Source organism: Trachurus trachurus (genome assembly GCF_905171665.1).
Source record: "Trachurus trachurus genome assembly, chromosome: 16".
NCBI classification, from domain to species: domain Eukaryota; kingdom Metazoa; phylum Chordata; class Actinopteri; order Carangiformes; family Carangidae; genus Trachurus; species Trachurus trachurus.
In genome coordinates, this window is record NC_139902.1 from 21,679,403 (window position 1) to 21,740,602 (window position 61,200).

Sequence of the window (61,200 nt, forward strand, 5' to 3'; positions counted from 1 at the left end):
CACTGCATCCCCGCGGAGCCAGAAATCTGCACTCACAGACCCTCAATGTGCCGGAGCAACAGTGAGGGAGAGAAACTCAGGGTAAAGTGGATCTCTGTCGCCATCTACAGAAACTTCATGCATGCAACCAACCTGGTTGGGTCCATAATATCTGCAGGCTGAGGTGCTAATTTATATTTCATTGTGAATTACACTTGTTCCCATTGTGAGTTGTTTGAAATGAATTATCATATGAACTTAAGTGGAAAGGAAATGTAAGAATCCTTCACAAATAATACTGTAGCCTATTTACTTGTGGCGGTTGTCCCCGCCCGTCTCCGCCGGTGCGTCGAAGACACGGAATCAAACACACACCCCGCGTGAAGTGTCATGTGATTGGTCATGAGGAAGTAAACAGGGAAGGAAAGATTCAAAGAGGCAAGGTTGTTGTTTTTTTCTGCTGTCTTAGATCTTCACAACTCGTTATATTAAAATATGAAAACGTAAAACAAATGTTACTTATGCTTCCAGATGTGTTTTTATATCCTGATGTGCTGTCGTGTGTAGCATGAAGGCTGATGAAAGCTGCTAGCAGGCTGCGGCTTAACGTTACGGTAGCTCGGTGGTAAGGGAGCTAACAGTGACTGCATGACTGTAGAAGAAGTACTACACTCTTTAAATTAATGATAATACGTCTCAGTTAAACGAGTGCATTCAGTGTGTTTTAATGTGTTCTCGAGAAACCTGGAGATTACGAGAGCCAGTGCTAATGTTAGAGACATTTATGGAAAAGCAGTGTTGTGCATTTACCCTTTAACAACTCATATTAAAGTGGGGAAACCTCCACTGAGACTGGACTATACATTTGATGAGTAAAAGTAATACTAATGTTATTAACTATGAACTCCAGGGCTCCAGACTGACCTTAAATGGGGGCATTTTACCCCTAAAAATTTGAGACTGTGCAAGTAGATGAAACTTTTACTTGCAACCAGTAAATTTGCCTCTCTTTCTTTCAAATTAGAGAAACTTAAACATAAGGGTCGACTCAAAGAATCTGGTATCTGCCATTACAGGTGGCACTGGCAGGCCAATGTGTGTGAGGATCATGACTGAAAAAGGAAATGTGAATATTTGCTTTGCAAGTTGATTTTCCAGTGTGCACCCCTACATTTTCTGCTTGCACCCCCAATGATTAAAGTTACGGGCCACAGTGCTCCTAATAAAAGATCCAGAGCTCAGGACCAGTCAGGTACAGGAGGCCATTCAGTCTGTGGACAGATGAAGCTACTCTGTCTCCTTAGCTATGAAAAGAAAAAATACCATCTTTCACTCTGTATTCAAACAGTTTTTCCTTTTATTCAGCTGAGACATCCACTGGAATAACAGAGGGTGAAGGTGTGGTTGCCTTGTACATCATCATCATCATCCTCCCTCCAGTCTCCCTCCATCGGCGCGATGGTGGATTTCCTGGCGGAGAACAACCTGTGTGGGCAGGCCATCCTCAGGATCGTCTCCAGAGGAAATGCAATCATCGCTGAGCTCCTGCGCCTCTCTGACTTCATCCCTACAGTTTTCAGACTCAAGGACAAAAGTGACCAGCAGAAATATGGAGACATCATCTGTGACTTCAGCTACTTCAAGGTGCGGATTCGATTTTGTCTTGCAAGATCATTTATGAGCCTTGAATAGTTAAGCAATACAAGGAATTATTTGCGGTCTAATAGAGAGGACAAATACATTTGGGTCTTATAGATTTAAGGAAATTAGGCAGATGATGTATATTCAATTTCTAAAGGAGTGAGCACTTGTATTTAACTAATGGTAGAAAGAGGAAGATGGCAATTCATCTCATTTGAAATAAGTGCACATTAAATACTACTTATGTGCTACTGTAAGCATAAAACATAGCTCTATGTATGATTTACAACAATAATAGTTCTCTAATTTAAATAACTGGATGCCCCACTTCCATAGCCTTGTGTATATCTTCATAAGGATATGAGTATTGATTGCACTGGGATTGTTTTATGATGCCGTCCTCTCTCCAGGGCCCAGAGTATTATGAGGGGAAGTTGGAAGCCAAACCTGAGCTTCAAGACCTGGATGAAGAGTTCAGGGAGAACAACATTGAGATTCTGTCGAGGTTCTATCTGGCTTTTGAGAGCGTCCACAAATATATAGTGGATCTTAACAGGTGAGACAGGTTCACTTTCAGCTCAGTCAAAACTGTGTTTGACGCTCACATCACATTTTCTCATTTCCCCATTTTAAAACACAAGACATAATTAAGCCCTTATGTTGCAAGATGGTGTCTTATCATTCCCCTCTTCACTCCAGATATTTGGATGACCTACATGAGGGTGTTTATATTCAGCAGACCCTCGAGACTGTGCTTCTAAATGAGGATGGAAAACAACTTCTAGTGAGTAACACAGATGCAAATCTGTAAGTTTTCATTTTATAACATTAAACGACTCGAGTAAGATAATGTTGCATCTTTTGTTACCCGTTTCTGATGAGTAGATAGTTGCTATTATATTATATTTGACTGTGTGATCTCTGTCTTTCCACCCAGTGCGAGGCTCTGTATCTGTACGGAGTCATGTTGCTGGTTATTGACCAGAAAATTGAAGGGGAGGTCAGAGAGAGGATGCTTGTTTCCTATTATAGATACAGGTGCGCTTGTGATTCACACACACACACACACACCCACACATGTACACCTACTGGCTCATGAGCTCCATGTGCTCAATCACTTGTTACCCAGCGAGTTTGCTCACAGCGATGTTGAGTCACTTTCACATTCTCCTAAAAATACACCTCTGTTGTTGTTATCACTTCACAATGTGTCGTCGTTCCACCTTTTCTTCAGCGCCGCTCGTTCGTCGGGTGACTCCAACCTTGACGACATTTGCAAGCTCCTCCGCAGCACCGGTTACTCCAGCCAGCCCGGAGCCAAACGCCCAGCCAACTACCCAGAGAGCTACTTCCAGAGAGTTCCCATCAGTGCCACCTTTATTAGCATGGTCATTGGGAGGCTGCGCTCGGATGACATCTACAACCAAGTGAGAAACATTTTGCACAGATGTCTAGAAGTTGAAATGATTTTGTGCGCTCCTATTTGGCTTATTGTGAGTTTGCATTTGTTGGAAATAGGGATGCCACGATTATAGATTTTCTTTGTACGGTTATTGTCAGAGAAATAATCACAGTATTACAATTATCATGATTATTATGCATTAATTAATTTCACAACATATGAATGTGTAAAATCAAATACAGTCAAAATATAATTACATTACACATTTTTACACTAAATATTTTAAGTATCTACTATTCATATATAACCAATTATTAATCCTCCAGTGGAAGTGTTTTAAATATTCAAATCATTAATTGTCATCATCTAAATGGACCAGTATTTCTTACATTTACCTTAACTTTTGTGCACATCTGCCTCTGTGTTTCCAACATAATCTTTTTTGGAAAGTGGCGGTATTTAAGAATCTTTACGATTAATTAATTGTGGAGTTTAATGCTACGATTAATTGTGAAAACAAGTAATTATGACATCCCTAGTTGCAGATTGTATGAGTTGCAAATGTTTCCTCGTGTCTGTCAGGTGTCTGCGTACCCTCTACCAGAGCATCGCAGCACGGCGCTGGCTAACCAGGCAGCGATGCTGTACGTCTGCCTTTACTTCAGCCCGTCCATACTCCACACCCAGCAAGCCAAGATGAGAGAGATAGTGGATAAATACTTCCCTGACAACTGGGTAAGACATTTTTTTATATGACAGGACAGTTCACTGGAGGTCCTGTATGCTTAATATTCACTGATACTGCCATGCTAGGAGATAAGAACTGAATATAAATGACTTCTTGACATGATATCAGATTCAGCGTGTGATCTGCAGTTTTTCATTCGTACTGACCTCAACTGTTTGTTCGCCTGTCCGTCTGCAGGTTATCAGCATTTACATGGGGATCACAGTGAACTTGGTGGAGGCTTGGGAACCATACAAAGCGGCTAAGACTGCTCTCAATTATACCCTGGACTCTGCTAACACCAAGGAGCAGGTACAAAACAAATGAATCTCCTTCAATGTCATCCAGACTCCAGCTTATTCAATTTACACTCCCTCCGTGTGCCACTCTATTGTATGCAGCTCCTGATAACAGTGTCCAGGAGTTGGAAATGACTATGCAGAATCTCAAATTGAAACACAAGGGTATTAATCAAATCAGTGACTTTAGAAAGACCTTTTTTTTTGTACTTTTCTGGAAGAGTTAGCTTGTTAAAAAGTAAAAGTGAGTTCATGAGCTGAAACCAAAGCTAGAGTGTAAGACCAGGGACACACTGGTTGCATGGTGTGAGTGGTGCAGCTGCAGAACATGGTGATGTGCATTTCGGGGCACATGAATCTGAATGTGTCACAGAAATGAGAAGATAGGAATCTATTTTGAATGCTGTAGCAGCTGCATGTGGAGAGAGACGGTGGCACTTTGATGTTTCTTGTCAAAAATGAATAAGAAATAAATTTATAATGACAAGACGTCTTAACATTCGAGCCCTCTGCAGACGATGAGATGCAGCCAGTGTGACCACTCGGAGTGATTCTCAGCAGCAGCAGCAGCAGCTCACGCCACACATCCAGTGTGTCTTTCAGGCCTAAGAACAAACAACCACAGTGTCGTGATCACAAAGAAAACTCTGCAGCGCTCTGCAGCATGGCAGATATGAATCAGCTGAATGATCCTTGTCTGTCCTTGTGTGCCGACATTGCCAGGCTTTCAAAAGGCCGTTAGTGGGAGTAAATATATGATTAATCCAAGATGAAAGATGTTTTTTTCACCACCACCATCGCTATGTGTGCGTGTGTTAAGGCCACTAGATACGCAGCGAGCATGGAGAGTCTGAGGCCTCAGGTGCAGCAGCTGCTGAAGGAAGGTTTCCTGAGGGAGGAGATCATCCTGGACAACATTCCCAAACTGCTCAACTGTCTGAGGGACTGTAACGTCGCTATTCGCTGGCTGATGCTGCACTCTGCAGAGTCAGGTGAGCATAGTGGGCAGATTCAATTTGGAGCCACAATGTAGCCTGTTCCGGAATAAGTAATGTCATAAAAATGTGAATATATTATTTTCTCTCAGCCTGAATTTCATTTCTTCCTACTCCTTTTTCGAACTTGTGCATATTATGATTTGATGATACTTATATACGGTATATATATATATTTTTTAAATTCATTTTAGACACGTTTGTTCGAAATAAAATTAATTAATTTGTTTCTAGTTAGTTGTTGTGAAAAAGTTCATACAGTGCATTGCTTAAAGGGATAGTTCAACATTTTTGGCAAATTGGCCCATTGCCATAATCCCTATAGTCATAGCAGTAGGTTCGTTACCTTTGATTGTCGGTGCAAGCTATTTTTAGAACGGCGGAGCAGAGCCACGAGCTGCTCAGAGCTACGCTACAGAGGCTCATGGGATTTCTTAGTTTCCCTCATCAAACTCATCAAATACTAGGGCTGACCCAAAAAAATCGAAGCTTCGAAGCTTCGTTCGTTGCCATGGTAATCGATCATGAAGTCCGTGATCAATTTTTTTTTTTTTCCTTTTTGACACCGGTTCTCATTGGCAATTGTTACATTAAAATGAGCAGGCTACTTGGCATCCTGGAAACCTGCCTGATTTTGGAGATATGCAGTGTTTGTTTGCCATTTATTATTTCCACTACGATCATCACGCACCCCTGCTATGACTATAGGGATTATGGCAATGGGCCAATTTGCCAAAATGTTGAAATATCCCTTTAAGAATTTCAGATTTGTGGCTTTATTTTGGAGAAAATTAAAATTGACTTAATTCATCTCATAGCCTATGACCCAAACAACAAGCGACTGCGTCAGATCAAAGACCAAGTGCTCAACGACTCCAAGTACAACCCCAGGATCCTGTTCCAGATCCTTCTAGACACAGCTCAGTTTGAGTTCACACTCAAAGAGGTGAGCGCCACTCGTCAATAGTGAAAAATGTGAAGTTAGCAGTAAAATGTGAAATGAATGTCAGAGTAATTGATCCAGCCAAGTGTGTATCTGTTTGGAGTGTCTGCTGTGTTGTCTGCTCAGACAAGCATATGGTTTGCCAGTCGATCATTAGGAGAGGACACAAATCTAACGTTCTCATTACACATCTCATCAGACTAATCCTTCCTCATCGACTCAGCATCTGTGCTGTCCCTCTTCCAGATGTTCAAGCAGATGCTGTCAGAGAAGCAGATCAAGTGGGAGAGCTACAAGAAGGAGGGATCAGAGAGAATGACTGAGTTGGCCGAGGTCTTCTCTGGCATCAAACCGCTCACCAGGGTGGAGAAAAACGGTGAGATGATGGATAAGGTGAAGGATTACACATCGTGTAGCAAAAAGACATGGTAGCGACTAAAGGAGCCTCAACCATGCAGCATTTCATGCTTTGATGTCATGGATTATTTTGGTGTTGGAACACAAATGTTGGAGTGAGTTAAAGCTTGAAGCTCTCCAGAGGAAAAATGTTGAGGCAGAGAATCATCATGGAAAACCTGCATGAAAGAAACACATGTGAGGAGAGGCGGATTACATTTACATCAGTCATACTTACTCTGTCATTGTGACTCCAGCTTTAGTGGAGAGACACATTTTTCTCAACCACTACTTGTGAAGCACTGATAACATTTTCTGTCTGCTTGTACTACACACCTTTATTACTCCTCACAGAGAACTTACAAGCCTGGTTCAGAGAAATCTCAAAGCAGATCGAGTCTTTGAACTATGAAGACTCTACAGCTGCTGGGAGAAAGACAGTTCAGCTTATACAGGCTCTTGTTGAGGTGAGTAACATTTGATAACATTATTTGAACCATGTTTTATTATTATGCAGTTTCACGCTTGCTTTCATTGTTTTATCTTAATGCATGTGGCTAATTACTAAATCCAAAAACAATGTCTACAAACAGTAGCATAACAAAGACAGAATGAACAGCTATAAAATGCTTATAAATAAAAACGAATCAGAATACATAATAGAAACGTCTTGTTGGCTTAATGGATTGCAACATCTTTGTTTTCTCCTGGCAATTCTACCACAGTCCATTATAAACTTAGAACCAAAACAAATATAATTTTCATTGAAAACTGAGTTGAGTCTAAATCTCCTTTCACACAATTATTTTGTCCATGGATATAAATTACAAATGATCCTTATAAGGCCAAAAAGAGATTGTTTTTTTCTTTTCTCTGTTGTTTATTTTTGTGCAGTTATGAGGACCTATAAAAATGTATTTCTTTGCATTTTTAGGTCCAGGAGTTTCACCAGTTGGAGTCTAACCTGCAGGTTTGTCAGTTCCTGGCTGACACCAGAAAGTTCCTGCACCAAATGATCCGCACCATCAACATCAAAGAAGAAGTGCTCATTACCATGCAGATAGTCGGCGACCTCTCCTACGCATGGCAGATAATTGACAGGTACTGATTCGCAGATAAATATTTAAGCCACACAAAATGCTGTTAAAGGAAGAGATTGCAAAGAGTACCACAAATAAACTGTTTTCTGAATCCTTGGTTGCTGTACAGTTCAGTTAAATACAACTTTTCTGGCATTTGATCCTTTGATCCTTTAATATTTTGTCATAAAATGTTGATGGTTGCAGATATGTCCATCCAAACTCTGTGAGACAGTCTGTTGATCTGATCTCTGGATTATGTTTTATTCTGCAGCTTCACATCTATAATGCAGGAGAGCATCAGAGTCAACCCATCAATGGTCACAAAACTGAGAGCTACATTTTTGAAGGTCAGTCTGTTTGTGCCCACTTAATACCCGCGGACACAGACAAAATTGATATGTTTTTTTCCCATAAATTTGCCTTCATTTTGAAATTGTTGCCTGTAATATTAAAACAATTTGTGTGTGTGTGTGTGTGTGTTTTACCAGCTGGCATCTGCACTGGATCTTCCATTGCTCCGTATCAACCAAGCCAACAGTGCCGACCTGCTGAGTGTGTCACAGTTCTACTCTGGAGAGCTGGTGGCTTATGTCAGAAAGGTACATCATGTTAGAGCCATATGCACACATATCTTCATCATAGGCTACTAATAACTACTACTACGATAACTAATAGTAATAATAACAATTAATTTTATTTATAGAGCACCTTTCATAAAACTAACCGCAGCTCAAAGACAAAACGACAGATACTTAAAAACAGGGCACATCAAGGCAATAAAAGACAAAAAGGCAATAACATCCTGAAAAGGAAAAAGAGATAAGATCATAGAGAAATAAAAGAGGTGATTCGGGTAATAAAAAAGACTAATAGTAGTAAATGCAATTTAAAGATATAAAAACCATAAAACCATATGAAAGGAATCTCAAATAAAAATTGATTTGATTAAAGGCATGTCATAAAAATAAGATTTGAGCTGCTCCTTACTTATATAGAAGGCTGCTTCCTTGTTCAATGTACCACATTGTATGTTACTTAAAGGGATACTTCCGGCTGGCAACGGATTTTCATATAATGGCGGCGGATTGTGCTCACTTTTAAATCGTCCAAAACATACACTATGAAACATCAAATAGATGTTCTTTACTGGTTACACTTACATCATATGTCTAATGGTTTACAATGACAAACAAACATCTGGCAGCAAATGTCACGCATGCACACAAACATCAACAGAGCCACTGGGAACTACTACTACAACAAGGCTAAAAACAGAGATCAAATTATTTTTTTCCGAACAACTTTTTCATGTGGCGGCTTCAGGACACTTGGGTCAGTATGGACGAGCAGTATGGAGGTATTTGGATGTTTCATAGTGTGTGTTTTAGATGATTCAAAAGTGAGCTCTATCCGCCGCCATTATATGAAAATCCGTTGCCAGCTGGACTCCCCTGGAACTCCAAAAGCGTTTTTGATAAATCCGAAAGTTCTCCGAACCCTTCCTTGGCATGATGGTGAGTAGAAAATATGTGAATTATCAAAGTGAAGTATCCCTTTAATGCTTCAGGATTTTTTCTTAGTTGTACACAGACATTTCCTTTGATTGGTGTCATGTACCATCTAAGAATATTTTGACTCCTTTTTCTCAAACCCGTCAAACATAATTTGAGTTTGGTTGTTGGTGTCGTTTTCAGGTGCTTCAGATCATCCCAGAGAGTATGTTCACCTCTCTGGCCAAAATCATCAAGCTTCAGATCCATGACATCATGGAAGTGCCCACACGGCTGGATAAGGACAAGCTGAAGGACTACTCCCAGCTCGGGGCTCGCTATGAAGTAAACAAACTGTTGCGGCTGAAACAGTCACTCTACTTACTGAGTGTTATTCACAATGTCATTGAAGTAATGAAAAAAATAATTAGATCTTATACATATTTAAAATGATCATATTGGAGGCCTCAAGTTGCTCTGTTTTGATGTCAACTCGTCTGCTATATGTGAGTCTGGGGCAATCACGAGCACTGGCATTTCTAAACATGTTTCAGTCACACAGCTTTTGATGTGAAAAAGAAATTAGAAAAGATAGATGGACATAGAAATAGACTGCCAGCAGAGCCCTGGTTGAATTTGATTAATTTGTTTTTTTATTTGAATTTATCAGGCTGATATTGAAAATGCATATTTTGAAATGTAGTCCAAGTGATTCTTAAAGTGTAGTGTAACTTGTGACTACAGTTAAAACTTCAAACATCAATTTTTCAGAGGGAGATTTCCATGTTTTTGTTATTATGAAGCAGGTCTAAGTATTGTACAAATAGTGTAAAAGTTAAAAACACTAACTAGAGCCTTACATACTGTAAATATTCAAACAACTACATTGAGACAATTTTTCATCTTTTAAGCCACAAGTATATATTTTTAGATATATCATAACTTCAAATTCAAATAAACACTGGATGGCAAACCCTTAAGATGTTCTTTCTTTAGCTTATCCTAATACTTTTTTTTCTACATTGGACTGATTTAATTTTAGGTTTACTGATGTCTCTCTGTTATATGTGTGTCTTAATATCCTTCTGCTTCTTGTAATTACAGGTGGCCAAACTCACTCATGACATCTCCATTTTCACTGAGGGCATCCTGATGATGAAGACCACTCTAGTTGGGATTATTAAGGTAGAAGATGTGATGAAGCAGTTTGGACTTGGTTCTAAGTTTTCTATCTTTACCTTTAGCATGATGGCTGAATAATTATATATAGATTATTATCCAGAGATAATTTAATCTATTGGATTTTCCTTGACTAATAAATGGCTGTGATGCTGTAGGTGGACCCTAAGCAGCTTCTGGAGGACGGCATCAGGAAGGAGCTGGTGAAGAGAGTGGCTTATGCTTTGCACAAGGGGTTAATCTTCAATCCCAAGACTAAGGTCAGACATCAGATCCAATGCATATTTTCATGTGTACACTCTGCCACTCATTATCAATCTTGAGCACAAGTTTGTGAAGTGTTTGGTCTGTGTGAAATCAAAGCACTGAATTATTAATCGTATCATCTCTCCAGGACAGAGGACAAAAACAATTAATAATTTATAGTCAGAAGTTTTGCCCAGACTACTTACAACACTTTTTTTATTGGCTGATTATAATTATAATTAAAAAAGTTATGAACTGATGTGTATTTGCTCTTGGCCTGTGAGGACAAAGGTAAACAACTGAAAAATTAAAGGATTCATTTAAATAAACGCACAATACTCCACTCTCTCAGCCCAGTGAGCTGATGCCCAAGCTGAAGGACATGGCAGCCACCATGGACGGCTTCTACAGGTCGTTTGAGTACATCCAAGACTACGTCAGCATCTATGGCCTTAAAATCTGGCAGGAGGAAGTGTCGCGCATCATCAACTACAACGTGGAGCAGGAATGCAACAGCTTCCTCAGAACAAAGGCTAGGACATCCAAACATTAACGTGCTGTTAACAGTTTCTGATCAAATCCTTGAGCACTGATCTGACCTGGTTTTCTAGTCATTAACCCTTGAGATTGACTGAATGGTTCTTTCCTTGTGCCGATCAGATCCAGGACTGGCAGAGTGTGCACCAGTCCACCCACATCCCCATCCCCAAGTTTCCCTCTGTGGATGAGTCCGCCACCTTCATCGGTCGTCTCTGCAGAGAGATTCTCAGAATCACTGATCCAAAGTACGTCTCCGCTAATATGATAGTGTGATTGTCGACACTGTTGTTTTCCTCTTACAACGACTGAGCTTTAAAGGTGTACAGGAATGGCAGTTTGTCCTGTTCGTCGCGCCGAGTTTTCACGAGTTGCCGCACGAGTTTACCCGAGTAAAGAAAACGAATCTGATTGGTCGTTATCGAGCGGGCGGGATATTCAAAGCTTGGGCGAGACCGAGCTCGGTGTGTGTGTGTGTGTGTGTCTCAGACGTTTGATTGATGGATGACGGATCCAATATCCGTGGCTGATGAATCGTGAGCAACATGACGTATAATCCGTGCGCCTGCATTATCCAATGCGGAAAAAAAAATACCACACTTTCATCCCGGATTTAATCAAAAACTGAATTTTGCACAAGGTTTGGCCTACATCGTTTGATAGATGAGTTATTACACTAATTTTATGACCTAGAGTGGGCTCAAATTCAATTTTCTTTTCTGTACAGCTTTAATGAAAGATTCTGCAGTATTTTTATGCTCATGAGTAAACGTGGATCCTTCCTCCAGGGTAACGTGCTACATTGACCAGTTGAACACCTGGTATGACCTGAAGAGCCACCAGGAGGTGACCAACAACAGGCTCTTCTCTGAGATCCAGGGCACTCTGGGTACTTTTGGCCTTAATGGACTGGACCGCCTGCTCTGCTTCATGATTGTCAAAGAACTGCAGGTAATTATCCCACAACAAATTAAGGGTTAGGGTAGGTGGAGAGTGAAATACTAATCAACAAATTGCTGTCACTTAGTCTGTTAGGCTATGTCTGTCTGCTGGGGCATTAGCATTAACAACCTGTCTCTCCCATCAGAACTTCCTGACCATGATTCAGAAGACCATCTTAAAGGACAGAGCAGTGGTAGATGTCTTTAAGGCGATGCTGGGTGCTGTCAACCCGGTGCAGGGCATTGTGGGTAAGTAGGATTTAGGAAATATTCCTACCTGCCAGGATTTTTTAACCCTTAAACTAAAATGTGATTTTTTTTTTTTACATTTGTATTATATGCTATAGCTAATGCCAGCAAAGTGTACGCAAGTGCTGTGGCCAAAACACAGAAGGTCTGGGGCGCATACCTGGAAGCCATCATGAAGGTACTGGTCTAAGTTCTCTAGTGTTAGACAGCAGAAGGCAAAATGCCATTAAAAAATAATAATGTTAATATTGGTGTCTCTCGTAGGTTGGTCAGATGCAGATCCTCAGACAGCAGATTGCCAATGAGCTGAACTACTCCTGCAAGTTTGACTCCAAACACTTATCTGCAGCCCTGGAAAACCTCAACAAGTCAGTTTGGTTTCCCTGTAAAATGCTTATAATTCAATAGTACCTCTGTTTGATGTTGCAGCAAAATGCTCTTAAAGCTTTGCCTGATAATAGGGTGTTTAGGGATTACCACAGTAAGTCAAAATGTTGCCAGACACTATTAACCATCATATTTGTATTTTATATTTATCATTAATTGTTACACTGTTGCTAGAAAGCTAATAGCAACATTGTTATGGCCTTTTAATAGTAGCACATTATTAGAAGCACTATGTACTAATGCAAAAATGAGCTGATACAGTTTTAATGACTTTATGCTGTTTGCTTTAAGAAGAAAATAATAATAATAATAATAATAATAAATGATTTCAGCACATATAATAGCCCTAATTCAGATTTTCTTTCAACCTTTTTTGCTCCCTTACTAAATGTCACCTCTGACTGTGACCTTGCCAGGTCTCTGCTGGCAGACATAGAAGCCCACTACCAGGACCCGTCCCTGCCCTACCCTAAAGAGGACAATACTCTTCTGTACGACATCACTGCCTACCTGGAGGCTGGCGGCATTCACAACCCACTCAACAAGGTGTGCAGAGTGGCAGACTACGGTTGCTCCTTCCCACACAATGTGATAAATGGCAAATTTTCAACCTGTTCTTTTTTTAAATTTTATTTTAAACTTCAGAAAGTGCAGCAAACAGGAACCTTTTCACCTGTGTTAATCATCTGCACTCTCTCTTAGTCTAGTGTTTCTTTGTTTGGTTATACTTTGGAGGATGTTCTGACCTTTTTCTCTGTTTATTTCATCCACAGATATACATCACCACCAAGCGTCTGCCTTACTTTCCCATCATCAACTTCCTCTTTATCATTGCTCAGCTGCCTAAACTTCAGTACAACAAAAACCAAGGTAAAGCACAGCTCTAATCAAAGTACTGATGTCACTCAATCGTAAATCTATGAGTGCAACAGGTGACCCGGTGTATTATGATGAATCAGAGCCTCGTTTTCTAGTTCTGATAATCCATCCAACAGTATTTCTCAGAAAAAGCACATGTTGCTCTGGCCCTAGATGTTTTTGCTGACTATAATTTTCATTCAAACCATCACCACACACACGACACATGATATGACACCCATTACCGGCTTCTGTATTTCTGAGAGTGTGACGGTGGTGGACAGGCTACTCACCATACATAGAGGATTATTCTGGGAAAATGTAGCATGTTAATAATTGGACCTGAAAGGTTCAAGGAATTCATGCGCACAGGATTCTTGGTATAACAGTCGTACATTTTGTGGTGGATATTTCTGTCAATATACATGAGTTACTGGTGTTTGTAAGGCTGCATCCACATCATGTACTGTACATGTACATAACTCATGTCTTTTGTCTTTTCAGGAATGACCTGCAGGAAAGCAACTGACCCAGTTGACTGGCCTCCACTGGTGCTTGGCTTGCTCACCCTCCTCAAGCAGTTTCACTCTAGATACACACATCAGTTCTTGGCTCTCATCGGTCAGTTCATCCGCTCAATCATGGAGCAGTGCACAAGGTAACAAATTGTTATTTAAATTACATATTTAAGCACTTATTGCTGTGTGGTTTTAAGTAAACTTCCTTTTTGATTGCTTTAGTTGAATACTATTATGTGGTGTGTCCTGTTATGGCTTTATGAAATTACATTGGAGTTTCCATTTTAATCCATTGTAGTCAGAAGATCCCTGACATGCCCTCTGACGTGGTGGGAGCGCTGATGTTCCTGGAAGACTATGTGAAATACACAAAATTGTCACGCAAGGTATGGCTTCCTTCAGCTGTGTAATGCTGCTAGTCATGTTTTTAAAAACATTTTATAGACCACAGTTTACAGTCGCAAGTGTGATATGAGCAAAATATGATTAGCAAATGCATTGTGATATTTCATGAGACAGTTTTGAGCAGTTACAACTTGCATTTCACTCTACTTTCTCTTTTGTTTTTAGGTGGCTGAAGCCCATGTGCCCAGTTTCATTTTTGATGAGTTCAGAACAGTATTGTGAAGATCTGGATGAACCACTTCATCAGAAAACGATGCTGTCATAGGCTTGTTTCACGGCAGACAATTGACTTCGTCATAGCGGGATAAGCACAGTTGTTATTGACATGGCTCTGTACCAGTAAGAGCCAGCTTGCACACTATCAGGCCTGGAACAGCTAAATGATAGGCAGTCATTATAAATATTAATTTCTCCTGTGATTTTTGTAGGTGACATGTTGATATGTCCTCTGTGAAGAAGGCCTATTGAACCGTTTACTTAACATTTCATTGTTTAGACCATTGATGTCTTAATGCACTAATAAGAGATTGTACATAGATAGAACAATTAATATGAATTAACTTTGTGCCAACATTTGCCATTTCTAAATGAAATTCATTAATAAAAACGATCGTTCATACTTTTGTGTTTTGTCTCTTGTTTTGTTGATCGAGACCTTTACTTTGAAAATCAAACCCGGAAATGGAAACAGCCGCTGCTTCCTACGGGAGTTAACTGTAGTTTCGCGGGTGATTTGTAGTGGTTACACGTATTTTACATGTACAGTGTTTATTTCACAGTAACTTTTTACCAAGATACGGAGACAAAACACTATTATTTCACCAACAGGAGGTCGCTGGTTCACCGGTTAAACCGAACAGAGCAGAAACAGGAGACGTTAGCAAGCTAGGCTAACGTGACGTTAGCTTCATGTGTGATGTTGTGAGTTAGCGTCGAAAAGTTAAAACAAAACCCAGTCGTCGTAATGTCTCTGAGCGCCGTCCACGGGACTCTGACCAGCCTGAAGGGCTGTCAGACAGACATCGGGACAGGAATGGACATAGTGACCGATGTGGCGATGGACCTGGCGGAAGCACAAGGTGAGTAAAGTTACACCAGTCTGAATGAATGAATGGATGGATGGATGGTCACTGTCTGTCTCCTGTGTTTGTGTTCAGTGATAGGATGATATGACGGTACTATTGATTTCCTATATGTGCAGAACAGTTGGTAAAAGAAACCAGCAACACTGATACTGAGCTTAATTTAAGGTTTGAGGTAATCATCCATTTGTACAGCAATCAATTATAATTCAAGTCACCTGCTACTATAGTGCTGCTGTCAACAGACCACCTAACCGAGACAGAGTCAAGAAGACCAAACCAATGTTTTGAAGAAACCTTACTGTATTCAGTACCAGTACTTATGATTATCATGTGGCTCGATATTTACATTAAATATTACAATTTTATATAAAATCTATGCCATATTTAATTGAAACAAAGTTTGGATTGAACAGAATAACACAGCAGCACAGAACCTGCTGAAGTCTTTCCCACTGTTGACACTGGTGCAACCAAGTTTTTTTTTTATGGTTACACAAGCATATACTTTTGAATAACAATTTTAGTTATCTTAAATGTATTGAATTACATTACATAAACCAAAGTGAGTGAGTGAGTGACAGAGAGAGACATTTGCAGTTTAAAAAAAAAAGTCACTGCAGCTGTGGTCTTGGGAAAAAACTAGTCAAGTCCATGACAAGTCAACAAGACCGGTCTCAAGGACTGCAACACTACCTGCTACTAATACCTCTCTGCTGCCAAATGACTTTTGGTTTGAATGCAGCACATTTACTTGTAAAATAGTATCTTCTCAGTTTGATATTTGCACTTTGACTTATCAGTAAGGAAGCTACAAATTCACTCTAACACTGTGCTTCATTGTGTTTCAGATGGGGAGGTGAACCCTGGCATCAAAGAGATGGAGGCCATGATATTGGAGTGTGCCAAACTGGACAGGGAGATTAACTACTTTGTTGATGTTGTGCAACAAGTCACAGCTGAGGTGAGAGCAATCTAGCACAGCCTAATTACATTAATGGAAAACATGTTTTTTCCTCTATACTAAGTGAGCAGATCATAAAACTGCATTAGTGGGAGAACGACGTAAATTAATGGCAAGTGCAATAAGACAAAGTGATTCTTTCCTAAGTAATTTAGCACACAGCGTTTTTAGAATGGCTTTTTTAAATGTGGAGATTTTGTGGAAGTTAGAAACACCAGAGAAAAACACTGAAGTTGACTTTGAATTGTAAAGGTCATGGAAAAAGTATAAAACATACTTCATTTTCTGTAGGTTGCCACACAGCAGCCAGAGGCCATGTTCAGCCTGTCTGCCAGAGTGAAGGAGCTGTTCACAGAGAGAACGGCCAGACTCTCTGATGCTGATCTGCACAGTCACCAGAAAGTAGTGGCCTTCAAGGACAGCATCAAGAACTCTCTGAACCCAGGTGAGGCCTGTAGAAAGAAACAAGGGGCGGGGGAGCCGTCTGAATTTGTCATTGCTAGACTGTGCAGTGGACTCAGGGTTTATAATAGATTCTGATAATAGCTGTGCTTGCAGGAGAGCTTCTCACCAAAGGGGAGAGAGGAATCTTGGGATGTGGTTCAGGATAATTAGCTTAATTTTAAACAAACAACTCCCTTTATTTACCGAATAATTATGTTTGCCTTACACCCTGTAGCTGTTGTTTTCTGCTTTTTAATTGTCGTCCTCATCGCACCCCTTATTAAAAAGGTGGCCTCACACAGACAATGCTGTGCTTTTTTTTAGGTTGTCTCTATTCTGCTGCAAGTGAACTTGCTGCTGCATTTGCCCATGACATTTTCCCCTGGTTGACTCGAAGTTCCCCAGTTAAATATATATATAGATATAGATATATATGAGAAAACATTTTAAGGTGTGAACTTTGTGAACTGAGTTGAGATCATTTCATGCATAGTCAATGTATTCTGAGAGGAAGTAACCCATCAGACGTCACATCACTGCTGTCTGCTGAATTAGTGTCAGAACTATCACTCCATGCTGCTATTAAGGAGCACGTACTTTGGAGGAGACACATAGCTGTAGTTGTGGCTGTGACGTTGCAGTGTGGCAAAGATGACTTTCAGTGGGCAACATGTAGAGTTTTTTGAATACCCTAGGCCCCCAGTGACCTTTGAGTCATTCGATAGTTGTAGCTGCAGTGAAACAACAGCAATAAATACCTGGACTCAAAACATGGGAGAGACTGTTTAATGTGTGGGTGGGTATGTTGGATGTCTGTACCTGTGTCAGTGGGAGAGGCTTTTGTGTGTCCAGGGAGGGAACTGTATCTGTTGGTGTAATGTCTCAAGGCTATCTGCTGCTATATAAATCCATGTGGCTGTGTATCTTGTTTGTGAATGGTGCTAAATTATTCATGTGTATGGGAGCTTAAATCCTGTAGTAAAATCCATGAGCATTTGATAATATATCCAGGATTAGCTCTGAAAGTATTACAGCCTAATACAGAGAAATGTTTCAGTATTCAATAGGTGTGTACTTTCATCCACATAGTATGTATGTGTTTTGTGTTTTTCAGCCAACCAAGAGTCAGCAGAAGACATGGAGGAGCTCGATGAGGACATTGCTGTCGCACAGAGTCAAGTCAACTTGACCTGCCCACTGACACAGGTACACTACTCCAGCTTGTTGATGTGTTATTTTACTTTTTTAGAAATGTTACACCGTTATTGATGTCTATTACCTGTCTGTACATAGTCACTAGTAATACTATATTAGACACGAAGAAGAAAAATGTAGAGAATTGTCTCAATTTGTGTTTTTCCGTGTGTCATTGTAACACACCTCTGTGTATCTGTATTCAAGGTGGAAATGGTGAATCCGGTTAAGAATAAGAAGTGCAACCACCACTATGATGAAGAAGCCATACGGGGTCTGATCAAAACACGGCACAGCCAGAAAAAGAAATGCCGGTAAGACTATCTCCCTGGGAGGACTGTTAGAAAGTTGAATTAGGTTTTGCTGCAGTAAACAACTCGGCGGGTTGGCGTGGGACCCGCAGTCTGCCTTAATTCACAATTTCTTTATTATAGTGCTTTGATGTTGGAGTCAAATTAAATGCGGCTTGTCCTAGAGGAAAACTGATGAAATCCCAGAGCCTGTCTACGTATGTTGTTGTCGACGAAACCTGCCTATTGTCTTGAGTCGTGACTGTGGTCACCATGCACACTTTGACATGTGAAGTCATAGCAGGAATACCCAAGAGGGCTTTCCTTGATTAGTGTTGACTACAGGTGCAACAGCATTTCATCACTCACTGCTATCTTTTATAAAGTAGCAGCCCTGAAGTGCCCATCATCATTCAAGTCTTCATGGGCAACAAAGCTTCAAACAGCACTCACCAGTGCATGTGTGTTGTTTGAAGAGGTTCCTTCAATGTATTATTCATAGATTTGAATAAAAACGCAGAAAAGCGAACCCAATGAAGCAAAGGCAACCAGGCATTTGACCACTTAAATATGTATTATGTAAAATTATACTTCAATAAATGAGGCAGTGCTAACAACAGATATGCTCACAAGTCAGTTTTTAGAAAGTTCAACCTAAGTATCAAGTCTCTCGGGGTTGAGCCGTCCGTGACGTGCTGTATGCCATCCATTCAGCTTAGAGCAGTGTGTTACTATATCTAAGGAATTCAAAGCATGTACATCTTTTAAGTTACGCATGATTATAAGGAATGGAATGACATTTGGCTCATCAGACACTTTCTTAATGGTAATGAGCCAAAAAAACATAAAAATCGTAAAATAGTGGGCAGTGCAGCCTGCTCCGCTGGGCTGATCACCACAACACAGCGTGATCGATTACACTCTTCGCCCTCTGGCCCGGCTCTCTCCGTCTCTCCCAACCTCTCTCACCCTACAGCCAAAACCCAGCTCACGAGGAAACTTGCCATTAGTCCAGATTAGCCGCTCTGTGTCCAATAGACCAGACCTCCGAGAAAAACGAGTTAAACAAATGGTCTGGATCTTCCCACACTGCAAACCCGTGCTTCAGTTTCTGAGTCATTTTGTTCTTAAACAAACATTAAGACATGGGTGCAGCACAAAGCCTCAATGGCAGAGGGAGGAAAATAAAGATGGTTGACAATTAATCGCAAATCTCAAGTCTCTAATCACTCTGACAGGTACAAGGTTAATACGTAGAGATATTTTTAACGTGTTGCTGTACTGTCTGTTTCTCTCCTCTTAGCTGTCCTGTGGTGGGCTGTGGGAACACAGATGTGAAAGAGTCGGACCTCGTTCCTGACCAGATGCTGAGGAGAAAGATCCAGAGCCAAAAGAGAAACAGCAACCGGACGTAGTTATTTATCATAAAGGAGAAAGAACGCTTTGGTAATAATTTGTCCAGTAAGAGAAGAGTGTGATGTTTGTCCTATTTTGAGACAGTTGTTTTCATCACTGCTTTCAGCTGTAGCCTATGTGGGCTGGTGTTGGATTATTGTTGACATGATGACTTTTGTATTTCAAGTGGAGCTTTTTCTACTTTGTTTTAAAAGCCTTGTTGAATGGGAATAAAAGCTTCAAACTTTGCTTATATAAACACCCAAAGGTTGTGTGTCTGTAATGTGAGGATAGGTAAAAACATAACATTGAAATTATTTTTCTGTCGCACACGATGCAGTAATTTGACAGAACCACAAGAGAGCAGCCTCTGCACGAGGACCCAGGATTAATGTAGTCAGCAGAGCCACAGTAGAAGACGTGAACTTCTCATCTCTGGATTATCCCATCTCAGCTCCAGGTATGCCTGCGGGATGCTAATTACCATCACTGGTAATTAAATCCGGGAGGTGCTCATTGTATTTGTATTTAGAAATATAAACAATCAGTGAATTCACCTTCACCTTCAATTAAGGAATATTGGAACTGTTTAAATCATCACGTGCCTTGTTAGTTCTCACTGCAAATAAGTGAAGGAGGATCCTGGAGACAACAGAAGAACTTCCACAAAAAAAAAACAGTTTGTGATTGTCATAAACAAAGCATTCAGTAACGTATGCAGGAATGCACTTATGTGATTAAATCTCCCTTCCTGCCTGCTCTTACTGCTTGTGAAGGGTCTTTGTTCCAGAGAGAAACAAACAAAGGCTGTGTTGAGATGAAACTAGGTAAAGCTAATCTTTTAATAACCTTGCATCAGGCATTTAAAAAAAAAAAAAAAAAAATCTCTAATTGCTCCTTCCCTCCAAAGAGTGCGTCACACAGCACTAAGAGCATTTCTCCAATGAAGTTATTAACTGGCAACAAATGATCTAGCTAATGTTGATTCATTCATTTCTCCACTCGGCTTCATTTTGAATTACCTCCCTGTGAATCCTAATCCTGTTTATTGCACCAACATGTTAAGTCACAGGTAATTTTTACAACAACCGTTCAATTTGTGGAACGTGCGCACACAAACAAACCATCAGCATTGCTTTCACCCTATCACAAGCAAAGCCATTAAGCTGTTTCTTTTGAGGGATCCGGGTGCTGTAAATAACCTCAGAAATTCAATCACAGTTTTGCACATACACGCAATGCTGGGGGGGGGGGAGAAAAAAAAGCCAATCAATTCCCCATAGATGTTTGCTGCCTTCTCGTTATGTTTGATCTGGAATTCACATTCATCTGTTCAAAAGCTCCAAGAAGTAGGTGTAATGGCTGCCTGAGACACTGTAAGCCTGGATATCTGGCTTGTCCGAGGAGGATTTTACCTCTTGGTGGAAGTGAGAACAGTCTCACTCTCTGGCACAGGAGTCCTCGGCTGGGGCAGCGCCAGAGCTGGATGGAGAGGGAGGGAGGGAGGGAGGGAGGAGAACAGCAGGGTTCAGATAAGACGGCCACTCTGAACTCTGGTTTGATCCAGGTGCCGCTCTTTGCTCCCTCCTGCTTTTTTGGGGGGGCGGAGGGGCAGGGGGGGCATAATCCAAACAGTTTGACACTCCCATCAAAAAGGAGCCTGACAAAGTTGAGAACCGTCTCACAGCTTTCTCAGGGGGATCTCTCTTCTCTCTGGGGTTGTCCACCTCACCTCACCTCCCCCTCCTCTCTGAAGTGAATATAGCAGTTTCCTACAGAGCAGAGTTGAGTATTTAAGGCTGCAGCTGAGACCAGAATTTACAGAAAATATAGTGCGAGTAGGTCGACAACAAACTGTTCACTGTGTGTGTTGTGTAAATCTACCTGCAGGAGCCTCCTGCTTCAGGACTCCTGTGCTCCCACTCAAATACTGCAGTCAGAAAAAATTTGGGCAGAAGGGAAAACACAGGTGTAACTACTGAAATGAATGACATCTGAATGCCATTCAGCTGCTTCAGTGTCAGGGTGCTGGTATTTTACACGCTAATGCCATGACTTTTAAACACCTGTCATTATTTATGCCTGTACTTTCCTCCTTCCTATGACAAGTCATGTTGTCTGCTTTAAAAAGGGAACTACTGAAAGTTGCATTCAGACAGAGTGCGTTTCAGAAATACTTTGAAACACTGTATAGCTCAGGAAGCTTTAAAGCGAAACATCACAATCCAATGCAAAGTTGATATTTCTCTCAATGAAAACGCAGTAAGAGCTCTGTAATTCTGTAAAATCAGCTTGGATTTGATCAAGTGAAGTTCTGTGTTTCTGTTTCAAATGATATACTCTCAGTTTTGGTGGGAAATCTAATAGAACGTGTGCCCTTAATTTATCAAATACATTTTTAAATGTTATTTCTTACTCCTCAGAATGACGAAAACTGCACTTAACAGCATTTACTCCTGAGCTGTAGTCGTTAGATTACATCACGCTGCAAATTGCTGTAAACTACATACAACTATGCAAATAGCAGAAGAGATTTCACTGTATAATCTGATTTAACTTTTAAATCTTGTTACACAACTTTCTGAGTTGTATGTAAATACTGAAATTACTGACTGGCTCTCTGACCAGTACAAACATTTTCTTCCCAGTCACATTTCCCCACATCATTTTGGTCTGAAACTAATCATCCAGTGTTGATAACAGCAGACAGGAAGTCTTTAGATGGATGTTTTTCCTCCTCACCCTTAACCACCCCTCTTATCATTCCTGTATACGGGATGTGTCATCCCGTATTCTCTGTTCGTGAAAATGTTGACATTTTATGATTTCCTTATCGACTTTTTTCTTTTTAATGGGCTCACACATCTTTTGTAGAAATGCCTTAAAACGGCTTTTGTTAATGAAAATTTATGGATTAATAATCAAGATATACTGTGCATTTTAATTGTTTTTCACCTTTAGGGATCCTCCTCTCGCTTTGAGAAATCACTGTATTGATCACATGTAGACTCCAGTGTGTGTGTGTGTGTGTGTGTGTGTGTGTGTGTGTGTGTGTGTGTGTGTGTGTGTGTGTGTGTGTGTGTGTGTGTGTGTGTGTGTGTGTGTGTGATAAATGTACTTTCTTTTTCAATTAGGCCTATGCATCACTATAACATTCTTCATCTTGGTTTTATAGGCTAAAATTTTAAAATACATAGTTTTAATATAGAAGCTCTTACTATTGTGAACATTTACAATTGATTTAATGAATAATGGCAATATTTTACTTTGATAGGCCTCTTGTGCAAATAATATTAGGCTCCTACAGGAACATTTAAGCCTCTTTGTAGATTCAGTGTCTTGAACAAAATTGGAGTGAATATGGCAATGAGGCAGAGAGGCGTACTGTCGCTTTAAATGGCAACACCTCCCAGCAGTCACTAGGTCCTGGATGAGTTTCGCTGCAACAAAACACTGTGGTTCACAGCTTACTACAGACAGTCTGTACAGCAGAGCAAACCACACAGGAAGGAGAGCAGCTGCCGGCCTCAATCTCAAAGTCCTGCTGATTTGACACATGTGACCGCAGGAGAGAGAGAGAAGGAGCTGCAGAGACGAGCTGAGCTGCAGGTGAGTGCGTGTCCGCCGCTCGGTCACTTTAATGTGAATTGACCCGCTGAAAAAATGAAGATGAATAATTCACGTCCACACTTAAGGTAGATAGGGTGTGCGTGTGTGTGTGTGACATTGCACAGGGATGAGGGTGTAGCTATACAAAGTCAACGTGGCAGGAGTTATTGTGTGAGTTCGGCGGAGACGCTGAGCCAACAGGTGTGTCAGGTCATACCTGTTGGGAATGCCAACCACGCGTGGTGTGTTAACTTTATCATCTGTGTGGTGAACTCTGTTTAAGACGCTGTCTTCCGTGTCCCTGTTGCAGGCGGCCTCAGTGGGTGTTCATCTGGATGCACGCGTACAGCTGGACAATGGATTATTGGTGCCGTCTCTCCCGCTTTGGATTTAGTTAAGACGCTGCGCCTCCTTCCGTCTCCTCCTCGGGTGAAGTGAGTGCGCCTATTGAACAGGTGGATCCTGTTCCCGTGTTCAGCTCCAGCCTCCCCCCCCCCCCACCCCTCCTCCCTCCATCCACCTGTCACCCTTATGGGGAACCAGGTGGAGAAACTTACGCATTTAAATTACGCAGAGGTGCCAACGTCGGACCCAAATGGCTTCGACCCGGACGACGACGGCGGACCGCGGATTGGCGTCTCGTACATTTTCTCCAACGATGACGACGACGACCAGGACGACAACATGGACCGCTTTTCATCCGAGAACCACGCGGTGAACCACGAAGAGAAGCCGTTCGACCCCCAGGATGAGCTGGAGTGCGCGATCTACTACCGGGAGGAGAGCGTCTTCGAGAGGCACAGCGGAGCCGCGACGCAGACCGCGGAGAGTCTCCTGAACAAGTGCAGACCGGGAGACCTCCTGGAGTTCGTGGCCACCGGACAGTATCCACACTGGGCCGTGTACGTCGGGGACTTCCAGGTGGTTCATTTGCACCGGGCTGAGATAAAGAACAACTTTCTCGCCGATGTGAGCCAGGGCAAAAAAGGCAGGATAGTGAACGGCCTCTACAGGTACCGTGCGCTCCCGCCGGAGGTGATTGTGCGCAACGCTCTGGACCATGTGGGCTCGCGAGACCAAGAGCTGTACTGGAGGAACTCGGAGTGTTTTGCCGCCTGGTGCCGCTTTGGCAAAAGGGAGTTCAAAATCGGAGGAGAGATACGGATTGGAAAGCAGCCATACAGGTTAAAATTACTCTTTTCAGAAAAGAAGAACCACGTCCTGGAGTTTCAGAGCCTGGAGGACGTGATCATGGAAAAGAGGAGGAACGATCAGATTGGGAAAGATGCTGTGATGCAAGAGCTGGCCAACCACCTGAACGCAACACATGAAATCAAAGAGGAGCGTTTTGTTAACTGATAGTGGATGGTCATCTCCAGTTTTTCATGCTCACATACAGAGGATGTGTGTTGGTGAGGGGACAGTTACTCAACAAAGATCCGGTGTTCACTCGTCACGCTGCAAATAAATGACCACAGATGGAGTTGAAATTCATCTTAAAACGAATGAAATGAGAGGAAATCTGAAGTGGCACTTGTTCCATTCTTAAGTGCATTAGCCAAGCCTATCACAAGGGTCAAAACAACATTTCCACTAGTTGATTTGCATTGAAAACAAGTGAAAATTGCTGGCTCTGATTTTCTCCCTCTTTCAAAGGAAAAAATGTTTTACACACTCACACACTCAACCCAAGATTAAGTGACTAGTAATGATGGATACATTTGCATCGGAGCTGCACCTGCAGTGTAATCATTCGGGGATGAAGTCGGAATGAAATTGCCCATAATTATCTTTCTAATCCAATGAGTCTTTGCACACAGGAGCAAAACCTCTCCAATGTACTTATGCCTGACGAGAGTGCTGAGAGCGCTTGCTCCTCTACAACTCAGGTGTTGGAGACCAATACAGAGTGGAAGGGACACATCAACAAAAACAGCTTTTTTCTTATTCTGTGTCAACCTTGAGGTTTCCCGTCTGTTGCTTTATATCCAATCATCACACAGCTTTACTCACTCTGACTATTTTGTGGTTCATAGCTATGACTGTGCACTTGTGCACTTATATTGATTCATCCCTTTCAACAGTTTATTTTTTTGGAAAATGTTTGTATGAAGGAATATGGAAATAAATCTATATTTGAACAGTAACGTTTTTCCCTTTTCAGTGAAGGATGGTAGCTGACCTTTTACATGGTTTATGGGAATGGTTCTACAATATAGATCAATAATTTTCAAAACATGAATCTCAGGGAAAGTAGAAGAAGTTGTTCTATATTCTCTCCAAACGCTGCATCCTAATCACCAGCACTGTGCACAGGTTTGAAAGCAATTATACAGTACGCCCCTACCATCACAATCCCAGCTCACACACCCCGGAGGAGTCACAGCTCTACCTGTTCAACTTGTAAGATCCCTGCTTTTTGTTTGTGGTTGTGGTGAGGAGTGCTGGCTGCCCTACAGTGAAAGCTGCTAATGCTGCCAGTTTTGATCTAAATATTCCCCTCAGAGCAGCAGCAGCTCCCTGAAACCACTCTAACATCAGCTTTATTAGCTTGTGTCAAGTTGTGTTCCAACCATGCTGGACATTTTTGCTTTGTTTACACCTCTGCCAACTGAAGATAAGTCATTTTTGAAAGTTTAGCCACAGGCTAAATATGTTCTTCACCCCGTACTTGGCTTTCCTTCCTTTCTCTGGAATTACAGCATTCATTGAATTTCATGCAAAGGTGCAATTTTATTTGTATACCACCACAAATAGACAGATTTTTTTTTCTCCCAGCTACAGAAACCCATGAAGGTAAAAGAAAATAAGGTGTGGATACATCTGCAGTTTATATAATTTGATAACTATATGATAATTATAATTTGTATGGAATAACAAGCCATAAATGTTAAGGATTTATCATCTTTCAACAGGAAACAGTGTAGATAACACATGATCTTTTAGATGTCAGCAAGTGTGAAATGTCAAATGTTAGATGCCTGTGGACAACTTTGCAGTGGTTTCACATACGGAGGCTTTAACGGAAATTGCAGCAGACTCTGAGGTTGTTTTGAACTGCTAAGACACAGCCACCCCCCCACCCCCCCTCTATATTTCAGAGGAAGCTGATGACTCGTTCATAGCCATGAGTTACTTTGCCTGTTTGTCTTCCTCTGGTAATATTTGCATAGAGATAATGTTGTAGTCATTTTGCTGCAGGTAAACTCCCACTGGACCCACAGCAGGATCATGATCAGCTCTGGTACCAAATAGAAAAGATGCTGGACACATTAGCACTTCTTCTGTCCCCTGTGGTCGACCACAGTGATGAAATATGAATAGTGTCTCTGTGTGTAAGGGATGCATATTTATGATAATCAGTCTTTTCTTCTTTTTTTTTTTAACACCAACATAATCTACTCAGCACTGGGTGAAGAAACACACAATGTTAAAGCAGCAGCCAGTTGAGTTGTCTGACTGAATATTAACGCGTTTCATCATGAGTGACAAAACTGAAATTGAATCAGACTTCGTTCATATAAGCCATTGTGTTCAATTTGATTTGATCTCCACAAATGTGTGGGTTTTATTTAGCCTCTGCATGAATGTACTGTTCTGTATCATATATAAAAAACCGATAACATCATATAAAATATTTATCCAAGACAGGGGCATCAAGCTGTCAGATGAGCTGATATTATTATTTAATTTTCGGTACTGGCTTATTGTGCAGTTCATGTCAGTGAAATTTTAAAGCTTCTGTGCAGATTTTTTTGTAAACAAAAGTTGTATTCACTCTGAATACTACATCGAAACACCATTCACCGTGTATCCTTGAGGCCTAGAAAATGTGTAGAATGGTTTTTATTTTATTTTATGTTATTTCCCATAACAGATTTTTAATCGATTTTTTAAAAACATTTTCAATCCAACATTGTTTACATTGCTGACTAGCTTGTAGCCTTTTCCTTCCTGCCTTTGTTGATGTGTGCCTGCATGCTTTGCACACCACTGCCACCATCTGTTGATGAGCAGAACATTGTGCAACTGGCCTTGTGACAGTTGCACACAAAACAGGGACCTGCTCATGAAAACGTTGCTCCGTAGCACTGCCAGTGGTCAGAAACTCCGCAGTGTGCCTTTAATTTAGCAAATCTACTCACAAATGAAAGCAGTTTCACATTCACTCCAGTGTCCCATGAAATGGGGGCCATCATGCATCCCTGACTGATCTTAGAGAAAAAGGCCTGCAGTGAGATCTGTGACTAACTGAAATTAAAAGTGACTAGTGAAGTGATGTGTTTCAAAGCCCTCCCTCTTACCATGATACACAAAATGAGAAACCAGGGGGAAGCGCTTGGTTTGACATGCTGGCTGACTGATGTCAGGCTTTTGGTTGGTCTGTCATCTTTTCTTTGGAGGACTGGAGGGAAGCCCACACCCTTCAGGCAAAACTGGCAACATTACAGAAGTTGGGGACACGCCAGAACTCAAATCAGACCCACCTTATGTTTACAGAATGTCATTATCTACCAAAACTCATTCCCACACGCACACATGTCTGAACTTAAGAGGAGCGGGCTCATGAGGAGATTGTATCTGACAGGCCTAAAGGAAATGGGAGTGTATTTGAGACATGGCCTCAAGCCACTGCAAGATTGTTATCCATGTGAGACAAACACTGTGTAGCTTAAAGACAGATACTTTTAGGACATTTGACAATATCATGTTATGTGCTTGACTATTTAGAATTTGAATTTCACCTCAGGGGTTTTATTAACCTGCTGTTTTTCTGCCACTTGATCTTTTTCTGCTCAAAAAGTATCTCTGAACTGCTAAGGTTTTGTTTTTTCTCTTGCCAACAGATAGGAATCCTCTTTAACCACATAACCATTAAAGAATTGCATTTATGAATGGCTGTTGGGGAAGAGAGTGTGCTTGTAAGATAAGATAGAGAAAGTGATTACTATGATTACATAGCCTTTGATTAACAGCACCATGTTGAATGTGTCGATTATTCCTGAATCGAGAATTTGCCAACATTGATGTGAGCAGTGGCACCAGATAAAATCCAGGCAGCTCTTGTTAACAGTTAGATTTAAAAATATGAACTTGTTCCCTCACCTACAAAATAATTTGCCATAGCCAGGGAGTGAGTGCTGTGGGACTCTGTTTGTCGGGCCATTTTCACTGCCCACCCACCTGAATCATGTTTATGCGTTTATGCTTGTGTTTGGAGAGACAGCTCCATTTCCTGTGAATTAGAGAGAACATAATGAAACCTCGAAAGCCCTTGTAACTCCAAAATTAACAACACTGCCTTCATTACCAATCATTGCTCCATGATGTTGCAGCTTGCACAGCTTTTTCCTTTTTTACATTTCACTGTAAAGTTGATTTTTCTTCCAGCATCACATGCCTGCATCGGGTTAATCATCTACAGGGAACCCCCCCCCTCCCCCAGTTTGGCTTGGACTGGACTGTGTTTACTGTTCGTTTCAGACTGGCGCTGCACTGTGATTCTTTCTTGTCCCGGCGTGGGGTGACCGCTTGTTTTCATAGCCACACAATGGCAAAGTCCGATCCCTCCCGGAAGCACGGCCTTCCAAGGTTGCTCTCCTTTTTTTTAAGCAGTATTCCCATAGCCTAGTTTTACATTGTTTGTGCTTCGTCTGCTACTTTTCCACTCACAACAATTGAATTTAGTTTGTATGCTACTGCCCATACAGGCAGGCAACCAATGTTCCCTGCCTTTGTTTGTGGTTTCTTTCACTTTCCTCGACAAATGTGGTTTCATAGGACTGAGCACCGGGGTGTGAAGGTAAAGTCGCTGTTAAAAGCTATAGCTGGGGAATTGCTGTGCTCAGAAATGATCAGTTCAAAGAAATCATGATGGTTCAAAGGAAATAACAAGAATACCAATGTAGCAAGTGAGGCTGAGCAAAGGCACGATGTGTAGGGATAGCTTTGTAAGACGAGGTACGAATATGCCTGATTTGATAGTTGAGTCCCGAGGAAGAGCGACAAATTCTTGGATGACAGTGGCTGATGAGAAGCTTTTCAGAGTGGAATCAGACTCTATTCTAGTTTGAGCTGTCGTGTCCGGTCAGCCGGGGCTGTCTGGTTTACATAAGCGGAGCCAGACAACAGGAATGGGCCGGAGGAGACCTTTAATAAACTGACCCTATTTCTTATGATGGTAATGGATGAGAGAATGAATAAAAGGAAAGAAAGAGCTAACGACAGGGATGGGAGGCCTAGTTCCTTCTGAGAGGGGGGGGGGGGGGGGGGGGGGGGGGGGTCAGAGTAGTTTTTAAACTCACATACTACACACTGAGATGTGACTGAGAATTGTTGTCTTCAAGCGCTCTGACCTGTTTGTCACTTCAATTATTTATGGCAGGCTGATTCAATAGCTATCAACATTCATCTTGTCCTGAGTCATTGCAAGATTTCCTGCCTCTTCAGCTTTACTGGCCAACACTACTGGTAACCAGAGATTGAAAAATTGAAAAATTACAATTTAAGAGAGTCCAATTATGCTAATTATACAGTTGTAAGCCCTCATTGCTGGAACAAGTTACATAAGCAGAGGAAATGCCTTTTATTTGTCTTTCTCTGACTCAGTTATGTTCTTTCTCTGTTTAATGACCTCTTAATATTTTAGCTCATGTTTACATCAATGCTTTAGTATCTAGCAGTTAAAGGGAAAGTTCTTCAATAAATAACCAGGTTAGACCCATGAAAACATTAGAAGGAGCCACGTAGTGTTGGAAAAATATCAGTATTTGTGTGTGGAGTGCACTTTACCTGGCAGCAAGAGTCATAATCCCCTGAGAGTCTACCTCTCTCTCTTTTTTTGGCAATTAATAGAGTCTACCCTCGCAGCTGTCTTTTCAAACTTTCCTCCCAGATCCCAGGGAATCACATTAGCACTTATCAACATTCGTGCTCTTCTTTCATTTTAATTCCATGTTGCTGCTCGCGTACTCTGTCAATGTTTTTGTCAGGGATATAGAGCTGTGTTTTCTAATGCCCTTCACCAAAAAAAAGAAGATAGAAACAGAAAAAACAAATCAGGTATTCCATTTTCATGTGCTTTCCATCCTTTCGTCCTTGCCTCCTCCTTTTGTTGTTTTACTCACTCCTTACTTACCTTCTGTCTCATTTTGACTTGTTTCAGTCGATGTCTGTGGCTCAGACTTTTTCACATCTGCTTTTTTTCCATTTCTAATATTACCTGACCAGACCTTATGAATTGCACATTTCGAATGACTGGCGGTGGTTTGTGCAGTGCTGTCCCCTGCTGCATGCCGCACAGAGGAGAAGCACTAGTGTAAATAGTGGTGCTGAACTTGACCGACCACAGAGTCATGATCATTATCGAGTGTTGGAGCCAAAAAGCAGATCCTTGAACTTAATGCTTTATCCCACCAAAGCCTTGAAAGAGTAGATGCTATTTTGAGATATGCTGTACAGCTATTGGCTTTCTTACCGAGAGTGTGATACTGCTGTCACGTCATACTGCTGCAAAAATATTCAGTTGTAGCCAGCAGCTGGTTAGTTTAGTGTATACAGACTGGAAAGAGCCGGTCTGGCTCCTTCTTATGGGTAATACAATCTTGCCACCAGCACTTCCCTTAGGTAATAAATTAACACTTTTTTTGACACGATGCTATCATCCTATTTCACATGACAGCCTTGTCTTTGAGGTGCCGACAACCTTGCAGTGACAACACAACCACTGTCTGTACGCTGGGCCATGCAGAGCCAGCAGGTGATTGCATAAAGACTAAGGGTATGAGTATAGACCTTTTTATTTTTATTTGTGGGTAAATACAAGTGATTGTTACTCAACTTAATTAATTAGCAAACTTTAGATGTGCTGGACAACCAGATGTCTGTCTGAATGGTTTCCCACTGTGTCCAGTCTGTCTGCTCAGCTCCGCTAACCAGTTCCTAGCTTTTTATATCAGTGAACAGATATGACAGTGGTATTGATCTTCTCATATAACTCTGAGCAGATGAGTGAAGAGGCTTATTTCCCAAAATGTCAAGCAATTTCTTTAATTAAAGTTCAATAATCACCAGGGATAGTTTTATGGAAGAAAGATTTCTGGCTGCAGATTTCAAAAGAGCTAAAACGTAACATGCCCACGACATTGTTCCCAGGAATCCAAATTACCAATAAAGTATGATTTGAAGCCCTCATCCTAACCTGTGCTTATCTGTTATCTGCCTTTCTGAATGATCTCTCATCGTTTTAAAATATTAAATGGAAAAAGTAGAAAAAAAGTGTTTGAATCATGAATGTTTGATCCGGTGTTCTGCAGGAGTATGACATGCAGGCATGACATCCATGTTCAGACTGTGATCGCTCATGCTGAATGGAAAAAGGGACTGAGCATTGTTGAGAAAAGGTTATATGCCAAGCGACAGTGCAGCTGTGTTTATGTGTGTCCCCTTCCTAGGGGCACGCACACATGTGCTGCACACGTTTTTGCGTGAGTGTTTCATAAACTTGTTGCCGTTTAGAAGTGAGGGAGGGAGGGAGGGAGGTGGGGGGTGTTTCAACATTCATTCAATGCTCACATTCATTCATGTTAAATCACTGCTATTTGCACAGCAGGGCCCGTTTCGCTTGTTTCCACTGTCAAGCTGCCGCCACAAAAAAACCTCACGCTTTTCCAGCTTCCCACCAATGGGAAGAGCTGTGATTTCCTATTCCATCTCCTGCTGATAAGCATCCCATCATCCTTTGTGGGTGTCCGCCACGAAAGCAGGTGTGCTCAGTAGCAACCTGAACATCCTGCTGGCTTAATCAAAGATATGGAAATGGAAGTATTAGAGTGTGAATGAGAGACAAAGTGAAAACATCTCTATATGTGTGTGCCTGTGCATACCTGTGAGTTCAGAGTCTGTGTTTCTGTGTGTGTGTGTGTGTGTGTGTGTGTGTGTGTGTGTGTGTGTGTGTGTGTGTGTGTGTGTGTGTGTGTGTGTGTGTGTGTGTGTGCATGTGTGATAGGTGAACCAGTGGGTGGCAGAGGAGCAGAGGTCTGGTCCTGCAGCCGAGTTGTTGGGTGCTGATAACGTGGCACAGTTGGAGCTAATAGAGATAAAGCCAATTTAGACTCACTCAGTGGCCGTCTGATATCACCACATCGACCATATTGACAAGAAATTGAAGACATGCTGTTGTGCATCAGCATTTGGAGATTTGGGATTCCACAGTCTAGACAGCCTTTGCTGAAAAAAGAAAACACACACACAGAAAGATGTGGTGACAGGACTGGAATTGGTAACACTTTATTTTAAGGGTTCCTTGTTCCTGTGTATCTACCTAATTAATTACAGTGTAATTACCTATGTAACCGTATGTAATAACATGTACTTACATTGTAAATACATAGTGTATTTTCGTGTACTTACAGGTCCTTGTTACACTTGTAATAAGAAATGCTTGTGCAAAGAGAGAGGCCACTTTGGCATTTCTTATTACAAGTGTAACAAGGACCTGTAAGTACACCAAAATACACTATGTATTTACAATGTAAGTACATGTTATTACATACGGTTACATAGGTAATTACACTGTAATTAATTAGGTAGATACACAGGAACAAGGACCCCTTAAAATAAAGTGTTACCCTGGAATTTATGTTTAAATCAACTCAACACTGATGTCTACTCCAAGAAACAGACCACATGCACCAATGCAGACCCTTTGTTTTCACTCATTCACAAATTCCTCCCACATTTTTTAGGCATTAACCTGCACCAAGTCTGCGCTGCATGTTGTTTTAACTGGAACAGTGCAGAGCTCCACTTTTCTTCTAGAGATTTGTCACAGCAACACATCTTAGCAGGGAAATTGCAGTATCCCAGAGATGGATCCATCTCCCATGTGTACTGCAGTTTATTGCCTTATAATTATGAGACTAATTACGAAGATGTATTACAACCCTCCGTGTGCAAGGATATATGTGAGTGTGCACGCAATTCACACAGACACGCAACCTTACGCACACACATCAATCAGAAATACTGTAGCTGATGATTAAAATCTCAATGTGAAAATGGGAGGCAGTAATGACTACACCACTACCTTCCTGAGCCCGGGTGTTTGCTCTGAAGCAATACTAATGCTTCTCTTTAAGGTCTGAGTTTGAGATTTATTGTCAACAAAGCTCCTGATTCCAATTTTAACAAAATGTGTCGACAACAAAGAAGCAATTAAGCTACATTTAGATTTCTGCGCCTTGTTATTACAGCTTCGTATCAAAAGTTTCTTTGAGAAATCGCCCACAATGTCATCGTTACAGTTGTAGAGAACTGTTTTATTGGTACAGCAATGTTTCACGTTTGAGTTTCTTCTCGTAAATTAAGTTGGAGACAGGTCTTGTTTTTATTTCTTTTTATTTCTATGCACCTGTCAACAAGAATACTGCGATGTGTTACGCAGCCACAACAAGAGTACAGAGGCACATTAATTGCAACAAGGCTCTTCTGCGTAGCATAAATCAGGCAACAAGAAGTGCTATAAATTAATACAACTTCTCATAGAGAGCATTATGCTCTTTGTTCCTCGGGCATATTACAACAGATTATACTGTCTTTGTTGGTTCAAAGGCAGGAGAAGACACACACACACACGCACACACACACACACACACCCTTCCTGGGGATCACAGGGGATCTTTAAGGACAATAGTGGGACACTGTACACAAGTATGAGGCACTGCTGCTCTGACACAGTAGGACACGAGCAGTTTATGTGTTTGCTCGCAGTGGGAGGCCAGGACTCCTCAGCACCAAATGATTAATTTCCATAACAACTCGGATGAGAGTCGTCTGGGCACACTGAGCAAGCAGAAGGGAAGTCCGCACCGCGAGGAAGAAAACGTGTGCGTAAGAGCTTCACAAAGGATCTGTTGTTTGTCTTCGGACATGAAAGAAAACGACCTTGTGTATTTACCTCAGAGGTCCGTCATGGGTTGCATCTAACACACAACCTTCTCCTTTGCCAAAAACAACCATCCTGTACCCACTGACTGAGTGACCGCGAAGAGAACAAGCCAAGGCCTTACCGTGTACACACATTTGCTTTCATTAAACTTTGACTGAAGTTCATCAAAGGGCATTCTGCCCCTTCAGCAAATCCAGTTGTGCTCTTGATGTGTAGCGGCAAACCAGTGATAAGTAGTTAACTCTTTCATGATAAAGACTCCATTAGTGCTGCACACAGAGCTGTGGCGAAGAGGGGGAGGGGGGAGGAGGAGGAGGGGAGGGGATGAGAAAAAGATAACTCCATGTTCCTAAACAACAGACTGACTTATCTCCACATGCCTTCCTGTCCAGGATATCCCATTTGGCTCGGAAGCAGCGTCATTATCATGAAAAAAGCTGCATGGGGGGGTATTTTTAAGTTCAGAGATTGCACTGATATTCTGTAAACTTTCAGTTCTGCGTGACATTTTCCCCAAATCATATTAGCTCCGTGAATTTGTCTCATCTTTGGTGTGTTGTGTGTTACAAGAGCAAAGGTTATCTCTGTGCCAAATCCCTGCTGCTGCGGTGTGGACAGGCTGGTGGGGCTGTGCCTATCTGAAGGCACGGTCTGTTTATGAGCGAAAACTCAGCAATTTCCTTTTTGTTAAACAAGACACAGCTCTGTAGCCCCTAAAAATCACCCCATACCCGGCATCTGAATGCAAAATTCGATACCTACATGTAGCCCAGTAACACACCCTCATGCACGACACAATGAATACTATCTTGTTGTTCCACTATGCTCACACAAAAGCATACAAATATTCAAATATATGTTTGGCATTTTCATCACGAATTTCACATGAATAATTCAGACCTAATCTTCAGAGGGTGGCATGAATTGAACATACACCAGTCAGCGCCGGCCATCTCTGTCTGGTTTGCCATGTGTTATGTTGAATGATCAACATACAGGCAGTTTGCCTCTTTGGCTCGTCTGTCATTGACTTTTAATGTATGTACGTGGAATGTATGATCATTAAAAAATCTGAGTGGCGTTGCAGGGGGGTCAGGGTGAATAAAAGCAAGTGCATAGCCCCCCCCCCCCCAAGCCCTTCTCTCTCTCTCTGTCTCTGTCTCCCTGCCTCTCTCTCTCACTCTCTGTCCATTCATTAATGATATCTATAGCCCTTTAAGCCCTTCATGAGTGTTGGTGGAGTGTCGGGAAGCTCTCTAATCCCCGCGTTGCTCTTTATTCTGCCCATGACGCTCATCCCCTCTGTGTCAGATCCTGAAACCCCGCTAATCCCCTGGTGGCATTGCGCACAGGGCCCCAGCTGTCGGCTCCCATGCTGCGCTGCTTCGCGCCCAGCTAATTTGTGGCCCTGCTTGGGATGCTATTGATGTCACCCTGCCCCATCTAGTCCAATAACTTTTTTCACTCACTTGCTCTTTCCCACTGCTTCCTTTCTCTCTCTCGCTTTCTCACTTTGCTCTCTCTCTCTCTCTCTCTCTCTCTCTCCTGGCTGATGATAAAACTCCCAGCTGGCTCGCACTGAACGCTTTTGTTCCCTCCGTTGTATTAGGAGTCAATGTCCTTTTCCCTCCGTGGCCGCACATTACAAGTCTGCCACAGAGCCCTTCTTCCCTTCCACCAAAAAAGAAAAAAAAACTGAATGGACATGCAGTGAAGGAGGAGGAGATAAATGCAGCTCAGAGGGCAATTCGGACTAAGCTACCGGGGGCACACAGAATAAGCATTTGAATGATGGCACATTAAGAATCCTCAAGTTCAATTAACAGTGCTTAACAATGCATCAGTATGCAGGCCAGCGCTCTCAGACTAACTTTAATGAGAGGAAGGAGGTGGGAAGGAGCAGAGAGGAAAGGGAAGGGCGGTGGGTGAGGGTGTGGAGAATGATTAGCATTGTTTTCTTTCTTCCTAAGCTCCTCTGTGCAGCTCAATGGAGCAGTGGGCTGCAGAGGGATTCTGGACACCTTGGTGTCGCCCACCCAGACTAATGCCACCCGCCTGGCACTCTGTGGGAAAGAGGGAGTGTAGACACAAGCAAACTGCATAGGTACAGATTATCTCCAGCAGGGCACTGTGTGGATAAAAAACATTCAGATCTGATAGTAAAAGTATAAAGAACACATATTAAATATAACTAAAGCATTTAAAATATTACCTACCAAGGTTAATGCAAAATTACTGAGTCATCAAATAGAAAGCCTGCACTTTGCAGAATTAGTGTTACTCTATATTTATTTGATCACCATGTTATCTGGACATGTGAAATCAGAGAATAGGTGAACATTTCTGAAACTGGCACCATTCTCATGGCTTTCTGTTACATGCAAAATTGGGGCTTGGAGGCAGTTGGCTTAGCTTTGCATTGAAGCAGGGGCAGCAGTGATAGCTTCACTCAGTGCAAAGCCAAATGAGCAAGCACACAACAAGTAAATGACACGGCATCTTTGCACATCATCTTGATTGTTGACGTTTGTGTTGATTGTTTGACAGCCTCTCTGTCACAACAAGACTCTGAGAAGTCAACGCACCCGTCAATTGCTCACCAGGAAATAGTCACGGCACACAACACGAGCTGGAACCGAATGACCGTTTTTACGTTTGAAGAAAAAATGGATTCAATAAAAGAGATACAATCATAATTTCGAGCTTTCGAAGTAATGGTTCACATTTTTGAACTTCAGAGAAAACCACGCCGGTGGTATTGATCTTCTCTTTTCTTTAAAGTGGATGCAGCATTTAATGTTGCAGCTGGTCAGATGGAGCACTTTTTTAATCTTTCGGGGCATTTTAAACCTCTTTTGCAGAGCTGACAGAATAGAAATGACATGCAATGACAGCAAATGGAAAACAACATATTCATCAAAGGTCCATGAAAGTAAAAAAGTACAACACCATCAAAGTAAATGGGTTTTTCTTTTCTCTTCACCATTGTATGTTTGCTTTAATATTTTATTGAAGCAATATGGGTATGGCTTTGAATTGGTAAGGCAGACAAGTGATCATCTTGTCTGCCCTCCTCCTATCAGTAGCACGTTCGTAAGTATCTGCAGATGGGAGCATGTTCCCCGGGTACATAGTGTTCCCCACTGTTGCCGGTCAATGGACTCTCTCTACATATCTGGACTCTATCTATCTGGCCTGTCTAGCCTTACTTGGTCTTCCTACTAAACTTAACCAACTCCTGTCTTCATTGCCTAAACCCAACCAATGGAACAACTCAACTTCTCACTCAGAAATCTGCAACTCCACTTCCAAGTATGGGACCAAAAATTGCATGTTCCCCGGGTCCTTTTGGAGAAAAGCGGGGAACATACAAAGTGGGAAACATAGGACCTGAGGTTTTGTTATGGGTCGCTAATACCAACGTTAGCTGGTTTCTTACTTTTCTCTTAAGAGTTTAGCTAATTAATGTTAGCCAGCTGGTAATGTGCCCTTACATTTCCAGTGTTAGCCTGGCATTTCAATACCAATATGTTTATTAATCTAATTTTAGCAAACACTTCTCAGTCATGAGACAGTGGAGGATTAGTTATTGTAACGACACATTCTGTCATTTTAATAGTTTGTTGTGTGTCAGTGGTGGTTTAGTTTGCCTCTTGCCTTTTTAATATTTTCCTTTTAAGAGGCACCTACTTTGTTTTTATTCAGGAGTTTTACCTGGTTTGTAATTAATAGATATTAAAATCCACTTGTGCCTATGGCTGACTAATTGTATTAGTGTTGGTGGAAAGTTGTACTAAGTGCAGTAGCCTGCTTCAGTACATTTTTTTGATATATTTACTTAAAGCAGAAGTAAGTGATATATTTGTGTTAATATAAGTCTTAAAGGTGTACAGAAATGGCCGTTTGTCCTGTTTGTCGCGCCGAGTTGTCACGAGCTGCAACACGAGTTTACCCGAGTGAGGAAAACGAATTTGATTGGTCGTTATCGAGCGGGCGGGATATTCAAAGCTTGGGGCGAGCCCGAGCTCCGTGTGTGTGTGCGTGTCTCAGACGTTTGAATGACGGATGACGGATCCAATATCAGTGGCTGGTGAATCGTGTACAGGCTGACGTATAATCCGTGCGCCTGCATTATCCAATGCGAAAAAAAAAATACACACTTTCATCCCGGATTTACTCAAAAATAGAATTTTGCACAAAGTTTGGCCTACAACGTCTGAAAGATAAGTTATTACATTAATTTTATGACCCAAAGTGGGCTCAAATTCAATTTTCTTTTCTGTACACCTTTAAATAGTTATATCTTCCGACAGCAATCACTTACATAGAGTGTTTGGCCTGAAACACGGGTCTGTCAGTCACTCTGCTCTGCTCTGAGTCGAGAAGAAAACATTTATCATATCCTACAGTTTTTATCCAATGAGGAGAGAGAACGGCATGCAGGGCTGTGTGTGCAGCCAAGGGACGCCGTGAATGTGGCGACGTAGGGACGAGGACTGTTATGGTGCGTTCAAGGAAACTCGTATTTTTCCGACCGTGAAGTTGTACCAGTTCAATCTGGTACGAGTTCACCGGTCGGAAGTTACGAGTGGCCGTTATAGTGACTTTCACCGGTAAAACAGGTTGGAAAAACACGAGTGGGTTGCCTGAAACGCTACAAAGTCGTAAGTTGTGACTTGAAGCTGTAATTTACGATTTCAAAAGCCTACCTGGAACGCAGCATTAGCGAAAACGACCGGACCACTTAGCCTACTTCTGCTTTAACTTTAGGATTTCCTTTTTACTTATGTAGCCTACCATACATTACACACAGTTAGTAGGCTACATAAAAGTTGAATTTTTTATTCAAAATAGCAACTCAAGCTAACTTTAAGTTGACATTAAGTAGCTAGCTGCTCCAAAGAGCTGCACAGTCTTTTTTCATGATTTTTCCATCCATGTTCAATGATGTCAAATCAAAAATGCTTCTTTGCGTTACTTCACATTCAGTTCATCCATTCAGTGCAACTTGCTTGCGGGCATGCGATGCATTGTGGGACAGAGCACTTGATGGTGAGTACATTGTACATTTTGAATTTGAAGGAACGATTACAGATCAAATACTTAGTTTGAATAAAAAGTGACAGCCCCATTCTGTACTAGCATTAGCACAAACAGGCTATTGTTATATTTTAATAAAGTCTGGCATCCAGAACGTCTAAGGCAGCTGTCAAAGAGAAGAAAGATGAATAGTGTCCATTGTAGAAAGAAGAGAGAAGTAGAGGGAAGAATAGTCAAAGATAAACCGGCAGATTAGAGGGAAATAAAAGACTAATACGGAGGAAGACCAGAAAAATGATAGCAGTGAAAATTGGAGTTAGAGCCCTGAGCGCAGACACTGGGAGGCAGGATGTGGAGCTGACCCTATTCCCAACTTCTCTTGGCGTGGCCTCATCGATGTGACATGCATTACCATTGCAGCTCTTGTCTCTGGCCCCGCCGTCCCTACCCCTCACTGTTGTCTCTCTACTGCCAGTCATGATCACAGCCTCTCTCTAACACGCAGGGCAAACACACCAGGCCGCTCTCTCTGTCATCCCCTTCTCTGGACCCACTGTCACAAAGATAAATAAGAAAAAGAAGTCAGTAAGAGTTTTCCAACAGTCACTCTCTCCCTGGGGATTTTTCAACACAGCTTCTTCGCTCCTCTGTGAGGCTGTGGGATTATCTCGCGGGGCTGTCAGGCTATTCGAGGTCAGGATGAGTATTTACAGGTCTGGTCCCCAGTGACAGAACAGTGGGGAGGGGAAAAAAAGGAGTATTCAAAGTGACACAAATCAAATCAGTGGGAGTTGAGTTTTGCAAAGAGTGTGAATCCTGGTACAGGTGTCAGGTCCCATTCTGCTGAGAAGGACCATTGATACAGGGGGAGACACAGGGAGCTGAGCTTGTCACGTTCGTTTCAGAGTGACATCGACTGCATTCACAATCCTGTAATTATTAAGAGATTCAAATGACACGAGTACAGAGAAAAAAAGCCCTTGAGGCTTTCGTTAATTTGTGTGTACTGCAGGCTGCACAGACACGCCATTAAACTCCAAATGTTCGCTCTCTCCTTGTAGAAGTGATACAATGTATTCCTGTGCACAAACAGATAAAACCACTCATGGTGCTCGTCTGTGAAACCAGCTCACAGAACAGTAAATTGCCAAATTATGTCTCCACTTCACATTAGGCAGTGAGACAGTAATTTCAGTCATCACACTATCGGAGATTTCTTTCTTTTTTTTTTGTTTTGTTTGTTTTGTTTTCTTTCCTGTCACTTCGTCGCAGGGAAAATGGAGCGTACACTGTGTTTGTTGACAAGAGTTTGTAATTTCGAGGTGCGGTGCATATGGTTTTGTTTGACAACTAAAAGCAGGAATCCTCATGATCATTGTCAGGGACTCACACACAGATACAGAAGCTGAGGCTTTAAACAGAGCGATGGCAGCAACGGAGGCTGAGAGAGAAAATGACACGAGATGAAATTGACACAGTAAAGTACAGACCTTGTGAGCAAAGAAAGCTTTGATTTCCCATACAGTGTCTTTAGCTGTATGAAGTGATCAACATGACCCTTCCCGGTTGTTGTGATTCACATTTAAACCTATACAGTATATAAGGGGTCACACCTTTGTAATTGCTGTAACTCTTTGCATTTACTCCCTCACTCAGTTAACAATATCTGAGCATCTCAATAAGGTGTGACTTGAAGCCATAACTATCTGAGAATCCAGGAGCTGCATTGTGCTGTTGTTCCACATGCCATTGACTCCTGAATGAAGGTATTATTTGCACCAAGAGTTCACACAAAGTTTGCGGGAGAGATTATGGAGGAGTCTGAGAGCTGCAGTGCACAAGGTTATGAGCTAATTCCTCAACAACAGTGAGCCCGATGAGTCTTGTTGATTCCATGTAAGAAAGCAGGCAACGCACCTTCGACGTGCGCGGTTTGTGGAGCCACGATGTGTGCACATGTGCAAGGTCGGTTTTTATTCCTCTCCACCTGGATTCCCACCGATTCACCTTTCCACACTCCAGCGAGGTATTGTCACACTCCTGCGCTCTCTACATATCATTTCAGCAGCTGATATATTGCAACATTATGCAAGTTTAAATAGCATGAATAAGTTGTTTCAAAACAGTTGTATACCTTGTGAGGTTCGCAGCTTCAACCCTAGAGTAAAATAACACATTGTGTTGATAAAATATGAATTTATGCAGCAACAAATGAGCTGAAAAACAAGCACTTTGCTTGTAAACACATGACTAAGCTCTGTTTAAATCAAAGAAGCATCAAATCTGGAATGACTTGAATTTATTTAAGTGAATGGAGGAGAGCTTTCACATCAGAGCACTAATAACACCATGTTGCACCATCGCTGGGAGAAAAACCCCGGGGCAGGCTTACGCCCAGGATTTCTGTGTGGATCTTCAGTGGGGTGCAGTGGATGATTTGCATCGCCCCCTCCGGGCCCTTTCATCCTGACCCGGCAGCACTGTGCACGTGGCGGAACGGTAGCCGGTGCTGTTGCCTGGACAACTGATCGCTGGATTACAGGTTGGGAAAAGAAGTGAAGAAATATAGCGAGAGGAGGAGAAGCAGAGGCTGCAGGTGTAAGTGCTTGGATCAGTGGTCTTCAATCCTGCTCCTGCTGTTTGCTCGTTTCGGTCATGCTAACGAGGGTTGTTTCAGAAACGGACATAAGGGGACTGCAACTAACTGACTGTGGACTCTGAGCTGAAACTAGGAACCAACTGGTTTAAACACACTGTCAGCGAGGATGTTGTCACACAGAGCATGAATGTAGTTTCAGCCTGTTTTCTCAACTTTTGTTGCTACACTCCATATTTTGTCATGAAGAAAAAGCCTCACCAGACCACCAGTTCTCTGGTTAGTTCCTTCCACATTCAGTGTTGTCAGTTCTGGTTGTTAAATGCAGTTGTGCACTTCTTTTTTTAATCTAACTGGCCCATTGAAATTTGCTCCAGGAGGCTTAATAATGATAATTTGAAACGAAAGACTATATTCAATTAGACTCTGGAGTAGATAATGATTTAGATTCACTAATGGAAACAACAAAACAAGTCATTTCATTTCACTGTAACGTGATAATGATCGGATTTTGTCCTGTCATCGCTTCTGTGACGTTAACGATATGATGGAGACAACTTGTTCTTGAACCCATTGTTTCCTCTTCATTTAAACTTTAACTAACTGCAAGCACAATGCTTTATTGCTTTTGTTGCAGTCATATTCAGCTCCATGGCGCAGAAGAGAGAGAGTTTCCTTCCAGCAGCAAATTATTTGGTTTACAAATACTGAGCTACTTTTTAAACGAGTGGCTGGGTGTAGTGCTCTTATTGGGTAATTTTGGTAACTTTGACTGAAGGTTAGCAGTTTGGGTTCTCATGACTGTCTCCATGTGCATTGAAGCTATACAGTATACGACAGAGATGCCACTGAGAACTCATGCATGGAAAAAGCAGAGTGCAAATAGAGCTGAGTGGTAGTAGACTGGTCTTCTTCTCCGTCTAATTTAACGAGGCGCTCCTTCTCATCTCATCTGTGTTGACTCCACTTCCATTTGGACCAGGCCACTGAACTACAGGCTACATGTCACACTCAAATCTAATGCCTTGAGGAGAAAGAAAACTTTCCATTGCTGCTGCTGCTGCTGCTGCTTATAAAAAAAGATATTTAGCTATTTTCTGTGAGTGTGGCATCTCTTTATTCAATATCAGGGGCTCCACAGAGACACGCACAGCTTTAGGCTGGCAGCAGTGTGGTGAGAGGATGAGCTGCTATCGGACTGACTGATCGTTTTTAATAATCCTCACCCCCCATGCTCCCATTTGTTCATATTTAACCAGGGAGATGTTAGAGTGGACTAGTGTTGCTCTGTTTTTATATTAACCTGAAATAAGGACAATTGTCGTACATTATTTGTGGAAACAAGGGGGAGGCATTCCTCTGTCACTACCTAATGACCTCTCAAGAAAAAACACATCATCCACCTGCGCTCTCCTGGTGTTTCTCTTTCCTTGCGTACACAAGAGGTAAGAGGTATAGCTGTGTGAGGATGGTTATCACAGTCATTATGGTGAAAGCCAAAATGGCTTCTTCTGCCCGGAGACTCCACTGTCAGGTTTGTTTAGCCCCCTCAAAATCTGTATGTGGCATAAGTGTGTGGTGTGTTTGCACAGATTTCCGGTCCATCTGCCACGAAGGTGAAACGTTTGCCTTAGTCTTTGTGGGAAAGATCGACTCTATCGGTTCTATGATCTATTATCTATGATGTGAAGCACTCTGTGTATTCGTACTGAGAAGGGTGCTATACAAATAAAGTACTTACTTACTTACTTACTTATGATCTCTCCTATTAACTTGTGCATTGACATGCTGCTGCGCTCATATCCAGACCCCTCCACCTGTCATAGACATGGTTAACCACAAAATCTCCACCAGCCCTGTAGATGTTTTACCTTCTCACTACATTTAAAAGGAGCATTCGCCCGACTCTGCTCTCTTTCCCCTGGTTCTGTATCTGGTGTTAAACTTGCAGGTGTTCATCCATTTTTAATGAGACCAAAACCTCGACCAACAACAGATTCAGACCAAGCTTTAGAGTTTTAAGTCTAAGAAAATAGCCAGTCTTCTGGAGCTCTCCCTAAATGAGCAATTTCCCTTTTCCCTTTTTTTTAGTTTCTCTCTCTCCTTTAGTGCGCTATATTGGCTTTTTGTGCACGTACAAATCCCAAAATTGGCATCTGTCTGAAGTGCCTGCACATCATATGTATGCAAAACAAATTTCAGGAATGTAACTACTATTCCATAACTACTTAACCAACAATGGAAATTTTGACAACAGGGAACACACTGTACACAACACCTGGTCATGTTTCTACTTTTTAAAAGAAACCAGTAGCCTGAGGACTGAGTTATAGACCTGGCCTGTTTATTTTACGTCCGAAAAAGCATCTAAGTTTGTGTTTTGTTCGTCTGTCAACTCGTTTCTGACAGTGAAGCTGGTTTTCATTCGAGGGCTCTTGACACTGGAGGACTTAGTGTGTGTTCTTGTTTTGATAATCTGTTTTTGTTCATTAGAAAGTCTGGCCACTATTTGTCATTTACTTTGACAGGTTTTCCTACACTGATGCCAGAAGATTCAATATGTGTTGTGTTTACAGATTTTGATTGTAAATAGACAAAGAGATAAACAAGGACTTTTCTTTAACTATGAATCAAACAAAGCTATTTTGTGGAGTCCCATAATAAAAAATACATAGATGAGCCTCTAACTTTTTTTGATTGTTGGTCAGTAACTATTCCTCATTGGTCCATCCAGTTTTGAAGACTTCCTATTTTCTTTTTTTTCATTATCATTTGTGAGTTATCTCCTATCTTTTTGTACAGATACCTGTTTGCACCTTTTCTCTGATGCAAATTATATTTGCAGATTTAATGACTTTGTTCATGACATCAAGGGAGGCATGCTGACAAAGATGAGAATTTAATTATTGGCCCTACTCCCGTGGTTGATAAATGTCCACATTCCCCTGTATCTAATCACATAAAGCCCAAATGTCTGCAGAAATGTAAGATTGTATTTTGTGCGTAGTTTCATTAATGCTTTATTTTTTATTCAGAAAGTCTCACAGAGATTAACATTTCTTTCTTTCTTTTTTTTGTTTTATTTTATTTTTTTAACAAGAAATCTCACAATGACAAATTAATAATAATCTCTCAATATTGACCCAGTTTACAAAAATTAAATTCTTTCTTTTGGGTCATGACACTTAGAAATTCATTGCCGCCTTTGTGTCGGGCTGGTAAGATTATTGTAATGCTCTTATTGTAATGCTCCTCATTAACATTCACCACATCTGTCTTCAATAAATTATCTCCAGCTTGTTCAAAACTCTTCAAATGCTCTGCGAACATCAGATGAGTTTTAGCCTCATTAGGCTGGGTGTAAGTGAGTTTGTGAGTAAAATGATTTTTCTTTTCTTTCTTTTTTACAATTTCAATTACCTACAATACATTACATGTCACAGCTCCTCGGTATCGCTCTTAGTGTGAGTGGGCTTCTTCATGCTGGCGATTATCACAACACAAAGGAGGTTTTTCTAGGTGACACTAAAGTCTATTTCTTACATTGACAGATTTGTATCAATCTTTATAGTTGAAAATGCATTGGCAATAAGCAACATTACATAGAAGAGTAAATAATAAATCAAACCTGTAAACCTCTTATCTGTCGTGGTCAATAGCACATTTCAACAATGTTCCTTCTGATTGAAAAGTATTTCAAAATTCCTGTTTATTTTCACTGGCTAAAAGAAACTGAACAACAATCCAAGCATGTTAGTTATGTAAACCATATCTTTGTCAACAAAGGGCCCCTTTCCTACTGCATGCAGGGTCAAGGTTGGGTCAAATTCAGCTAACTGCTGATAGAAAGAAGAAAAAAAACACTGAAAAAAAACTGTCATTCATCTCAGCACAAACACTGTCATTCACAGATTCTTTTCACATTTAAACAAATAACTAGACATTATATGAGCTGTTTCCCCAAGTAACCTTGTTTGCCTCAGTCCTCAGTTGCACATTTCAAGGTCAGGTGGAGACCAGAGAGCAGATACAACTAAACTGTAAATGTAGCTTCTCAGATTAAGTTGATGTATGTAGATGGCTACACTCAGCTAGAAATTACTACTCCTCTTGCTTTTTACTCCAACAAACACAGACTGTGCTGTTATCACATTGCTGTTTCAATGCTGAACTTAAGCCAGTAGACACATATACAGCCATTCCAGGAGAGAGAGAGAGATACATGTGTCCAAAAAAACAAACACATTTAGGGCTAAAAAAGTGCTTTCACAAGTAGGAGGCATGCTCCATTCACTGCTAGTCTTTTATCGTGTGTTTAGAAGATTTTGATTCTGATGTTTCTTTCAAGTCAAGCCACTCACAAAGCATTGAATAGGTCTGGTTTGACAAAACACAACCGTTTTAGACAAGGTCAGAACAGTCATCATCCCAAAGCTGCATTATCGGCCGCTGATACATTCCATTAACCTGGACGGTGTTTAGCAATGTGAGGGAGGGAGGACACTGAGGGGGAGGAATGCATGGGGAAAGCAGGAGGAATGAGGGAGGAGAGGAGAGGAGAGGAGAGGTGTAACAGGTTTCCAGGAAGAGACATGGAGGAGGGAGCCGTGAGAGCAAATAAGATAATGTGGTGAACCCGAGAAGAACCAGAAGGAGTAGAGAAGATGGATGTTCTCACAGGAGGAAGGAGAGAAGGAGGAGTTCAGAGTAATAGCAGATTTTCAATAAAGAGAAGTAAACCAGAGCTGGGAGCTCGGCATTAAGTTTTCTTTCAACAAAAATGACTTTCTACATCAGAACGTACTGCTCCCGTCATTATCATCACTGAGGGGCCCTTAAGCAAAGCCCATAATGGCCTGCAGAGCAGCTCAGATTGTGGCAGCACTGGGAAGCGTCCATCTGTGAGAGTGAACAGCATGTTTCCAGAAAAGAGAGCGTTTCTCTCTGAGAAACTTTTTTTTTCGCATTAAGGTTAAACCTGCGTGAGGTGATTTTCTTATTTATTTATTTTTTGGCCACTTAGAGAAGTGGGAACAAGCCGTAAACACAACGTGACATTATCACTTAATACAGCTGAAACAACGAACTGGTCAGCAAACACAAGCTACTTTACACGTCAGGCAAATAAGGAGCAACATTAGCATTCAGAGCTGTGTTATCGTCCGATATTCAGTCTCCAAGACAAGTCTTGAGTCAGTGAATGTGTTAATTTTGTCAGTTAGGCAAATAGCTTGGCTGTAACACCAAAACAATGAGCTTAAATTTGCCAGAATGCTTTAAGAAGTGGAGCTGCAGTGTGTGGAAGTTCATTGTAGGCCTGTTTTCATTTTTATGATAAACATTATTGTCTCTTTATCCATCCATATGTCAATCCTGGTCATACCTCAAACACTGATGGACAAGAACAGGACTTGTTTCCATCCCTGTCCAGATGTGTGCTATTTGTTCTTGCTCTCAAAATTGTGTTTACCCTTCAAAGTAGTAGTAGGTATACTAGCCAGACTGGCTGAAAATAGTGTGTTTAGCTGCTGTTTGAATCACCAGCCCACACTAAATGAACTAAAAAAAAAAAACATGGAGTACTGCATGATTAGATAAGTCGTGCAGACTCTGTGGAAAACGTTACATGATTTTAACTGTGGCGTGTTTAAGGGCTGACCGTGCTGTTTCATGATCTGCTGAATTATTGTTTTTGTGTTATGATGGACTCTCTGACTTGCTTGCACCTTAAAGCCACTCATTTTGCTCTGTTTTCAAATCTGACATTTCCACACAGCCTGTCCCTGCATCCACCTCTCCCTCTGTGTCCATCTGTTTCTCTGTCTGTCTGCCTGTCGCGCAGAATACAGAGGGAGAAGACAGTCATGGAGGACTTCAAAGACATCTGAGTAGTTTCACCTCCTGAAAACCCGCCAAAGTGTTCGTTCGTTCGCTCGCTCTCCTTTCAATATTTTTTTCTATCTTCCTCTCTCTCTCTCTCTCTTGCTCTGTGGTGCTTTCCAGCCTCTGTGTCTGTCTCTTCATCTCGTCTGCCTTTGTATTTCTGCTGTCTTTCATGGCCTCTCTCTTTCTATCTCTTGCTCCCTTTACTCCCTTTCCTCGCTTGCCCTCTCTCTTGCTTTACCTCAGGTACACCTGGCTGGCTGCTGAGGGCTGACACTTTAAAGACATTGGCTTCAGCTTCTGCCGCTGGTGGAATATCAATATCTGCTGTACACACACACACACACACACAGATATGCACACACGCTCATCACACCCTCCCTCCCACACATGTAGCGACATATAGCATTCATGAATACAGTACACACATGTCCACAAACACACACTCCCCTCCACTAACCCACACAGAAAAGCTGTCTCTATTAGAGCAGACATAAATGGAAGCGGTGTCTGCCATGTTGCACAGTGGCGATGACTGAATGACCACCATACCAACAAGACGAGCCTTGGCAGAGCTACAGTGTAGGGCACAGTGAGTAAACACAAAGCAAGTTCACCCCCACCCCACACGCACATTTTTTTGTGTTGCTACAAAGCACTTTTATTCTTTCCAAATAACATGTCCTGCATGTGTTGGTTACATCAGAAGAATTTTAAGCAGCTAACTGTAAGCCCTTTAAGACCCCATCCCCTGCATGTGCACGTGCATGCACAGAAACACACACACATGCACTCTTACCTTCCCACCACAAACCACCCTACCCCACTCTTTCTCTCCCGTGTTTCTCTGTCTCTACAGGCTACCCCTCGAGCCTCACTCTCTCCCCTGCGCTCTTTGTTGATTTACGCATGGATGTCTCTCCATCAAAGCTAGATTACTGCTCTCAGCGTTGCATGGCGTGGATCTCTTCGCGCCTGAGAGTAATGCCCCGTGGCAGATTGACTCAAGAGGTCATCACATGATTTTCACTGTCTGTTTCAATTGTTTGGGCTATCTGTGTGTGAGTAAATGGCTGTTTTAAATTTCACACCATGAGCACTTGTTTGCAGCAGTAAAAAAGCCGTCTGGAGATATCTGGGTGGATTAATAGCTTCATTTTCTTGTATTTATAGAAAATGTTCTGTTGTGCCGGACTAAAAATAGATAAAATAATACGGAGACTATTCTCATTTCACCATTTTATGCCTCTGTTGTGTTTACTCACTGGCTGTGAGTTTAGCCTTGATAGCTTCTCAGAAGTCACAAGGGACAAAGTAAGTGTTTTACCATCCTGAAATTTGCATAACGTTGGCCTGACACCTAGTGGATACAATAATGCTGGTCTAAAGCGTGTATTTGGCAAGATGATAGAAATTAGACTGAATTCATCGTCTCCATCTGTTTCTCTAAATTAACAATCCCAAACTTGTTTCAGCTATGAACAAAGTTTTCAGGAGAAGTTGTCTGTGCACTCTGTGCCAACATGTGCTTGATCTAGAGTCTTTAAATTGCAAATGGAATATAAATGTTGGGTTGTATACGTAATAATCACACATGTAATTTAATACTTTTTACACAGTTGAGCATCCACATAAATGTCAATACTTAACGGCTCATGTGAAGCTTTAGGTTTCCTATATCCTGTCAAATCCATTATTTAAGTTTATTTTGATATGGCCATTGGATGTATTGATACAGTCATTAGTTTCCTCTTTACACTAGTTTGAACAATCACACACAAGGCATCAAGTGCATGCAATGCAAATACAAAATATATTAATAGAAAATAAATCACGCACATGGACATATGGGATGAAAGTTTGACAGTGGTCAGTCCAGACTTATGCTAGTGTGCACATGGGTCTTCTAATAACGTTTTGTTATTATGACATTTTTTGTATCAACCAGAAGTGAAATCATAAGGACGATACCTTTAAGAGCCTCAGTTCTGATTCACATCAGTACTGAGTGTTTGAATCATTAACATTTTTTCATTACAACCAAAATATCAATTGCACAATTTTCAAGTCTCTAACCAGCCTTGTTTGACTTTTTTGTAGAAGCAGGGATTGTTAGGGCTGCACGCCTCAGCGAGCTCATTCGAGCGAAGAATCAGCACCCTGGTGCCAGAGCAAGCTATCTAAACAGACATGACAAAGTGACAAACCAGAATACCTCAGACTAAGCCTGAGATTTATCACAAGAAATAGATTGGGAAGAAATGTACAATTGAAGGATAGAAAGAAGAGCCGCACTGAGTCAAAAAGGAAAGACAGCGGGCTCTGGTGTGGTTTTCATGGCAGGACCCGGTGCTGGTGGTGAGCACTATAATCTTAAGAAAATATCATTTTCTGCAGGAGAACGTATTGGTTTCTAACTTTTCCATGATGTTGCTGTTGAACGCTACAGATCCGAAATGATACAATGGATATCATTCACTTTCACATTGATTTAATATAAAAGGCCTTAATTGAGCAAACACAGTTGAAAGAGAATCATTATCTGCCGTATAAAAGAATGAGCACTCTTTTCGCCTATTCATAGCCACCAGACTTTGGTTTCTTTAGCCCATGTTTCATGAAACCTTTACAACACATTCAGTAAAACACATTTTAAGTCATGGGGTAAAGAAAATAAAGGGCTCAGTGTAAAAACTGCATTAAGTAGTAGGGTCCTGCACTAAGTAGAGTACAATCAAATGAAGTCGAGTACAGAACAGAAAATAGACTTAAAGTGAAGTCAGTTTCCATGTTGTTTTCAAATGGACTTTTATTTGACCAAGGAGAGATGTCTGCCCTTCAAACACGTACATAGACACACAGAGACACACACATACACACACATACTAATCAGTGAGATCTAAATCCGCTGGGTATAGGCTCTATTAGACCATGTGCTTATGAGAAGATAATCATTTGGTGATATGAAGACACAGCACCGGGTGGTGGGTGGCAACAGTAATGCTGCTGCATGAAAATGCTCTGCATGCAAACTGTGTGCCAGAGCCTTAACTTTTAATATAAGTTGTTGCCTTAAGGCAGACATTAATGAGTCCTTTTTGTCAAGGTGAAGGAACAGAGATAACACACAATGTGCTTAACTTTAAAGGATGCAATCACAGTTTGAATATGAAAGTGTGGGTTATAAAATGACACTGCAGTCTTCTGGGAAAACAAGCTGAGCTTTTGCCCTTGATTGAATTGATTAGATGATTTTAATGCCACGACCAAGTGAAAACAACACATCTACTACAAATTAGCTGACCTGTTGCTGCATGTTTTCCTTTGAAATAAACCACCGGTCACACACATTTAAAAAGTCAGATAAGTTGAATTTCATTATAAAAGAGAACCATTTGTTCCACGTACCCTCGCCCAGTTAAGTGTTTCTGGTGTGACCACTAGATGGTGCTGTTTAGTTACATGCTGCTTTTACTGAGTGAAAGCAGCCCTGGGTCTGTGGTGTCACGCCAGAGAATATTAACTTCAACTTTTCCAAAACAAAACTTTCCTGTCAGCCTTGATGTACAGCTCCTTTGCTGCAGAATTTGCATGCCTGGTGCACACCTCTTTGCAATCCCAGTGATTTTTCTATGCTTGTGCTTTCTGCTCAAAAACAACGAGATGACAAATTGCCCACATAGATGGCCTATAAACACAAGTAGTTTATGGTCTAATGTGGTGATTTTGTTGTGCAACCCACATTGAACTGCACTCCAGTTGTCGTGGTAGCTCAAGTAGCTATTTAGGTCCAATTTGCCGAGCTCTGTAAACAAGTCCAAGTACAAGAAAGAAAAACATGTTACATCTGCATCTGTGTTGACTAAAAATGCCCTTTAGTTTTGTTGTTTTTATCTGCCAGCATTTAAGGGAGAAAAAAAAACCTGCAAGCTTTGATGTCCCGATTCTTCTCCAGGTTTAAGGAACGGGCAAACAATTATAACGCCACTTTGTGGGATATAAACCATGAAAGCTGGCACTATGGTGAATAAGCTTTATGTGTTTCAGTGAGCAGGAAACAAATGAGATGGAAATGAGCCTAACAAACACAAAGATAGGCAATGCAAGCATCTGTTGTTGACGTTCACTTAAATTAGGATATTTCTTTATGCTTAAAGGATGAATAGCACGTGTAGAAAAGATCCCTGAAGGCTTTCACGTGACTAGAGAAAAAAAGCTTCCCATTTTTCCCCTTTATCCTGAGCTTAATCAGAAACATATTTCCTGAACTCCCAGTGACTTATTTGTAATATCAATAGTTGTGGTCAGTGTATTTTAAATGTGGTTACTCCTTTTCCTTGTCTGCAGATGTCTTCATATCTGTGTTGATGTTGCTTCTAGTAACCTAATCCTGTTTTTGTATTTCAGTGTGTCGCACCAGCCAGACGGCAGAGTAAGCATCCAATAAAATGAGTGTTATCAAGTATCGCTGCTGTTTTTACTGCTGCAATCATGTGCCAGACAGAGATAGAGATGATGGACTGAATAGGAATGTGAGCAACACAGAAGAAAAGAGAGGTCTTGTGTAGGTAAAATAAATGGTGACAGAATAGGATCCTAGGGGGGGAAAGGGGAAGGAAAGAAATAGATGGAAAGACAGACATTGAAGCAATGAAGTCAGACAGATACTGAGAAAGGGCTCTAACATGTCACATGTGAGCGTGGTGGTGTTGCCAAAGAGCGACTCTATTTTTAGGGAAGGAATGTACACAGAGGCCTCGTGGAAAGAGACCATAACAACAAACAGTACGCAACACGCGCCTACAAAGAGACGGCCCCCTTTGGAACATATAGTCACACAGCATCAACACGAGAGAAAAGAGGAAGATAGAACAGGAAAATGTCAAGACAACATATTTTCTGCTGAGATCTTGCGTCGGATACAGAGCGAGACCTCCGGAAAGCCTATAAAGAAGAGAGTGAGAAGAGGAAGAGGTAAGACATATATTCTACCACCGCTTCAGGAGCCACAGGCAGCACTGGTTTTGTCTTGTGCTGGCATGGCTTTGAATACATTTCAGGTAGATATGCATCAAACGCTGCACCTTGTTTACACATCGTTGTGTAAGGTAAGTGCCTTACACAATGATGTGCAATTTCAAAGTGTAAACAGTAATCTGCTAGAAGGCGGCATCTTCTACTATGTTGCTGTAAATGTAGATCTTACCTTGCTTTGTTTTGTTTTTGTTGTTTTTTGCACAATTGCGCACTCATATCAATTGCACCCAATGGCAAAATAAAAGCTGAAGCCCCATTCATCAAGCTAAAATATAAAATGAAAACCAAAACAATATCACTAAGGCAATGCGTAAAATATTGCCACACAACAGAAGTGCCAGTGGTCCCATGAAAATGACATTTCTGTAAATAGTTGTGCAGGTGTTTTTGCAGTAATCTGCCCAGACAACCAGTCACCAAAATAATCAGGCAGGGATACTGTAGGCATGCAACGGCGCTGCACTGGGCCCATGTGCTGAAAGGCAATGACCTAAATGGAAATGATAATGAAGTTAGTGTTATAATTATGAACCAGACAGGTTTGTAATTTGCTTGCACATTTGTAAACAACATCATTTTGACTGGATTTCACATAAAGTTTGTAGATGAAATGACTAATACATGATTTAAACCTACTGAATCTAATCTAAAATCTTATTTTGCATTGAAGTAGAGCTACAATAACATATTTGATGGTTGATAGCCACAGATACAACTTGGCTGCTTATACAAACTTGTATTTCAGATAGTTTGACAATACCATTGTGGTGTCTCTCCTCAGAATGGACCAACCAGCAGTCAAAGTCTTCCACTACAAAGACAAAGAGCAGTCGTCCAACCTGCTCCTGCAGCTCAACAGACTGAGGCAGGAGAAAATCCTGACAGATGTGTTACTTTGTGCAGATAACATAGAGATCCCATGCCACCGCAATGTCCTAGTATCCAGCAGCCCTTATTTCAGAGCCATGTTCTGTAGCAACTTCATTGAAAGGCAGCAGACCAAGATTGACCTAAAGAGCATCACTTCAGCCATTCTCAATACTATAATTGACTATGTTTACACCGGACTTGTTATCATCAGCATAGATATTGTGCTGCCTCTTATGCAGGGGGCCTCCATGTTGCAATATGGCCGCCTTTTTGAGGCCTGCTCAAGTTTCCTTCAGGAGCAGCTAAGTCCAGAAAACTGTTTGAGCATGATAAGACTATCTGAGATCATGAATTGTAACAGTTTGAGAGACAAGGCGAAGGAGATGGCCATGAAAAGCTTCTCTGATGTGTCAGCATCCGAGGATCTGTGTGAGCTCTCCTTACCAGAGTTGATGGGATATCTGGAGGATGACAGTCTTTGCGCTGAGGAGGAGCAGGTCTTTGAGACACTTGTGGCTTGGATCCACCACGATCCTTTATCTAGGCGTGGAGCCATTAGCGACCTTTTCAAGAAAGTCCGCCTTCGGTACATCCACCCCACCTACCTCTTCCAATTCATAGCCAATGACCCACTGATCCAGTCCTCCACCCTCTGCACAGAGCTCATCGAGTCTGTGAGACGCCTAATGTTTTCTGTCAACACAAAATGCATCGGAGACACAGCATTGGGCTTCAAGCCTCTCTGGGTGACCCCAAGGCGCTACCCCTACCATGATATGCTGGTGGTGGTGGGAGGTAGGAAGAATAACGAGCAGACCTCGAGGGAGGCCCTTGTCTTTGATGAGAGGAACCAGAATTGGCAGTGGCTTGCCAAGCTGCCCATTCGTCTGTACAAGGCCTCTTATGTTGCCCTTCACAGTGTGCTGTATGTTATCGGAGGCCTGACCACGAACACAAAGTACAGCCAAGTCAGTGCGACTGTCTACACCCTCTCCCTAAAGACCAACCAGTGGCGAACAGCAGAGCCCATGTTGAAGCCACGCTTTGCCCACCAGAGTGTCTCCTATCTGCACTTCATCTTTGTCCTGGGCGGCCTTGGGTCCGACAGGCGGATGACAGACAGTGTGGAGAGGTGAGATCGACCATAATTATCCTTATTCAAAAAACACCACAGTACGAATACACACATGTGGCAGAAAATAAAACATCTCAATCATTATACCAGGTACAACAGTATGTTTAACCAGTGGGAGTCCATGGCGCCCATGCCCGAGGCCGTGCTGCACCCAGCAGTGGCTGCTACCAACCAAAGAATCTATATGTTTGGAGGAGAGGACGTCCTGCAGAACCCTGTCAGAATAATACAAGTAAGACATAATGCTCTCCGATCATTTAGTGATAGGTTATGTTTTCGTTTTATTGTGGTTTTATTGATTTGTCCACTCATTCATTCACTCTATCTATTTCCCTTCACTCCCCAATCCCCACCCCCTCCCTGTCTACAGGTGTATCACATTACCAGGAACATGTGGTCCAAGATGGAGAACAGAACGGTGAAGAACGTTTCTGCTCCAGCTGCTGTTATGGATGGTAAAATCTACATCATTGGAGGTAGGAGCAGTGGTAAAGACTTGAAAGTGCAGCACTTTTGACACATAATTTGTAATGTGATAAATTCAAGTAATAAAAGCGTTAATACAGAGAACCATTTCGTCTTTGCTGCAACTCAGCACTATTGATTTTTTTTTTTTGTGATACATCAAACAGCAGGATTATATCACTTCATTTTCATAAAGCCACACACTCTCACACTAATATCTGCCCTGTCACACAGGATACACCAGGAGAGTGATTGCATACGACACCAAGGCCAACCAGTTCATTAAATGTGCCAACCTGAAGGAGAGGAGGATGCACCATTCTGCCACCGTTCTCAAAAACAAACTCTACGTCACAGGTGGACGTTACGTGAACGGCCACGACACCATCGAGGACTCAGACAATTTTGAGTGTTATGACCCAAAGACAGACACTTGGACATCCAAAGGGACTCTGCCGTACAAAGTGTTTGACCACGGCTCTCTGACTTTGACATGTGTCTCACAGACTTGGGCAAAGTCATAGCTGAGGCAGAAAGGATGGTAATTAGTGTTGTGATTTGTTTTTTGTTAATGTGTTTGAGGTCTAATTGTAATTTGAATTATATTAATTTGCTAAGAAATTAGAAATAGCTCCCTATGTTTTGCTATAGCCAATGTTAGCATTAGCACTAGCAACTTCAGCATAACAGCTATTTCAAGGTCGGTATGAAACTTCATTCCTTTACTTTACCAAGAGCTGCAAGAAACCACTCTGTTAGCTTCTGTGACTATTACATTTCTTCTTCTGAAGTTAGCAAGCTAACCAGTTGGCTTGGCCAGACTGTCCATTTTCCAATACTGAGTCACTAGGCTACAATCCAGTCTGCCCCGAGGGAGCAGTGCTGTCCAGAGGGCATACTGTGCTGTAAAAACAATGATAGCTCAAGATCTTGGCAAGTGACCATCAACACTACCCTCTCCTGTCAACTCAGCACATTTGGTGTAGGCATACTTAACCCATTTAATCCCATCGGTCACAAAAGTGACCGTAAAAGATATTTCCAGTTGAAAGGCCCTAAAAATGTTAGTAAATGGAGTATTAACATATTTCCAAAAAATACTGAAGCAAGAAACACTCCTAATCACATATGTGCAGTTTCATATGTTTAGTGTAAATTGTCACATGATCAGAGCTGATTACTTCCTGGTTGCACCATCCGAGGAAGATGGCTGCATCAAAGCCTCAACAAAGAAGGTCAGTAAAGAAGGTTGACATAAAGATAATAGAAAGATTTTTGGCACACATCATCTTTAAGGTGTCTAGTATTGATATATGCATCTACAATCACTCAACTGTGTTTAGTGTGGTCACAGCATGAGTAAAATTGTTGACGGCAACAATAGTGACCGGTGGGATAACACAGTGTAAGTAGCTGACTTTCTACTTTTTAAAAACTTTCTTTTTTTATTATTATTATTTAAATTTGAATCAAACACAGTATAAGTTGGACCTTACAGACCCTAAAGCATTTCAGTTAACCTATCTCTCAAAGTGAAATAGATGTTGTCCCCAGTGACTGTGATATGGACTATAAGGGCGAGACAGGCCAATTGCCAGCGAGGCTGTTGAATGAAAGTTAGGCAAAACGATTATGTAAGAAACAATGTTATTAGGGATGATAACTTCCCTCTCACCACCCCACTTCCACCCACTGTTGGTCAAGAGGCAAATCCCTATACCCACCTGTACCTACCAGAGCAGCCATGGGCAAACTTCCCCACAAAGGGCCGTGTGGCTGCAGGTTTCCGCCCCAACCAAGCAGCAGTAGCACACCAGACTTTTCATTTCATCAACTGATCTCAGTCTTCAGACAGTTGATTGGTCAAACTGTGTGCTCTTGATTGGTTGGAACTAATACCTACAGCCACACAACCCTTTGTGGAAGAGTTTTATTATTATTATAACCTTTATTTAACCAGGTTTGTCCCATTGAGATCCAAGATCTCTTTTACAAGAGAGACCTGGCCAAGAATGACAGCAGAGTTTCAACACAGTCACATTAACATAAAACAAACAAACAAAACAAAAAATAAAATTGAATTTTTTTTAAAAATGTGTTAAAATAATTTACAAGATTAGTCAAACATTTGCACTCAATTAAAACATGTGCACTCCTGAAGCCTGGATGTGATGGAATTTATCATGGACTTGAATACATTCAGAGATACCAGTTTGCCCATGCCTGCACCAGAGGGTCCAGACAGATGAGCCAAGGACCACGTTGCAGGTGGTCAAAAATAAAATCTAAACATTCAAACAAATTTCATAAGGTGTCATATCTCAATCAGGTCCAAGAAGTGGTGGGGGCCCACCTTTACATGGTCTCTTACATGGTCCCTCAATGCACTCATAAGCAGCCACCTCTTCTACAGAGATGTTGTACGAAGGAAGTCTCATACATGGGTCAGTGACAAATAAGGGTTGGCAAGATGGGCAATTCATGAATTTTCTGAAAAAACAATTTTAAAAGTTTGCATCAAATTTGTTAAAATGTGCATTTTGTAGTCATGTTGGTTTTATGTCTTTTGAAATTACATTTTAACCTGAAAAAAAAGTAAGACGGAGGTTATGCAGGTTATTCTGAGTGACCCCTAGGTCAATAAGTCAATATTGCACTAAAAATGTACATTTACAATGGTAAAATGAAAAGTACACTAAAGCAGTATTGCACTAACTGTAACACACTGTAAATCCAATAACAAAGTTACAATATGCATGTCTTAAATTTTTCACAAAAGTGACCATGGCAATGTTGATAGGCGTCTTTTCATTTTTGCTTTTAGTTGTTCTACATGTTTTTGATATGTAAAATAGCCACACTAACATGTGATAAAGCACACAAGCATCTGTTATGTATGCTGGCACTGGTTACAGTAAAAAAAAAGTTCTGTAGTACAGCCCAGTTAAAATTGGGCTGGAATTTAAGCAATTTGATAGCTATGATGGATATGTAAAATTAGTATACATATTATCCCACCGGTCACAATTGTGACCGACTATAAAACACAATTTTTCTCCTATTTTTCCATGAAAATTAAAAAAAATAATGATTGATTATTTCAAAGGGTTGCTAATGGCACATGGTTTGGATATTTTCATGTCTGGGAAAAATTTGGGATTAAATGGGTTAAAAATCATTTTTATACCCTAAATGTAGGCTACTTTGTGTGTTTTTATTTAACACCCACACTTGTGTAAACAATCTACTGCACAGCCTCTCCGACTTCTTCACAAAGGGTGAAAGTGCTATTTTCAGCCTGCTCTAAATCATGAGATTTGACTTGTCATATTTAAATCCTGGGGCTGTGTGCTGTTTGGTGCAAGTCAAAGCTATTCTCAGCTGATAGGTTTGAACCTGCTGCTGTGTCTGGTACAGGTTTGGATCACTGTCGCTTCAATGCATTTCTTGGAGTGGTGACATTAACAAATGCATAAAAAGAATTTAGCTTTTTGCATTTTTATTTATTTTTTGCTACTTTGGACCTATGATGTCAATGGAGCAGCATAGCCATGCAACATTATCCTGTTGTTGTTGTTGTTGTTGTTGTTGTTACTGTACTTTGAAATAATAACATTTGTTTTTTTATGGTTTTCTCATACTTTTGTATTGTCCTTCTTTCTGGTAATAAAATGAACCTGTACTTGTAGCGTCTCTGAACAGTATATCTAAACAGCCCTCAGTCAGTCGACTGCTAATGCAATCTGATCGGCACATGTGTCAGACATACAGGACACATGCGCCAAACAGACACGACATAGCTACTATGTCTCAGTGTCTGTTTGACCCCACTGACACTCCTGGACGTCCACATGCCTCGGCGGGTTCCTGACACCATCACACGAGGTAGATAATGTGGAAAAGGTATCTTTTTACATAGACCAGACCAGCCCTAAATATTATCTTCTATATGAACATTTGGAAATTCTTTTTGCTCCACCTGTTTCAGGTGAAATTAAAGCCAGGGGTGCCCCAAGATGTTTCAGATGGTTAACATGAGTTTTTATGCATCTGTCAATTGGAGATGCTCAAGAAAATAGTTGGCAGATACTGTAGTGTGGCATCAAAGTCTGTAGCAGCCTGTTAAGCCGGTGTGCCATGATATTACGTGTGATTTGTTTAAGTGTTAGAAGGAGCACAATTATTAAATGAAAGATAATATTAGTGTGATTCTGGTCAAAGCATTACCATCAGCACATCTTTTGAAAATATCTTCACCTGAGCAGATTACAAAATTTCATTCATCAGTGACATTCAGAACCCAATGTCAGCTGTTCCATGTGAAGTAAACACAATGTGACCAATCTGTATTTCGTTGAAACCAGAAGTCACTGGGTCAGATGTTTCAGTCACTCCAGTACCAGCGAATGGAGACCAGGGGACAGTGGGTGGAGCGGGTGAGAAAAAAGGTTAGAGTGGAAAAACTATAGTGTATAGGTGATCTGATACTATTTTGAGAAACAAACAAGAGACCAAACGCTACACCACGTGAGGCATGTGGCTCTGTTGGTTGCTGTGCAAGCTGGCAGATGTGAGGGACGACTAGAGAGCGAGAAACTGATGAGCAGGATTTCACAACAGAGAATCTGAGCGAGTGATGAAACTCCTCCAGGAGAAACAGCAACAGGTGCACATGTGTGACTGTGTGCAAATGTGTGAGAGTGTAAGTGTGTGTGTGTGTGTTTGTCATTAAGGTTTTTGGAGGGTCAAGCAGTACCGAACAGCTGTCACAGTGACTCACAACATCACAACAAAAACAGGGATGACGGACAGAGGAGAAAGGCAGACAGAGATTACTCACTGATGACCTTTTTAACTTGCCCTAATTTGATACCTCATGCATTCATGTGACCCAAAAAATACTGACATATGGGAGAGATTCACATTTTGGAAATATGCAGATGCAGATTTTTTTATTGATATTGTCCAACTGGGCAAGAGCCTGCAGCCGTGTGAGCAGCTCATTACATTAGAGTTTCAATGAGGCTGCGGCTCATTATAAGTCAGATTATCAAAAAAAATCATTAGGACATATCTTCTCTGGATCATCAATATCTATGAATGCTGTGGCAATTGATTACATGAATATTAAGTAGATATTCCAGGTAATAAATTAAACTGTGACCTGCTTTTTGCAAATAGTAAAGTCACAGCATCACCAATATCAGTAATCAATAATATCAGTCACCCTCTGTGGAATATAAATGCCTGTGCAAACAATTCATGCCAATCCATCATATATTATCATATTTCAGTCTGGACCATAGTGGTCCATTTGCTGACCAACAGACCGACTTTGGCCCCACCAGCTCCTCTGGATTTTTAGCATTGCTAAAACTATGACTTTTCCTTTTTTGTTAATATGTGAGCTGCGTAAACTACTTCACCTTCATACAAGCTGAGCTCAAACCAAGCAGACCACAACTCATCAATGTTTATGATTCAGTGGATAAACTAAACCCAAACTCTTTGGAGCCTGAGGTCATGGCTTCCTTCTCAGTCAGTCAGTCAGTCAGTCACCAACTGGCCAAACACTCATCGGGACTTTCCATGTCATCCTGTAGTTTATCCTGCTCTAGAAATAGATTTAATTAGACTTCAGTGACTCACAACACACACAATATACCCCCTGCAGTTCATACAATAATACATTTTAGTTCCCACTGAGTGCTGCTTTTCACCGACATTGTGGTGGCTGTATGTGGTTAAACACATGAGGAACTGTTGAGCTATTTCAGCGAGGCTCACTTCTGCAGTGGCAGCAGTTCTGATCATAATCAATACACCTAGTCAGAATACATCTACCGAATGTGCACTCTATATTCTCATATGACGTCTTGTTGACAGATTTAAACATGTGGACTGTGTAGAGGTCTGCGACCTTTTGCATATATCTGGGTGTTGCATTAAAACCTCAGGCATGAAGCCACAAGCA

At 41.4% G+C, this 61,200-nt stretch overlaps 4 protein-coding genes across 5 annotated transcripts; all 4 read left to right on the top strand.

Annotated features, from left to right (window-relative positions):
• The first annotated feature begins 370 nt into the window (after positions 1-370).
• washc5 (WASH complex subunit 5) lies at positions 371-14,877 on the top strand. 2 transcript variants are annotated; one of them, XM_083990539.1, is made up of 29 exons: positions 371-422; positions 1,350-1,623; positions 2,031-2,176; positions 2,320-2,404; positions 2,558-2,658; positions 2,855-3,047; positions 3,605-3,757; positions 3,948-4,061; positions 4,869-5,040; positions 5,862-5,989; positions 6,233-6,362; positions 6,737-6,849; positions 7,317-7,483; positions 7,736-7,811; positions 7,953-8,063; positions 9,159-9,299; positions 10,059-10,139; positions 10,292-10,393; positions 10,732-10,911; positions 11,040-11,164; positions 11,705-11,867; positions 12,004-12,106; positions 12,205-12,284; positions 12,371-12,474; positions 12,910-13,039; positions 13,267-13,363; positions 13,856-14,009; positions 14,168-14,255; positions 14,440-14,877. In XM_083990539.1, the coding sequence occupies exons 2-29, from the start codon at positions 1,438-1,440 to the stop codon at positions 14,494-14,496; spliced, it is 3,480 nt and encodes a 1,159-aa protein (XP_083846665.1). In that variant the 5' UTR covers positions 371-422; positions 1,350-1,437; the 3' UTR covers positions 14,497-14,877. The 2 variants fall into 2 exon arrangements, with proteins under 2 accessions (XP_083846665.1, XP_083846664.1); XM_083990538.1 differs by having other exon boundaries at positions 383-422; positions 1,345-1,623.
• A 94-nt stretch (positions 14,878-14,971) lies between these two features.
• On the top strand, positions 14,972-19,815 carry nsmce2 (NSE2 (MMS21) homolog, SMC5-SMC6 complex SUMO ligase). The gene is made up of 6 exons (XM_083990578.1): positions 14,972-15,353; positions 16,208-16,320; positions 16,612-16,765; positions 17,879-17,970; positions 18,166-18,272; positions 19,552-19,815. The coding sequence occupies exons 1-6, from the start codon at positions 15,239-15,241 to the stop codon at positions 19,661-19,663; spliced, it is 693 nt and encodes a 230-aa protein (XP_083846704.1). The 5' UTR covers positions 14,972-15,238; the 3' UTR covers positions 19,664-19,815.
• A 3,291-nt stretch (positions 19,816-23,106) lies between these two features.
• On the top strand, positions 23,107-25,393 carry lratd2b (LRAT domain containing 2b). Its single transcript, XM_083988815.1, has 2 exons — positions 23,107-23,252; positions 23,563-25,393. The coding sequence occupies exon 2, from the start codon at positions 23,784-23,786 to the stop codon at positions 24,609-24,611; it is 828 nt and encodes a 275-aa protein (XP_083844941.1). The 5' UTR covers positions 23,107-23,252; positions 23,563-23,783; the 3' UTR covers positions 24,612-25,393.
• Positions 25,394-52,010: 26,617 nt separating this feature from the next.
• LOC310998727 (kelch-like protein 38) lies at positions 52,011-56,216 on the top strand. Its single transcript, XM_083988901.1, has 5 exons — positions 52,011-52,693; positions 53,538-54,758; positions 54,852-54,993; positions 55,132-55,237; positions 55,461-56,216. Exons 2-5 carry the CDS (start codon positions 53,539-53,541, stop codon positions 55,748-55,750), a joined length of 1,758 nt encoding a protein of 585 aa, XP_083845027.1. The 5' UTR covers positions 52,011-52,693; position 53,538; the 3' UTR covers positions 55,751-56,216.
• Positions 56,217-61,200: the final 4,984 nt, after the last annotated feature.

Bases quoted from the DNA above. Each gene is read 5' to 3' on its own strand.
- washc5 (XM_083990539.1), top strand. From the start codon at position 1,438: ATGGTGGATTTCCTGGCGGAGAACAACCTGTGTGGGCAGGCCATCCTC. The intron at 4,062-4,868 runs GTACAAAACAAA...GCGTGTGTTAAG, and splicing joins CTGCTAACACCAAGGAGCAG to GCCACTAGATACGCAGCGAG. The intron at 9,300-10,058 runs GTAAACAAACTG...TTGTAATTACAG, and splicing joins AGCTCGGGGCTCGCTATGAA to GTGGCCAAACTCACTCATGA.
- nsmce2 (XM_083990578.1), top strand. From the start codon at position 15,239: ATGTCTCTGAGCGCCGTCCACGGGACTCTGACCAGCCTGAAGGGCTGT. The intron at 16,766-17,878 runs GTGAGGCCTGTA...TGTGTTTTTCAG, and splicing joins CAAGAACTCTCTGAACCCAG to CCAACCAAGAGTCAGCAGAA. The intron at 17,971-18,165 runs GTACACTACTCC...TCTGTATTCAAG, and splicing joins TGACCTGCCCACTGACACAG to GTGGAAATGGTGAATCCGGT.
- lratd2b (XM_083988815.1), top strand. From the start codon at position 23,784: ATGGGGAACCAGGTGGAGAAACTTACGCATTTAAATTACGCAGAGGTG.
- LOC310998727 (XM_083988901.1), top strand. From the start codon at position 53,539: ATGGACCAACCAGCAGTCAAAGTCTTCCACTACAAAGACAAAGAGCAG. The intron at 54,759-54,851 runs GTGAGATCGACC...TCATTATACCAG, and splicing joins ATGACAGACAGTGTGGAGAG to GTACAACAGTATGTTTAACC. The intron at 55,238-55,460 runs GTAGGAGCAGTG...CCTGTCACACAG, and splicing joins TAAAATCTACATCATTGGAG to GATACACCAGGAGAGTGATT.